The following is a 71,280-nucleotide window of genomic DNA, read 5'->3' on the forward strand; positions in this document are numbered from 1 at the left end:
GAGGCCTGCTGGAAATGAGGAGGGTGCAGAGGTGGGTGAGAACTGCCTTGCTTCAGTCCCAAGCATCCAGTCAAGTCTATTGTCACCTGGAGTGGTGGCTTCTTTTCCAGGGTCCACGCTAGCATTGGGGTTTGCATCTGCCTGACTTTCAGTTCTGTGAATGGAAGGTGGGAACTGGCTGCGTGAGACATGGTTGCTCTCTTGGGAGAGGGTATGGGAGAAATGACAGGATGCCCAGCCCTCCAGAGCCCGCACCCCTGCCCCTGTGATAAATGGCAGCATTAACAAGGTTTGGTTGAGAGGGTCCCCCAGATTTGTGACTTCCTATGTCCGCCAGGAGATGTCACTATGGCTGGCAGAACAGAAGGCCTTTCAAGAGTGAGCTGGGGGGAGCAGAGAGGGGAAAATATCATCAAATAGAAGGCAGAAGCCAAAAGTACCCTTGGCCTAGTGGGATATGGTCCATACTATCATTTTAGGAATGGGGGACATTCTCCAATAAACCCACTATCAGATCGTGTCACTGAGGTCCAGCTTCTGAGAGTTAGGCAGAAACTCTCCAATGAAACACAAAGTTCCTGGCTTCTCTCAACTGAGAAAGTCTCCAGGTTTTGACTCCTGGCCTATATGTATCAGGAAACATTTTCTTGAAGGAAACAAACACCTTGCACTGAATAAACATATATTTGTTGTAGCTTACCCTGAGACATCATATTGACGGGTTTTAAAAATTGATTCATTTTACAAATTCAGCAGCTTATTCTGAAGTTCCATTGCCCTCAAAATCCCTTATGATTGGCACATTAGCCAACAAGCAGAATTCTCTGAAGCCCCAGCAAGAAAAAAATAAAGTCAAATTCCTATTTGTTGACATTTGAGGAAAACAAGGGAGAAGCAAGGGGCCCCACTCATTGGTGACAAGGTCTGATTGAACATCTTTTATCTAATGCTTACCAAGAACGGTAGCAGAAACAGCACTGGTTCCTCAAACAGGGCAAGAGAGAGGTTGACACAGATGAAGAAGTATGTGGCCATCCGCATGGCCCAGTGATTATAAAAATAGTAAAGTCTGGAGAGGAAAAACAGTAAAGGTGGTTATAACCACTGAGCAGGAGTTATATAACACTCAAACTTCTGTGCTAAGACAAACAGGGGCCAGGGCTGGGGCGGCAGCTCAGTGGTAGAGCAGTACCCAGCACGCACCAGGTCCTGTGTTCCATCCCCAGCACTGCCAAATAAACGGGTAAATAAACAAATAAATAAATAAGACTCGTGATGGGTCACATGCCCTTTAGGTTCTCAGGAGCAGGGGTGATATTACTTGAGCTCAAACTATAAAACACTAACAGAAAACATCAAGATGATGATCATATCTCAAAGCACACTTGATGGACAGTCTCGAGCCAGGTTTAGCACCTTCTTCACGGAGTTGTTGTGACAGTAATAAGAGAACACTCTGAACCAGAGACTGACAAGGTGAACCCTCAGTTAAAGTGACCTAATGCCATGTGGGCGTAGCTGAGTCCAATGTGATAATGTGCACAGCCTGTCTCAACGCGGTATACTCAGGACAGATGTGGCTGCCACACGCCAGATCCCTGCAGGGTGGGACAGTTCCCCACTCCTGCTTGCAGTCTGGGCATATGAGGTGTTTGTTGCTTTTGGAGACACTGACACCGAGCGCTGATGTAAGAGTGGGTTTTTCCTTACTCTAGCCAAGGGCTTGGTCTTAGTTGAAACTTTAGGGGGAGATAGAAAAGGCTGGATTCCCAGGAAAGCAGTGAATGTGTGGGTAGCATTAGGAGGTGACAGAAGGGAAAAGAGAAGCCCTCTTTTGCACTCCAGGTAACGCTGGCTAGAAAGAAAGGTGGCCATGTGCGTCCAGCTTGGGCACTCCATCTCCTGGCCTTGGTGGTGTCCAATACCCCCGATCTGCTCTTAACTGACTGGATGCTCCCTGCACGTGGGACACTGTGCTCTTAGAACTTAACCCAAACCACCAGGCTCTGGGGCTGGGCTGCAGCTCCGTGGTGGAGCGCTTGCCTAGCACAGCCCCGTCTCTGGGTCGGCTCCCAGCACCGCAGAACACAACACTCTTGGGTTTTACCCAAATTATGTGCAGTACCTAGACCCCTCTGAAAAGTTTCTGTAGAAAGAATGCCTCCAGTTTTGTCTCAACCTCTAGAACTTAAGGTGGACAAGTGGGACAGCTAGATGATTAAATTACCTGATAGCCTGAGGGGAAGTTTGGAATGGAACATTCCTGTTGTACTGGGCATCAGAAACATAGGCAGCTCCAAGAGAAGGTTCTGGAAGGGAGAAAACGTCAGCAGAGGAACTAAACTGCTTTTTCCTAGTGGGAATGCATCAGGCACAGAGGGGAGCCCTGCCCCTCCACCTCCAGCCTGGCTCCCTAGAGGTTGCCACCATCAGCAGAGCCATAGGTGCCTTTCCTGGTGGGTCCTCTGGGACCAAGGATCCTGCAGCAGAGCTGGCCACGTGCACACTGCATTTTCTAGAACTCAAATACAGGTTCTCATTTGAGGAAGGAAAATAAGAAAGCACTGAACAGAATATGTACATGGCTTATGTGGCATATTTACACATAAATAAAGGTTCCATCTGTCCAAAAATACATATGAGTATATGCACACAAACCCAAGTATAGAAACCCAAAATTATATTTAAGCCACTTGGTGGGTGATTGAAGGGATTTTTGAGGTGAAATCTGACAAGTGAATTATCCATGTCTTCCAAATCTACTTAAGGTAGATCTCTATACATACATGGAACTGAAAACCAGTCACAAGGCTTTCATGTAACTCATGGTGGACACTTTTCAGCCAATATATTCTGGACTTTATCCCCCTGTCAGGACACAGAGTTGTATTCTTCTTAACAAGCAACTTATCATTCTGATAGTACTCATTTTTTTTTCTATTCAAACATAGTTGCATTACATATTCTTATGGGGGTGGGTACGACGGAACTCAGGGAGCTTAACCACTCAGCAACATCCCCAGTCCCCCTCCCCTCCCCCAGCCTTGAGACAGGGGCTTGCTAAGTTGCTGAGGCTGGCTTTGAACTTGCAATCCTCCTACCCCAGCCTCCAAGTGCTGGGATTACAGGTGTGTGCCAATGTGCTCAGCTCAACATTCTTTTGTATATTATACACACACACACACACACACACAAGAATATCACACGTGCACACATAAATATCTTGGGGCCCTATGAGTGTTTTTGTAGGATTAAAAAAGTGCATTACTTCTTGATGAAAGAAGACATAGATATCCCACAGGCTTCCAAATGGTATGGGAAAGAAGACATGCAGGTAAGCATGCGCATGCGCACGCCCAAACACATACACACGTGCGTGCACGTTCTCCTGCTTGTCACTAAGGGTGATGAGATTTTAAACAGTGTCTAATACCGACCAGCCAAAGGGGCTTCTAGAGAATTTGTTTGCCTTTCCTTAGGACCAGGACTGCTGCCTCCCTGTGTGATGATTCACATTCTGATTCTCCATCGATGAGATAAGAACATACACACACTGACCAGCTATTTAGCCCTTTCCATAGACTTCAGAAAGAAAAATAGTCTGAGAAGCTAATTGACTGCCTGAGCTATCCACTGTAAACAGAAGCCATCTTCCTGCCTGTTTGGAATGGGTGTCTCTTACTGGTCAGGCAAGTTAATCTTAAAAATGCATCACGTATTCATAGGGTCAAAAGATTCCCAACTGTATGCAGATGGTCAGTCATAGTTCTATAAAGCTGTTAAAAATTATCCAAACAGAAAAGAAATGCTTGAATTAAAAGTTGATGCAGAACCATATCCTTAGAGATGGATTCACTGCTGTAAGAATGGATCGCTTTTGGAGTCTCACGCATTCCAGGGCAGGCGGACACTTCACCAGGGCACGTTACCAAAACCTAAGATGCACTATATATGTTTTTGACACATTATACATTTTTCTTTAACATATCTAATAAAATATTAATAGAAAAACTATTAATATCAATTATTTTTCCATCAAGCATCTTTAATATTGAGCAATAAAGAGTTTCCCAGTATACTCTTAGAATTCTGTTTTAGGTAAAAACAACTTGTATCAATAAGAGTTGATTTGTTTCTAGCTTTTTTCAGTGCATGCACATCAACTTTAAGAAAATTCTTTACCTTATATAAATGTTAAAATAGATTCTACTGTCTTTTATGCCTAAAAAAGAAAAAGAAAAAAATAAATACATGTTTAAAAAAAATAAAGGCCTATTAAACCTCAGAAAGATCATACTGGGGCAGCAAAGAAGTCTGACTTTTTCAAAAAGTATTTACAGCAATATCTTTTTAAAGTTGCTGCTGTTCCTGGTTTGAGAAGATGACGCAGGGTTTGGTGTACAGTGTGTGCTCAGCGTGTACAAAGCCTGGATTTGATGGACACCCAGGAAAAGAAATTTAAAAAATGAAGCTATTAACATCCTTATGACTGGACCCTGAGACAGGAGCCCTTTGACACTCCTAAGCTTCATGTAGACCATTCACAGGCCCTCCAGAGGGAGGATGGGGAAAACCACTCCCACCATCCCTGGGAGCCAGGCCAGGGGGTTATCTCCCTGAGACATCATCCAGACCATAGACCTTAATGAGACCAGCACAGGTTTCCCTCCAGTGCCCCTGGCCATCCGGACACCCCTGGTTGTCAAGATCTGCTCAGGCTCTGTAACACCAAGCCTGCTCCAGGACAGCCCACAGAAGTGCTCTCGAGGCTTTCCCTGCCTTAAGAGGAGGCACATTTCTGACATCTGTCTCCACTTGCAATCTCCTCTACTCTGCCTTCTGGGCCTACTTCCCTCCTTCCCGTTACTGTGCAACTTCTTTCTCCTGCCCATTTCATTGGGAAATGTTGTTCTCAGCAGATGAACTGTAGTAAGCACGCTTACTTGTACTAAAGCCATTTGTGTCTTCCCAGAAAACAAATTCTTTTCATCCAACCCAAGAATGTGACCTATCTTAGACACCCCATTCCAACACTTTATATTCAAGTTCATATGGTGTATTAGTTGGCTTTCTGCCACTGTAAGACCTGAGGTTGCTCATTTATAAAGAGGAAAAAGTTTATTTGGCTCACAGATTCCATATCCAGTTCACATTTGATTGACCTGTTGCTTTAGACCTGTAGTGAGGCAGCACAATATGGCAGGCAGTGCATGGCAGAGCTACCCACTCACCTCACAGCAGCTGGGAAGTAGAAAGAGAAAGCCAGGAAGGGACCAGGGTCCCAATATGCCCTTCAAAGGCACACCCTTAATGACCTCAGATCCCCCACTGGAGCCCACCTCTGAAACATTCCACTACCTGCCAAGAGAGTCACAGGCTGAGGATGGAGCCTTTAATATATTGGACTTTGGGGAACATTCTTGATCCAAATGATAGCCTTTGGGAACCACTGTCAGTATCTACCGTGAAAATGGCAACCACCAAATACAGATGCTCCCCTGGAGGCACCTCATACAGGCTGCACCAGCCCACAGAGAGCCCTGGTGGACACAGGGGTTCTCAGTCCCCATGGCAGGGGTCCACTCCCTGGGGAGCTTTCAAAGACCCTGGTGCCAAGAACACCCCACACCAGCCATGTCAGAACCCACAGGAGGCGGGACCTGGGATCCGCTTTTTAAAGTTCAAATGTGACTTGACGGTCCAGTGACAGTGGGAAACACGGTCTACACTGGCCTTTCCCTGCAGCTTCCCTCCTGCAGTTGGTTCTCACTGCACCGTGAGGGATACACCTCCCCGACTCCCTTGTCTCCTCTTCTCATAGCTGTGAGGTTTCCTCTTCTCCTCGAGATTGAAAACTGGATTTTAAACAGTTGTGTTTCCTCCCTCCCCTCCTGACCCAACTTTGTAAGCCTTAGAAGGGAGGGGAGAGCACAGAAAGGAGGGACAGATAACTCCAGAGGTTCTCAGGGGAGAGCAAGGACGTTCCTTCCAAACGCCCAGCAGACACCCTCTTCAGTCTCCCCTGCCCTAGGAGTGACCACCGCGAGCCCCAGATTTCGTCAGGCAGGCAGGCGACAGGAGCCGGGAATCTGAAGCTGCTGATGGAAGTGCTTTGAAAACACACTAACATGTCTTGATGATATAGATAAGAAAATCAGCAAAACTAGCCCTATCTCAAGGTCAAGAGAAGTCCCCACACGTCTTAACTTACATTCTTCCACTCGGGTTTTTCCTCCCATTGCCAACACTCCGTCTGTCACTACAAACAGTCTTGCCCCGTCTTGCCTGACTCCACTCCTGCCATAAACTCATCCTGCACGTGGATAAACAGAGCAGGCCCCCGTTTCCCAGGGCCCCCTGTGCGAAAGCTGCCAGTGACTTCTCTTCCCTTAGAGCTACTCTCCTTTCCCAGATAACCAAGTGGGAAATCCTTGGCTTGGCCTTTAGGGGCCCCACAATCCCCTCTCTCCAGCTTTCTCTCCCTGGCTTTCCCTCCAGGAACAACATTCTTTGGAAAAAACAGATGGGATTCCTTGTCCACTGCCCACCTCGGGCCCCCCCTCCACACCTGATCTCATGCTCAGGCGCTGCCCTCCCACTGTCCTTCCTTGGACTCCATCTCACACTGCAGTCTCTCCTGGAGGACGAGCGATCCCACATTTCCACATGGAAAGACCACCTGGAGAAGCTGGGGCAGTGCCTGTACAGTGCGCATCCTGTACAGACAGCAGCCACAGGTGGAGGGCACCGGCCACTCTGGCAAGAAGGGTGAGTGAGTGAGTGACTGCAAACAGGCATTAGGACAAACACCTCGTGTCCCTCAGCATAGCCACTTGCAAACCAACAACCCACAGGCCAAGTGCAGTCTAAAGGTATGTTTTGTTTGGCCTGTAGAATGTGTTTAGGATGTTGGCTACTAATTCAATTTTTTTTCAAAACTGGAACTTACACAAAAGTTTGAAATTATGATTTCTATTTAAAAGATGGATAACATCTGGTGAGGTGGGGCTGTGTTATGGTTAGTTATTGCTGTTCGCCCCAATACTTCATCACCTGAACTTCATATTTTTCCATGTTTTGCGGGTCAGCTGGGCAGTCCTTTTGGAGTCAACTTAGCTGATTCTGAAGGTCATGAGCACTGGGTGTTCTAGGAGGATCTTGCTCACATCTCTTGGCCATGTGCATCCAGAGCATCGAGAGAGCAAGCACCAACACTCATGGGCTTCACACACCTCTGCTTGTGGACATCTGCTAATGTCCCATTGGCCAAAGCAAGTCCCATGGCCCACTTCATGTTCAAGGGCTGGAGAAATGGACCCTAACTGTATGGAAAGGAATTGCAAAGTCATCTTGCCAAGGGGCCTGCATTCAAGGATCAGAAGACTTGGTGAGCATTTTTGCAATCGATGATCAACCCCATGACACAGCTGGAGGTGGGTGACTGTGCTTTTCTTAGGGCAAGGGACATGTCCTCCATGTCATCACAAGCGCTGTCCCCTCTGTCACTGAATCATTCCCACCTAGCTGGCTGGTTTTATGTTGCTCTTGAGGGCACTGCAGATTAAACCAACACTGCTCTCTGGTGAGCCCAGGGAGCCCTGGCCAGCCCTCTGCAGGCTTCTGGTAACTGCCATCTTCCCCTGACACGAACTTTTCTGCAAATGGCTATAAGGTAACACCAGGGACCCAAGAGCTTGAAGACAGAGTAATCACAGACCTGCATGAAAAAGTTGAAGAGTGAGAACATTCAAATAGAAGCACACAAAATATCAAGAGGTGACCACAGAGGACAGTTGACAAGAAACAGCTTGGGGCACAGGCTCTCAGCCCTGGCTGCACCTCAGAATCCCCCAGCAGCCTTAAAGTTACTGGTGGCATGAGCCACATCCTCACCAGTAAAATCAGAATCTCAGGGGCAAAGCTGAACAAAGTACCTTCCTAAAAACTTCCCAATGAGTCTGACCAACAGTGAGGTTAGGAATCCCTAGCATTGGGATATTTGTATTTCAACTCTGAAAGGGAGGGATGCTGATGCATTTTTCAGGGACTATGCAGTTTCCTGTTCTGTGACCCAAAGCTAACTTACAAAAGATAAACCCAGTCAACTGGCCACCCACCTCCCCATATCTAGATGTTCTGCCGCCTCAGAAAATATGGGGCTCTGCTGAGGACTGTCTGTTGGTACCAGGTGCATTACCCTTAGTGCCTGCTGCCTGGAGGAGGTCTCTTAAAGACCTGGAGTCACCAAATCTCTGGCTTCTGTAGACATGCATTAAACAAAACGGCTCACACTGGAGTCAGCCAGGACTCTGACTTATTTTCTGTTCTTCTTCTATTTGCTAAGTTGCTGAGGCTGGCTTTGAACTTGAGATCCTCCTGCCTCAGCCTCCCCAGCCACTGTGATTTCAGGCCAGTGCCACCATGCCCAGCTGTATTTCTTGATCTCTCAAAGTATTAGTTATTTGCATGTGTCTCTTATTTAGACAAAGAAATATGAAACACACAGAGGGAGGGCATCGAGCATCTCTGGCTAAAATGATTTTCTCTCCACTGAAGGCTCTCATGATCACAACGAAGCCTGTCATTTTGTAGATGCTGGGACCAAGGGCAAGACTGGGAACCAAGAAACCATCTCTTCCTCCTGTCCTTTGCCTGATCACTCATTCATTCACTCACTCACTCACAGAGAGGACTTAGTAGAATGCACCTGTTGGAAGGGGCCTGACTTCTGTGGGAGAACAGCAGACCAGATGGGAAGCCCAATGTTCCACCCCACACATAAGGGCCCTGTGGACTCTCTCCAGCAGGCTACTAGCCCACTGGGAAGCAAGGGAGCAGGGGATGCCATTTAGCCCAGAGTTGAATGACAGGGCCAGCCCAGGAAAGATGGGAAGCAGGACTAAGACACTCTGACCTCCTACACACTTGCATGGCCTGAAGGAAATGACCAGCGTCACTGTGTGCCAGACACTGGGCTGGACCCAACCTGCGTGGTCATCCCACAAGGTGACTGTGATTTACCAATCCCACCTTACAGAGGCTCAAGGAGGAGACCAGCCCATGATCTGGAAACTGCTCCATCAGAACAGGGGTTCTTGCCTCTCTCTCCACCCTCTGTTTCTTATCCCTCCAAAGGACGCAGCCTAAGAGCAGATGCTTGGAAGCTCCAAGTCATCCAGAGGAGCCTGTCTGTCACAGCAAACACACAGAGCCCACCCTGGAGCTGGGTCCCGCAGGCCCAGGAAGAGCCAGGGCTGCAAACCCCATCCTGCACTGGGAACCTTGGTTGTTTTCCTGCGGGTACAGAGTGCAGTGCGCAGCTCTGGAGCCAGGCCAGCAAGACCTGGAATCAGGTCTCCACGCAATCCAGCTCAGTCCCTGCGGATGGGAGGCCTCTCCTGTGGCACAGGCTTGACAGCTCCAAGTGACCACCAACTCTCAGGGCTGCCCTCCAGCCCACTGTGCGCTTTCCGGCTTCGCAGCTCTCCAGAGCAGCCTGGGCTCTCTGGGCGCAGAGGACAGAGAAAGCGCCCGGAGCAGAGGGGCTCCCCGTCCCAATGTCTCCACAGGGGCCCTTGTTCGCAGCAGCTGGTGCTGGCTTTTAGCCGGGTTTGTTTTCTCCCGGGGCTTTTCTCTGGGGAGGCGTCTGGCACAGGGAGGGCGACCCGATGCGCTGGGATCAGGGCGCCCTCGGGCACGGGGGACTGCGCCCCTTACCTTTTGGGCGAGAGGCTCATCGCGGGGCTCCAGACGTAAGCGACTCACCCCCCGCGGCTGGGCCGGTCCGGGGCATCACGGCTATGGGGCACCAGAAAGGGATGCTCCAGCATCGGGACCGCGCCAGCGGACTCTGCCCCCAGCAGGCTGGCGGCAGGCCTCGGTTGCTGCTCCAGCCAGCAGCGAGAGCTCTGGAGGCCCCTTCCAGGACACGCTGGCCGGGGCGGGGCAGGGTGGACCGCATGCGGGGCTGCGGGGACCGCGCGGGTGGCCTGGTCAGCAGCCCTTGGCCCAGTGTGCAGACTGTGCACCCCAGCGCCACATTGTGTGTGCTCTGCTTTGGGATCAGCGGAATATGAAGGGAACCTTCCTCCAGAGCTTCTTTGGAGAATTAAATGAGCTAATATATGCGCAGGGGCGGCTGCTGCTGGGCGCTGGTAAATATTGGTTCAGTCCTGCCCTGGTGGAGTCCCCCAGAGATGGGGTGCGGCCTCCTATGGGGGATACCCCCAGGGAAAGAGATGTGGGTCCTCCTTTCTTTTCCTGGGGCTTCCCAGTACCATCCTGACCTGGAACTCTGGGTTGCCAGAAATGCTAAATTTTCAGGAGAAAATGGAAATGTGAATTTGTTTATTTATTTTTTGTGTACTAGGGATTGAACTCAGGGGCACTCAGCCACTGAGCCACATCCCCAGCCCTGTTTTGTATTTTATTTAGAGACAGGGTCTCACTAAGTTGCTTAGAGCTTCGCTTTTGCTGAGGCTGGCTTTGAACTTTTGATTCTCCTGCGTCAACCTCAGGAGCTGCTGGGATTATAGGCATGTGCCACCAAGACCAGGAGAAATCTGAATTTTCATGATCCTGTTCCTGAGTTTTTTTCTTTTAATGTTGGCTATGAATTTAAAATAATGATAAATCCTTCCATGCCACCAAGGGCCAGCAAGGGCAAGTGTTGCTGGACACCCGTACCAACCAAATCCCTGGTCACCTCCAACAGAAGGGCGAGGCCTGGAGAGGCTGTGACTGGCTCTGTCACCTTTAGGCACATACTGTCCTTCTGGATGGTTCAGCAGGAATCTGCTAGGTCCTGATGGCTGGCAAGTCAAGGTCAGAGAAAGATGGGCAGAATTACAGCCCCAAGGATTCTATCCCTTATCCCTGGAAGTGCATAATCTATTTCTTTTCAGACAAATGAGAAGTTTACAGATGTAATTCAGGTTCCTAATCAAGTGACTTTAAAAATAGGGAGGTCACCCTAGATGACCTGGGTTGGCCCCGTGGAATCCCAAGGGCTCTTAATGTCAGCAGAGGATGGAGGGGAGGTGAACCTTTCCAAGCCCACCAAGGACCCTGGGCAGGTTGGAAAGCTGTTACCTCCACCTGCAGGGGCAGCCCCAGACCTCCAGGAAGGAGCAAGGCTCAGCCCGTGCATTTATGGGCGCCTGTGAGACCCCACTCAGAGGATGCGGCCTCGCCTCACGGACCTCTGGCAATACAGGCTGTGTGAGAAAGTACTTCAGTCTCCTCAGTGTGTTAAGGTGGAAACCTGGCAGAATGCTGGCCTGCGCCTCAGAGCTCACATCATGCTCCAGTCACAAGGCTGGCCCGCAGAGCCAACTGTGTGGCCTCAGCTCCCCGGGGGCGACCAAATCCCACATCTGCAGCCCCACCTTTGATTGTTCCCGCCAAGGCCCCACCTCACATCCCCTCTGAGCCCTCCTCAACTTCTCAAGGCCAGCGGATCACGTCCTCTCTGTCCTGACTCTTCATGAAGACAGCCACGTGGCACTTTGCAGATGTAGTCCCCCCCCCCACCCCTCAGGCCACAGCATCTGTCAGAGGAAGAAGACAGGCAGGCTCTATCTTTGAATCCCCAGCACCTGACCTAGAATGGTAAAGAAAATTCACCCTGGCTGCTGGCCACGGAGCTGTCTACAGGATGTATCCAAGACTCACCTTCGTAACTGTTGAGTGAATGGATTATATAAAACTGCCTGCCTGCTCTTGAGAAAGGCCAAATATTCCATTTCTATCTTAAGTGACAACTTATAGAATGGTTGCTTTATGGTAGTGTCTTTTAAAATGGCTTTTTTTTTTTTTTTTGTAAATGTGTTCAGTGTGAAGAGTTAAAACAACTAATCAAAGATCGAGCCACTGTGAGCACATTTTGATGGACAGCCTTCCCTACAGCTCCTTATCTGCACGTACACAAGCAGGCACACATGCTTCTGTAAAACAAATATCCTACCTGCACCCACTGTGGATAGCCTTCTACCCTGCATCCCAGGCTCAGGTCAGACTTTCACCCCTCTGTGTGGGAGGCCAACCTTACAGGTAACTGAGTTACACTCCCCAGCTGGGTGCTGAGGCACTTAGTCACAGAAATGGGTGTGTCTTGCTACAGCCCCATGGGTGAAGCTATGCTCACCTGTTCCTTTGTAATATAAACCCTTGCCCTGTTTAGGATAGAATCTTCCATGGAAGTGCCTTGTGTGTGTCCCCTCCTCTTACTGTGCCCTTGGGTATGGCCTACCCAGGTGTCAGTCAACCTGCTGACAGTGGACATCATGAAGATACTCAGCCCCCTGAAACCTGACCCCTTGCCTCACTTGAATAGCTTCTCCTCAATAAAAGGGGTCAGCGCGTGCTCTCTCTGTCTTTCTGCGGACCCTTAAGGTCAGAGGAGCTGTCACAGCAACCCCAAAGAAATAGGTATTTGTGTCTCTTGTGTGGTTATTTCGTGCAGCCCAGTTAGCCCAGTTTAACTAGAGTGACCCCTGAGCCTTTTAGTCACGAGAACAGAAACCCGGCACCTCTGTCCACAGGAGGTTCCTCCTTGATCTTGGTTAGTCTTCACAGGGAACTTTCCATAAGGCAAGTACATGACTGAAGTTTGCTCAAACTGACTAAAAAGAAGCAGCGGGTTGAAGGGGAGAGATGTCCTTCTCTCTTCCTCTCTTGTGCCTATGAAAGTAGACTTTAAAAGCATGTGTTCCTGGCTGGGTGCAGTGGTGCACGCCTGTAATCCCCGTGGCTCGGGAGCCTGAGGCAGGAGGATCATGGGTCAAGGCCAGCCTTAGCAGTTTAGCAAAGTCCTAAGCAACTCAGCAAGACCCTGCATCAAGGAGGTTTACCCAAGGCTTCAGTGCCCAGAGGTTTTCTTGGGACTTGGTCACAGGCTGCATGGCTAACCCGTAGACTGCCGCCTATCTCTGGGCTAATACCTTTGGTTTGGTTCCTCTAGAGGTTGGAACTAATACTCCATAGCCCAGAGCCCCCAGGCAAACTCCATGTTTCTGCCCAGCAGGATGTTCCCAGTCCAGAGGATCTCCCAGAGACTGAGGGCAGAGGCTAGATCTCTCTTTGGCCAGGGTTAGTTCTTCACCACATACTTGTACTTATATTTGTTTTCTTTTTGCAAATTCTCTTCTTTTACTATTTATTCTCAAAAGGATAAAACAATCTAAATATTCACTAAGAGTGGACTAGTAGAATAAGCCAGCTAGAAAAAAAATGGGGCATATACCTATAGACCATGAGGCGATGGCCAGTATGTTACTCAGCTGTCCATCCCTATAACAAAATACATGAGATAATTAACTTATAAAGAGAAAATGGTTATTTGGGGCTCAGTTTTGAAGGATCTAGTTCATGTTTGGGAAGACCCAGTATATTTAGGCTTCTTAGTGGAATTGCTGGGTGGCAATGATGGGGACCACGTGGCCGAGAAAAACTGTTTACCTCGTGTCCAAGAAGCAAAAGAGAAGATGAGGGGGCACGGTTCCCAAATCCCCTCCAAGTGTGTGCCCCCAGAGACCCAAAGACCTCTATTAATTCTCCCTCTGAAATCCTCTACCACATCCCAATAGTGCTACCCTGAGGACCAAACCTTGAATACACAGGTTGCTGGGACACTTAGCCAAACTGCTGAAAGGAACTATTTAGTGAAAAGAGAAAGACGATGTTCATAGCAGCACAATTCACAATAGCTAGACTGTGGAACCAACCCAGATGCCCTTCAATAGATGAATGGATAAAAAAAATGTGGCATTTGTACACAATGGAATATTAATCTGCACTAAAAAATGACAAAATCATGGAATTTGCAGGGAAATGGATGGCACTAGAGCAGATTATGCTAGGTGAAGCTAGCCAATCCCTAAAAAACAAATGCCAAATGTCATCTTCGATACAAAGAGAGCAACTAAGAACAGAATAGGGAGGAAGAGCATGAGAAGATGATCACCATTAAACAGGGACGAGAGGGGGGAGGGAGAGAGAGAGAGAGAAGGGAAATTGCATGGTAAAGGAAGGAGACCCTCATTGTTATACAAAATTATATATAAGAGGAAGTGAGGGGAAAGGGAAAAAACGAGAGAAATGAATTACAGTAGATGGGGTGGAGAGCGAAGATGGGAGGGAAGGGGAGGGGAGGGGAGGGGGGATAGTAGAGGAGAGGAAGGGCAGCAGAATACAACAGACACTAGTATGGCAGTATGTAAAAACGTGGATGTGTAACCCATGTGAATCTGCAATATGTATACGGGGTAAAAATGGGAGTTCATAATCTGCTTAAATCAAATGAAATCAAATGAATGAAATATGATATGTTAAGAGCTTTGTAATGTTTTGAACAACTAATAATAAAAAAAGAAAAAAATTTAAAAAAAAGAAAAGAGAAAGTTGGAAAAGACCTGGTTGGAAAAGACCTGTACATGTCATAACATCATATTTCTGTTTACCTGGAGGGGCTTGAATATGTAAACAGTCACTCATAATAAAGACACGAAGGAAGGTGATACTAGAAACCTTTTTAAAGGTCATCTCGGGGGAAAAAAATAAGGTCATCTTGGGGAATAAGAGAATGAGGCATCTCCCATGTGCAGATGCAGTTTTTAAATAGTCCGCATTACTAAAAGGAGAAATGGCTTATTCCAGAGACGGAAATACTCTACTCCTTGACTTGCAATGGGCCACAGCCTAATAAATCCATCACAAGTGGAAAATGTGGGGCTGGGGTATGACTCAGGATACAGCACTTACCCTGCATACATGAGGCCCTGGGTTTGTTCCACAGTGTGCGCGCACGCACACACACACACACACACACACACACACACTCACACACACACACACACTCACACATTTTTAAGTCAAAAGTGCATTTAATAACCTCACCTATGGAATATCATAGCCTAGCCTTGCCTATCTTAAGCATGTTCAGAGGACTTACATTAGTCTACAGCTGGGAAAAGTAATCTAATGTGAAGTCTGTTTTATAATGAAGTGTCAGGTATGTCACATAATTTATTGAATACTGTACAGAAAATGAAAAGCAGAGTGGCTGTATGGATATACACTCACATCATCCCACAGTCAAAAGATTGTTAGCCTGGAGTGGTGACATGCCTGTAATTCCAGCAGCTACGGAGGCCGAGGTAGGAGGATTGCAAAGTCAAAGCCAGCCAGACTCAGCAACTTAATGAGGCCCTAAGCAACTTAATGAGACCCTGTCTCAAAACTAAGCATTTTTTTTAAAAAAGGGCTGGGTGTATTGCTCAGTGGTTAAGCTGAGAAAAAAAATGTTAATTCACAGCATCATTAAGTCAGGGACCCACTGTACACATATGAGCCTGGGACATCTTGTCATGCCAGAGAGCAAGGGGACTGACCTGAGAGGACTGGTCATGTATGGAAGGATTCAGGGACCAGCTTCACTGGCCAGAGATGACATCGTTGGAGCACCAACAAGGGCAATCATAGCCACAGGCTGAAACATGAAGTAAGCTGAACTCTGTGAGTTCCTAATGACATAAAGAGTTCAGCCAGAGGGGGCCTGGAAACCAATTCATTATTTGGAGAACTGGTAAATGAGGAGAAGACCCAACATCTACCCCAACTTTAATCTCATTTAATGAAACTATATTCAGGATACCACTGGGTGGACGGCAGGAGGTTTCTCCTTACTGCCGTATTCCAGGTGAGAAGTGAAGAAGAAATGAAGCAGTAGAGCATGACCTTGTGCAGTTCCTGCTGAGCTCATGGGTGAGGGCCAGGGCCACCGCAACTCCTGACATCATTGGGAAGAAAAACCACGTGCCTCTGTCTCCCCGTAGCACCTATGATGTACCCAGGCCGAAAGTGAACTTGACAAGGTCTCTACACCTAAACAATCACTGTGAAGAAGAGAGAAAGAAAAAAAGAAAGTGAGGGAGGGAGGGAAGGAGATGGAGTGAGAGAAGGAAGGAAACATGGGAAGGAGGGAAACAGAAGAAAAAGAAGAGGGAAGCCAGGTGCAGTGGCACAGACCTGTAACCTCAGCAGCTTGGGAGGCTGAGGCAGGAGGATCGCGAGTTCAAAGCCAGCCTCAGCTACAGTAGGGGGCTAAGCAATTCTGGGAGACCCTGTCTCTAAATAAAATACAAAATAGGGCTGGGGACGTGGCTCAAGGGTCGAGTGCCCCTGAGTTCAATCCCCAGTAATAAAACAAAAAAGGCGTGAAAAATTCCTCTAGACATGGATTTTATTATTACATGCAAGTGTGTGGAGTGGTGATCATACACACACCACGTACAACGTGATTAGCATCGCCCTCCTCTTAAACATTCACCATTTCTTAGTGTCAGGAAGCTCTAATCTCCTCTCTTCTAGTTCCTTATAAATTTGTGATACGCTGTTGTAAACCACGATCGCCCCACTGTGATCTAACTGCACTTGAAACCATTATTCTCCCTAGAATGTAGATTTTAAGAAGAGTTTTGATTCTAAAAAAGTCGGAGTACTGTTAATGCTTGGTATTCTTGTCCTAAAGTCCCTGACCACTGAATTAGCCATGTTGACTGTCGCCCCTCGGGGTAGGTTCCTATGGGCTATGATCACATTTTCATCCACTGGTCAGGCTGCAGCCCTGTTCAATGTGCACTTCTGTTTCCCTCACTTAACTCACAGCTGACAGCACTGTATCTCATGCCCCAGTGAAGCTTACCTAGCATATTTTCCCCACAGGTAAGTCCCAGATCTTGCTCTTAGGAACACTACACAGCACTTCAGTGCTTGCTTGGGGCCACTTGAAACAGCAAAATGTCTAAGAAAAAAAAATGCAAATATGCAAAAAAAAAAATCGTGGACTCAATAGAAAAGGACACTTGTTTGTAGCAAGTGAGAACTGAAGCAAAAAGTCAGAGTACCACTTTGAATGACCTCAGCTGGGGGTGTGCATGTGAAAGGACCCAAGGCTTGGCAGTTCTGCAGATGTCTGCAAATTCCTTGAAAAGCGCTATGAGAATTGAGTACTCTGGGTATTGGTTTTGGAGTTGCACATACGTTTTAGCAGGTTGTCAAATTCACAGAATCTGGAGGAATGAGGAGTAATTGTATTTTATAGATCCAGGATTGTAGCTAGGTGAATGGACTTGCTCCAGGTAGGCTGTTTTTGAAAGAGCCATGGTGGTTTTCCAGTGATAAAGACCTTTGATGCAGCCATAGAAGTTTGTGCAAGCTTCTCTGCCCAGCTGAGAATCTTCCTCCACAGTGTGAACAACCCCCGCCCCAGTGCTGTCTCTGGACAGCGGATGGTCCTGTAGCCATCGGGTTAGTGCTGCCCACCTGGTCCACAGGTCCCACACAGTACCCAGATCCATCTATACCTGGTGCCTTACTCTCTCCCAGCCACTTACTTGTCTGTCAGTCTCCTGGATGTGCCTTGGGTGCCCAGAAAAGGTGTGCAAACTGACAGACACCAGGCTCTAAGCTGGACCTCTGAACTCGAAGTGAAATACAGGAGAAAGACCAGGTGTTTGGGGATGGAGGTGGAAGGATGTGTCACTCTGGGCCAGTAGGGGAAAAGTAAACAATTAAACTAGGAGGATCTGAGGCGGGTTTAATTAAAGGATGACTTATAAAAGGATAGGGGCTCTAGAATAATCTTTAGGGCTAGCCAGGCTGATCTGGCACCATCCTCAGCCCCCTCCCCAGGCCAAAGGGAGAGGGAGACGCAGCTGCTTCCGGGGGAGCAGGGAGGATGGAGACATGTCTGCCTTCAGAGGGGCCAGAGCAGAGTAAGAAGGCAAAGCCCTCTGTCCAAAAGGCACGGTCACTGAGAGGTATTACAGTGTCTACAGGGGGTCCTCCTGCTTCCCCTCTTCCTCTCTCGTGTTTTCAGTTCTCCTTCTCTCTCTCTGTCATGTTGCTTTTCATTGACTATTTAGAGTCGCACTCCCTCCAGAGAGGTTACAGACCCTCGCAGGCATCTGCTCTGGATCTTGGCAGACCCTTCCTCCCCACTGCAGGGTTCTGCTGCCTCCAGCCACAGGACTGGGTGGATGTGTCATGCCCCAGCAGGAGGCGAGCAAGTGGAGCCAGGCATCCTCCATTCCCAAGAGCTGCCACCCCAGCCAACATGGCAGGAAAAGCAACCCCCCAGGAATTAAAACCTTCACCCCAGGATCCACCAGGCACCCGCATGAGCTGGGGAAAAGGCGCAACCCTTCAAGAGGTGCCTATGGAAATGGCCAGGGTGCTGCCGACTTGTGGGATGGTGGAGGACGGCCACAGCCATGCCCCAGGTGTGGGCACCCTACCCTAACCCCCCATGCACCCACACCGTACCTGGGGGGTAGCATGGCAGCAGTTGCTGCACCAGGGGAGAAGGGAAGGCTAGGTGAGGCCAGGGCACTCAGTGGGAAAGCAGGTGGCTGAGAGCCCACATTGGGAGATGGGCCTCTCCTGAGGCAAGGCTCCAGGTCCTGGCACATGCTCCACTATCCCGATTGAACTTCCCTTTAAAATGCAAATTCAAAACAAATTATTAAGAATTTCAAGATGGCCACTGCAGAGCCAGGGCCGTTCTGAATGTGGGACCCTGTGTAGCTGTGCCAGTCCTACACCTATGAAGCCATCCCTGAGAGGAGAGGGACAAGACCAGCTGGAGATGACACCCTAGAAGGGCAGGCAGGGAATAAGACCCCACCCTCGCTTTCCTCCCCATTTCTGGGTGGGTCTCTTCAATGGGAGAACCCAGATGCCAGCCAGAAGGCAAGATTGCCAGTGGAACAGAATCCACAGAGGTCAGCCTCCTGGGGCCGATGGAAGGACGAAAGATGTGGAGAGTCTAATCCCACCCAGTCTGCACCTTCGCCCCTCAATATTCACTCTTTAATATGGGTGGGAAAGAGCTACCATATCACTGGAAGCTAATGTCAGCTTGGTCATTGGTATGGTCTGAATGCTTGTGTCCCCCAGATTCATGTGTGGATCCCTAACCCCCCATATGATGGTCTTAAGAGGTGAAGCCTCAGCGACATGAGGGTGGGGCTTTCAGGAATGCAACTGGTGTCCTTATAAATTTCCATTGTTTATAAGCTACCCTACCTATGGTAGTTTGTTACAGTCACACTCCCACCTGAAACAGAAAGGGAGCCACCAGCGACATCCTCTATATAAAGTAGTGGGACTGCAGGCAACAATGAAGTAACAGCAGCATGACTGCAGAAACCCTGCTTCTGTAGCTGGTCCCAGGACCTACGGGGTAATGACATCCCTTCACCTGCTCCATGATCCCCTCAGCCTTTGCTAAACAGGAATCTTTAGCTGGCAGAGTGATCCCACCTTCCTCTCCTACGGGAACTCCACTGGCAGTCCCGTCTTACTTGGGTTGCTATAGTTTTTTTCCATAAACTTGTACAGTGGGACATGGAAATATAATAAGAGATGTCCAATGCACCTCCAAGACTCCAGACCTGGCTCTCCCTGCCCCACTGTAGAGCAGATCTTCCCTTGGCCATTGGGACTACTAGCACAGGCAACATAGCACCCCTCCCTGTGCATGTTGTTTGGCAGCAAGAGGAGCCCAGAATAGGCAGGGATATTCTACTTGCAGTGCTTTGGTACCTGGTAGAGAGAGTCTCTCTTAAGTTCCAACACTGCTTTGGTTTGGAAGAGTGTATCCTACAGGTCCATGAGTTGGAAGCTGGGTCTGCAGGGTGATGCTATGGGGAGGTCCTACGGGCCTTTAGGAAGTAGGGCCTAGGTCACTGAGGGAGCACCCCAAGGTACATTCTGGGACCTCATGCCCATCCTCTCTTTTTCTTTGCTTCCTAGCTCATGATGTCAGCAGTTTGTTCCATTGTGCACTCCAAAGCCCCGAAGTAGTGGGGGAGTCACAAGGTCTAGGGATGGATCCCCCAGAACCATGAGCCCAAATAAACCTTTGGGCTATTATTACCTTCTATCCCTGGCTAAACAACCACCTTGCACATGAACCTATTTTGAGCAAGGGCCAGGGAGGCAAGGGAATGGACGTCTGGCACCCACAGGAAGGGCCATCTTGCTAGCTGGCTTGTTGAGCACCTTCTCTGTGTCAGGTGTCCCCTGGTGGTCATCCAAAACAGGTCCACTCATGAACCAGGAATGGGATGTTTCCAGAAAATTCTCCCGGTCCTCCTGAGCATGCAAGTGCAGGCTGAGAGAGAGGCAGGGAGCTGGAGAAGAGGCCAAGGGAATTTTGAGCTGGTTGCTCACACAGTCTCCCTGGGCCCTTGAACAGGCCCAGGCCCAGTCTCCCACTTATTATTCTCTCTTAAAAATGAGGCACTGCTGTATATACCCAGTTATCAGCCATCAGTAATATTCCTTTCACAACAGTCCACTCAGGCTCCAGAGTCCTTGAGATCCCACAGGCAGGAGTGTAGCTTCTACTTGGGTTGACCAGCAACACAGGAAGTGCTGTACTAAGAGCATTTGCCACAGAGGAAGACGGGAGGTCTCCCTTGCAGTGCTCTACGTGGGGCTCAGCAGAAGCTCCTCATCTCATCCTCGTCACTGCCACAGATACTCCCAGTGCCAGAGCTGGCTCCATGATAACAACCAGGGGCAGAGCAGCTCGCCAGTCAGTCTCATGAGCTGCCAGGCTGGAGCAGCACTCCAACCCCCAGACCCAAAGAGACCGGCCACTAGATGTATTGCCAAGCGCAGCTACTTCCCGTTCACTTTAGAAGGGATATCCTGACCTGCCCAGACCACTGGACACCTGGACACTCACCATGCAGCTTGACCCTGAACTTAGCTGTCTCTATGACCTTCCGACTTGTACCTGTCCTACAAAGGCACCCACAGTTCCTACTATTTCCTGTTACTAGCCCATTGCCATGAATGGACCAGCATGCTATTTTGCAGGATTTCAAGATTGTCAAGGTTCCTCTGAACAAATGGACAGAACCCTGAAGCAAGGCAGAGAAAATATAAGGCTGTCCCTGCAATAGAAATGCAAATTGCTTTTGACTTCTCCTCTGTTGGGAATGGGAAAGAGAGCCTTTACCAGGTCAATCAAACACTATGGTGAATGCCAAAAATCCATGTGCAGAGCTGCAAACTTCAGACTTCAAACTACAGTCCGACCACTCCAACATTACTGTAGCATTGTCTAACTTGAAGACATATATATTTTACTATATAATTATATTTTGCCATTTGTCTATGCTTAGTAACAAATTTGCAATTTTTTATTTGATATAACAAAGGCTTTGATGTAATTTCTCTTAGATTTTGCATTTTTCATTATTATTATGCTTAACCTCAAACATATTGATTCTTATATAATTGTATTAGTATTATGAACAATCACATGAAATGTTGTGAATATAATTATAGGGCTGTTTTTCATTTAGTATGAACCTTTCCATCAGTGTGGAAAACTAAGAAAATTTCTTCCCGCTGTATAATCTGGGATTTGTAGCTTAAAGTTTGTTTTTCTGTGAATAAAATGTACTCAATAAATGCTTATATAATTATAGCAAAATGGATTCTGCTGTCATGTATGACTAAAAAGAACCAATAAATTAAAAATATATTTAAAAATGCAAATAAAAAGATGAAAAAAAACCTATGGTGTTTAGAAATGAAATATTTGGGAGGTGATTAGGATTGAATAAATTCACCCCAGTGAAGTCCCCATGACTGGATACAGGTGACTTTATAAAGGGAGGGGAGTGGAGATTTCGGAGGATACCCATCCTTACACTCGTGGTTCTCGCCATGTGAAGCTCTGCCCTGGCTCGGGACGCTGCCAGCCAGAAGACCATCCTCAGCTGCTGCCCTTGCCCCTGATGTAGACCTAGGAAACAAACCTCTCCTCTTTATACTCCTCCACTCTGGTACTGTGTTATTAGCGACAGTGACTGGATTAATAGAAGGCAAATGCTCTGTTTTAATCAGATCACAGATTCATCTTTTATGGGCACATTCAAGTATAAAGTGACCACTTTACTGCTCAGGGCCTGGGAGTTGCAGAGGAAGGTAACGTCATTTATATACTTTAAATGAATTTACATAAGCAGCAAAGGTTCAGAATGGTATATGATAATGTCTTTTCCCTTGGTAAGTGCTTCAAACAGCAAACTCAACAGCAGCAATTAATGTATCCTTCAAAAGACACTCTGTAATCTATTAACTCATGACATTTGACTATTCAGCCTATTATTAATCCAAATTTAATATTCACCTCAAAACCAGTTTACTATTATCAAATCCACTAAAATGTCCTACTGAAACAATTTTCCAAGGTGAAAAAAATACAAAGATTCAAGCTGGGGACATGTTGGCTTCTTAAGAGGGATTTTAAGATTGTAGATCTTTGTCTCTTCCCAGCAGCTCTCTGAATATGACCCCAGTTTCCTCATGTTAAAATAAGGGCATTGCATAGTCTGGCTGGCTCTGCAGGTCTAAAGCTCCCATGTCCAGGATCTGCCTATTTTCAGCCCAAGGCATCTTAGGGATGAGGCCAGAATTCCAAATGAGGTTCAAATTTGCAACAACACTAGTGGCCCAGGTACACAGTCTCAGAAAAAGACTCCAAAATGACTTAAAATTAACACATCATACCAAACTTTTTGTTTTATAAGTGAGAAAACTTAATTAAGGAGAAATTTCATGTTTTCTTCTGATTAACCTACTTATCTTTCAAAATTCAGTTCTGAGCTGGAGGTACATAGCTCAGTGGCAGAATGCATGCCTAGTCAGTGGGAGGTCCTGAGTTCCATGCCCAGCACTGCAGGGAGGAAGAAGAGGAAGAGGAAGAGGGAAGGAAGAGGAGGACAGGGGGGGAAAGAGAGAGGACCTGAGAGGAGAGACTGATTTAATTTAGCCATTCACCCAGAAGATACAGCTGGCCACTCCCTACTGTCATCAACATCAAATATTCACTGTGTGTCAGTTATCTGCCAGTCCCTGTTCTAAGCACTTAGGATTCATGGTGCACAATGGAGACGAAAATCCTTGCTCTCAAGTGGCTTATATTCTAGGTGGGGGGGGGGAGGGCCGGAGGCACTGCACTGTAAAGGTAATAAGTAAATCATGCTGTATGTGGAAGGGAGCCAGTACTAGAGGGAGACAGAAAAGGATCATGGGGATCAGGAACACCAAGAGTGGGAATGGCTGAGTTTGTGAGTGACTTATTTAGTTAGTTAGTTAGTTTTGAGTTTGAGATTTTTACCTAGTCTGATAGCTTCATAAAGAGGTGAAAGTTGATTAAAAAAAAAAAAAAAACTTATAGGAGATGGGGAAAGGAGCCAGGGAGTATCTAGAAGAAGAAGGGCAGGGTCCCACCCTGTGAACATTCTCCACCAGTTCAGGTCACAGTGAGCAGGCTCTTGAGAGATAAGGCTAGGGAAGCTGGTCACACAGAGCCCTCGGGGCCACCACAGAGGCTTTTACACTCCAGGGTTTGAGTAGAGCAGTGACATGATCCAACTTCTTCCCTGCAGGCCCACCTGCTCTGGTTGCTGTGTGGGGAATAGAACATGGTGGACAGGAAGAGAAGCTCTGAAAGTCGGTGGGGGCTGTTGCAGCCCCTCAGGTAAGAGGCCAGGACTGCTTGGACCCAGGGCGGTGGCGGAGGTCGGCTCTGTCCTGAAAACACAACAGGGTGAGCTAAGAGATGAGATGACACTAATGGGAAACATGAGTAAAGTGTTTCCTTGAGTTTTGTGAGCAAACAAATCAAACCCGAGGACAGGGTTGTGGGAACTCCTGATTTATACCTGTCGGAAGTATAAGTGACAACCTACCACTTGAAACTGGCAATTTGAAGGGGGTGGGGTGTGGTCAGAGTCTTGTGATTCTGACTTCTCAACTTGTAGTATCTGACACTATTTCCAGATAGAATTGGAGGGCATTCAACTGCTGGTGTTCACTGCAGAACTGGTTGGTGTGTGGGGCTTCTCCCACATCTGATGTCTGAAGTACTGAGCGTCTGCATAAGAGGTAGTTGGTACTGAAAACCAGAGTGGGAAAGTGTTTTTCCCACACTATGTAACACATTGCTGCAAACTTTGCAACTTAAAACAATACACCCTTATTCTCTCACACTTTCCATGGGCCAGGAGTCTTTAGCTAGGTCCTCTGTTAAAAGTTTCACAAGGCTGCAACTAAGGTGCCAGGCTGTGTTTTCATCTGGAGGCCCCAGTGAGGAAAATGTGCTTCCAAGCTTATTCAGGTTGCAGACAGTTGGTTTATTTGTGGTTGTAGGATAAGGGATCTAGCTGTTAGCTTGGCACACCCCGCCATTCCCAGGGGTCACTCACAGTTCTTTGATGTCAACTCCTTCAACACTTCCACCCTCTTCATCAAGCTGTAAGGAAAGTCTTCAATGTAACATAAAGCAATCAGAGGTGACACCGTATCACCTTTGCTTTATTCTATTAGTTAGAAGCAAGTCTCTGGATCTGCACACTTAAGTGCCTGAACACCAGGAAGTGGGACACACGCGGGATCACAGTGACCTGTATCATTAGAAGTGTGTGTGCCCCTCATCTCAACAATTCTGTCTCCTGTTAGCTCTGGCATAGCATGGCTAGTGTGACAAAAGAACTTCATTTTCTTTTTAAGTTTTTTTTTTAGTTGTTGACAGACCTTTATTTTATTTATTTTTTATGCAGTGCTTAGAATCAAACCCTGTGCCTCCCACATGCTGGGCAAGAGCACTTCCACTGGGCCCCAGCCCCAGCCCCAGCCCTAAGAACTTCATTTTCAATTTAAAGAAATCTAATGATCAATTTAATTTAAAAACCCATAGTAAACTCAGTTTCAGGGAAAAAAACAATTTGTGTAAGTAAATGAGACTTCTTTTTCAACTGTAAATTTTATAAAACTAGATACAGATCAAATATCTCCACTGAAAACTCAGTGTTTAAACAGTATGATTGATGTTAATTGTAAAGATATACACCAAGTTTCAAAGACAATACAAAAACCAGAAATCTCTTAAATAATTTCCAAACTAATGTTGAAATGATAAGATATATTATTAAAAACAATTTTATCTGCTTGTACTTATTTTTGAAAGAAACGAGTTACCAGAGGATTTTAAGTTGCACACGTGGTTCAAATTCTATTGCTGAGCAAAAATAAAGAGGTGCTGAGCTTACACTTGGCAAGACACCAATGTCAGCTAATAGTGCAAGGAAACATTTGATTAATGATAGATGGGACACTGTGGAGGGCTCAGAGGGGTGCAGAGGGGCTCTCCAAGAGCTGCAAGACTGTTAAGGGTGTGTGGGTGCATCTCGGTGGAGCCCAGGGAGCGCTAGAGGAAAATGGGGTGGTGGTCATTCCGCTCTCCTGGGCTCCACCGCGGGTGCCAGGCCCGGCAGACCTAGGAGCGCTGGCTGGGCAGCCCTGCCGCCCAGACCCCGGCTGCCCAGCCCCTCCCCCAGCTCGTGCGCCCCTGGGTCAGCCTTTACAGACACAGGGTCCACTCACTTCTCAGTGTCTACACCCCTGTCCTTGCTTACCTGGACCAGCCCAGTCACCCGACCTGTCCAGGGCTGCACCTTGGGCCTCCAAGTCTGCCCCTAGAGCCCCGTGGGCATGTTGAAACGTACCTAGGTCCCAGGCCTCCTGGCACCCACAAGGCCCAGGAGCAGCCCGCTGCTCTCCTGCTCTCATCCCTCAGGTGTGATCCAGCCCCAGGGCCCTTGCCCTGGCTACTCCTGCCAGCTGAACCCTCCTCCCTCTGGTGTGCCTCACTCAGGTACTGCTTCCCCAGGAGCCTACCTTGCTGTTGAAACCTGAGTCCGAAGCCAGGTGCTGCTGCACACCTGTCACTACTGGGGGAGAAGCTGAGGCAGAAGGATCACTAGAGCCCAGGGGTTTGAGACTAGCCTGGGCAGCATAGAGATCCCGTGTCAGTTGCTGACACACGCAGCAGGACGCCCCGCGCCAGCGGCTGCTCCACCGGCTCTTCGCCCGGTGCCCGCGTGAACGTGCGGCGTTGCTTGACCCTCTTGCAGCGCCGTAGGCCCCGCTGCACGCTGGGAGGCCGCCATGGCGGAAGTGTCTGAGAGGACGCTGCAGGTGTCGGTGCTGGTGGCTTTCGCCTCCGGAGTGCTCGTCGGCTGGCAGGCGAACCGGCTAAGGAGGCGCTACCTGGACTGGAGGAAGCGGAGGCTGCAGGACAAGCTGGCGACGACGCAGAAGAAGCTGGACCTGGCCTGAGTGGCCGCCTCGCGATGCGCGCGCGCGCCCGGCTTCCTCGCCCTCCCGCCCGCGGAGGCGTGGCAGAGGAGATGCTGCCGCGCGGGCCGAGGGATCCGCTGCAGGCGGTGCGGCGCCGCAGTCAGGAGCTGAAGCAGCAGGTACGGTGGGCCCGGGCGCACCCCGGGGTGGGCGAGGGGGCGCGGGGCGCAAGCAACTGCTCTGCGGGCTCTTCGTCAGGTGTCCGCTGTGAACGCGCGGCGATGCTTGACCCTCGCGCAGCGCCGTAGGCCCCGCTGCACGCCGGGAGGCCGCGATGGCGGACGTGTGGAGAGCACGCTGCAGGTGTCGGTGCTGGTGGCTTTCGCCTCCGGAGTGCTCGTCGGCTGGCAGGCGAACCGGCTAAGGAGGCGCTACCTGGACTGGAGGAAGCTGAGGCTGCAGGACAAGCTGGCGAAGACGCAGAAGAAGCTGGACCTGGCCTGAAGCAGCAGGTACGGTGGGGCCGCGCGCACCCCGGGGTGGGCGAGGGGGCGCGGGGCGCCGCGGCGCTTTCCTCCCAGCGACCCCACTCCCTGGGAGCCGGCGTCCGACCCAAACGCTCCGCACCCGCGACCTCCCCGCGCCAAACCCCGCTCCAGCCCGCGCTGCGCCGGGCCGGGCCAGCCACGGAACTCCCGACCGTGCACGACCGACTGCGTCCCCCGCCCTGACGGCCCCCAGCCGCCGGGTCTGCAGCCCAGGGCTGCGCTGGAGCTGCCCTACCCGCGCCCGCCCCGCGCTCTCCGGGGTCCCTGTCCCTGGAGCCACCGCTCTTGGGGCCCAAGCCTCAGGAAGAGTCCTACTGTGTCAGGACTGCAGGACCTGGAGGGCGAGCAGGGACGTTAACTAGAGGACACACAAGTGATGTCAGCATGAAAATTAGCTTCAAAGATAAACCAGTGGCAAAGGAGATGAACTCTCCCAAAGACTGTGAAAATGGCCACTCTCAATCTTGGGGAGGTGTGGCCGGCCTGGCACCTAGACTGGCTGCTCCAGGGTGTCAGGTTCAGCTTTCTGGAAAGCACTGTGACAAGGTATAGCCCATGTGCATGCACCCAGGCTGGGTAGTGGAGTTCCAGAAACCTGCCCTATGTAATAATGAAACGTTGGGACAGAGATTGAAAGATAGTAAAAATACTGGTCTCATTGTTGCTTAATAGAAAAAATGATACACTTTAATGAGAAGTAATAGGGCAGTGAATAACTTTTGATGGGATATAATAATACTATCACTAAACTTTTGTTAAATCTTAATGTGTTAGGGAAAATATTTGTGATCAAATGACAAGTTAACAAAAACAAAACGGAATAAAAGGTATCTTAATGACGTTTTTCTATATATAGTACATGAAAAAGATATAAAAGAAAACATGCTGAAATGGTATCTCTGTAGTGGAATGCTGGGAGTAGTGTTTTTTCTCATTTTTAAGTACACAGAACGCCTATGCCTTTTTTTTTTCCCCCCAGTACTGAGATTGAACCCAGATGTGCCCTATCACTGAGCCACATCCCAGCTCTTTTATTATTCATTTGTTTTTGTGGTACTGGGTTTAAGTCTGGGGCCTTGTGTATGCTAGGAATGTAAGTGCTCCACCACTGAGCCACATCACTAGCCCTTTTTATTTTTTATTGTGACACAGAGTCTGGCTAAATTGTTGAGGCTGGCCTTGAACTTGTGATCCTCCTGCCTTAGCCTCCATAGTAGCTTGGATTATAGGTGTGTGCCATTTCATCCCAGGTCTATTACCTTGCGAGAAAAAAAAAAGTAAATAGCAATTAATAGGTTCATTTTTTTTAGATTCTTTATCAGTTTGCTAATTTTATTTTGTAAAAAGGATCTATTGCCAAGATTTTTACTCTAAATAAAATTATTTTATATCAGTTAAAAATAAGCCAGGCACCGTGATGCAGGCCTGTAATCCCAGCAGCTCTGGAGGCTGAGGCAGGAGGATGGTGAATTCAAAGCCAGCCTCAGCAAAAATGAGGTGCTGTACAACTCAGTGAGACTGTCTCTAAATGAAATACAAAATAGGGCTGTGGTCATGTGCCCCTGAGTTCAATCCATGGTACCTAAAAAGAATTTTAAAAAATAAATTTTAAAATGTACCAAAGAATTTGGCACATAAATATTTAAGTGACTTTGTATTGGAATCACAGTGGTACAGCAAAAGCAAAATTGTCTCCTGGTAGAAATGAAAAATATAACTTGATGGAGTATTGACTTACTTACCGGTAACTTACTGTGGTTCTGCACTTAATTTTAAATTTAGTGGGACATTAAGAGAACCAGGAAATTTTTCAAAAGTAAAGTATAAAAGCAGTTAGTAAAGCAAAAATAAAAGATGATTACAAAATTATTCAACTTGGGGACAAATTGATTCAGGAACCACTTGATACCTTGAATATCTGGAAAGGACGTTTTAATAGTATTAGCTCATTCTTTCTTGTATCCACAAAAGAAACCTGAAAAGAAAGTGGACGGGGCTGGGGATGTGGCTCAAGCGCTAATGTGCTCACCTGGCATGCGCTGGGGGCACTGGGTTCAATCCTCAGCACCACATAAAAATAAAGATGTTGTGTCCACCGAAAACTAAAAAATAAATATTAAAAAATTTTTTTTCTCTCTCTCTCTTAAAAAAAAAAAGAAAGTGGAATAAATTTCCAGCATGGTATCCATGGGACAAGGAATCAGCTTCCTATTTGGGTCACTGAGTGTATGAATTTTGTAAATGACTCAGGTGGATGCCAAATAATAAGGACAGAGAAGAAGCTAGTGGAATTTACTTTTTTATCTACTTTATCTTTTCCACATAATCTGCAGAAAAGAAACCAAGGAAAGGTGTGCCTTTTTTGGAGGGGTACATTGACAAAGATGCAAGTAGTCTTTAGTAACACAGGAAGTCAGGACAAAGTCATGTAACATTCGATGCAATGAATACTATTTGGTAATACGGAATAAACTTATGATACAACAGTGTGGAAGCATAACATTACATGGTTCATGTAGACAAGAGTTCATACTGTACAAGTTCATTTATATAAAAGTTCAAGAGCAGGCAAAATTTAGGGTGGAAGAAAATCAAGACAAGTTTGTCTCAGGAGGAATGGGATGGAATTTACTAGAAAGGACAGTGGAGTTCTTCTATGAGGTTTCAGTTATAAACACACATGTTTGTCAAAATGCAGCAGATATACCTTTTAGGTTTGTGCATGTCTTTGTATGTCTTACATCAAATATTCAGCTCTCTTAGTGGTACCTATAGCACATTATTTAGGGGGCAGTGTATTGGTGACTGCGGTTGACTTCAAAATGCTTAAAAATAAAGTGGGTTGATGGATAGAAAGACCAAATAAGTAGGGTAAAATGTGAACAGTAGAATCGAGGTAGTGGCATATAGGTATTTGCTCTAAAATTCTTTCGACTTTATTGTATGCCTAAAAGTGTTTATTTCATAAGGGGAGAAAAGTAAATTTTTATTTCCTAAGACAATAGACATAACTGAAATGTAAGAATCATAACTTAATATGATGTTTTAAACTGTCTCCGTTTTCCATAGGTTGATAGTCTGCTTTCTGAGAGCCGATTGAAAGAAGCTCTAGAATCTTATAAAAGTCGAGATATTTACCAAAGGTAAAGTATGCTCAATTATTGGGTTTTCTTGGGACTAAGCTTGTATCTCAATGAGTTGGATTTAAGGCACAGAAGTTGTTTGAGACTTTCTTGCCCTCTTTCCCTTCCTTTCTTGCTTTTTCTTATTATTTATCTATGTTTCACCCGAAAGACAAAATAATAATGGTAGATAATATTGAGGTAACAGTGAATAAGATTTTCTAAAATGTACTTTTAAATATTTCCTATCATTATCTATATCTACCTGGTCTTAATTTGAAATGATAAGATCAAATAAAGAATAGTAAATATTAAAAAGAAGCACCCTTCATTTATTTTATACCCTGTATGTGCCGGGCATTATAGTCTGTACTCCACAAACTTTTTCTTAAATTTTTTCAATAATACCATAAGGTACTTATTAACATAAATAAGAAAATCAAGGCTCACAGCAGTTAGTTAATGCATCTAGCATTACTTGGCTTTAAGACACTAAAGTTGGGAGCCTATGAAAATGTTTTAAGGTGGCTAAGAAATGCAGAATTCCTTGAAGCAAGGGGGGGCACTTGACGAGAATCTCAGAGGTGCAGGGTTTAGTCCATTACAACCAAATGGAAGGATTGCAGGGTGATGTCATGAAGGTCTAGAAGGAACCAGCTACACCTAGTGGTTGTGGGCTTGTTGCTATTGTGCAACAACTAAAATCTGCTCAGAATGCACTGTGGTGGCTCACGCAGAATTACCCTAGCCCAGAAATGATCAGAAATCTTGCTAGAAGCAATTTGTCTTTGCTTGGGATAATGACCTTTAATTTTCTTGAAAAGATACTGTGTTCTCTATATGAGTAAGTAGTTTCTGGTTTTAATCCCTGGGAAATTTTAACATTAAATAGACATAATGAACTAAACTGAACTAGACTGCTAACACTTTTGCATTAAGTTCAGAACATCATTAAGTAAATCTGCATATTTGGGGGTATTTGAAGAGTTTATAGCATTCAGAAGAACATGAGAAGGGGCACCAGGAGATAAATAGTAAATACTTAAGTAATAAGACCATGGGGAAGAAAAGAAAAGAGCATGAGATTCATTCTATTCATTTAAATTATTTATTAGAAGTATTTGGAAAAGTTTTAATTTAGCCAGGAATTCAAAGTGCCTAAAGGCAAAGTAAAATATAAATAATTTTTTAAATGTCAAATGGAATTTAATTTACCATTATTGGCAGGATTGATTGTTTAAGGAATTATTTCAAATTAAGTTAATTAATAATAGTGAAGAAAATAATAAAGGTAATTGTGCTTGCTTTGCTAGATTTAAAAACAAAATAATATATACAGACTATATTTGAAGCCTTGGGGAAAGCTAAGTTTTGAATTTTCTTTTAAAAAATATTAAGCATTGGGGCTGGGGATGTGGCTCAAGCGGTAGCGTGCTCGCCTGGCATGCGCTGTGCGCTGGGTTCGATCCTCAGCACCACATAAAAATAAAATAAAGATGTTGTGTCCACCGAAAACTAAAAAATAAATATTAAAAATTCATATTCTCTCTCTCTCTCTCTCTCTCTCTCTCTCTCTCTCTCTCTCTCTCTCTCTCTCTCAAAATAAAAAATATTAAGTGTTTATGGGGAGAAGAGATTGAACCCAGGCCCCTTTGCCACATGGTTACATCCCTCGTCCTTTTTATTTTTTTCTTCTGAGACAAGGTCTTGTTAAGTTGCCCTGGCTGGCCTCAGACTTTCAATCCTCCTCCTCAGCCTCTAGAGTTGCTGGGATTGTAGATGTGTGACACCCCGCCTGGCAATAATAAGTATTTTTAAGCCATAGTTAGCTTGGGAATAAAATGATCCCTTCACCGTCCCTTAAAAATTCACACTGATGTTTGCAAGTCTGAAAATGTCATTTTGCCCTTATGTTTGATTAATAGTTAGCTGGTTATAGAATTTAAAATAATTGCTACTAAAACTTTTGAAGGCATTATTCAGTTTTCTTTGCATGCAGTGATGCTGGTAAGTCCAATTATCGTTCCTTAATAATTAGCCTGTTGACTTTTCAGCCTTGGTGTTTTGAAATTTTAGCACAATATATTTTGGCATTGTTTTTATCTGTTTAGCACCAAGTGGATAGTTTCATTTTGAAAACTCATATATTTCTCATGAGCTCTGGGAAATTTTATTTTACTAAAGATCACTTCTTTACTTCCATTTATCTATTTTTTCTGAAACATCTTTGAGTCGGGTATTGAGTATCTTGGATAGATTATCTAGGTTTCTAAACCTCTCATGAATACTTTTGTTGCTTGTCTTTTTCTTACGCCTGGGAGATTCTCTTGACTTTTTTTTTTCCTCCTAAATGGAATTGTAATTGAGGATTGGGTAACAAATACTGACAGTATTTTGTATAGCAGCCACAATTAAGTCCATCAGACATTCCAAATAAAACATTAACAAAAATTTTTATAACTTCTATGAATGTTTTATTTTACTGATCATGTTGTTCATTTACTAGTGTTTTTTCTTGTTTTGAATCTTTTTTTTTTAGAGTATCATATTTCTGCTTTCAGATTTTCTCCTTCCATGCTTAGGTTTGTTTTAAGTTTTCTTCTGTTCTTTGAATTGTCTTGCTTCCTTGGTGCTCGGATTCCTATTTATTTATTTATTAATTTTACATTTTATCCTTATGTTGCTGGTTTTCTTTATTTAGTCTGGTGGCCCTTTGCTATTCATTTTTATTTGAGAATGTGAGCCTGGGTTGGTTATTCTAGAGCCCTTTCTCGGGTTCTTCCACTGTGGCATATCTTGGTGTCTTTCCTGTTAGCACCATATGCTGAATGCAAATCAAGTTCTTTGCAGGTGGACAGGGCTCATCATGGGGTCAGGAACCAGCCTTTAGTCTGAGGAGCCTTCAGTGCAGGAATAGGTGTGCTGGAAAGTTCTTCAGTAATTATGATTCTCCCCAAATCATTTATTATTATTATTATTATTATTATTATTATATTTTAAGAAGAATTTTCTGGTTCAGTGGGAAAACAGAAGGTGAGATAAGAGAAGAGAGCTAACAGGCTCAGGATTTCTGTTAATAAACTTTAAAAAGTTACTACATTTATTACAAAAGAGCCTTAACTAAATGTAAACTTAATGAGAATCTTTGCTCTTTCCCCTAGTAATACAAAGACCCCTGATGGCTTTAAGATTGATTTCCCTAAACGTGCACCCATGTGCATCCTAGACAGACCTTCAATGCCCAAAGCATTGAACCTGTCCCGAGAGCCTGTTCAAAAGGGGTGTGTAGTGGCAGTGGCAGTGGCAGGAAGAGGCAGCCACTGCCACTGCCACTAGTCCGAGTGCCCACCTGCCCTGCCTGCTGCCCTCCCAGGGACCCACTGTGGTTCTTTTTAGAACCTTATTTTCTCTGCCTGGAGTCGGGCTTGTTGGGAGACTTACACAGCTGTGGTGGGGGTCAGTTGTGTCTCATGTCCAGTTCCTTGGCCTTGGGAACTGTAGAGCTGGGGAGGCGTCTTAGAACCCAGAGCCCCTCCTCATTTTAGACTCAGGAGACTGAGGCCCCAGGTCCCTGACATTTCTGAGCCTGGTTTTCCTGCCCAGGGCCTTGGAGCGCCCCTTGGATCATCTAAAGCAATGGGTACAAAGGTTTTTACATGTGGATTTTTAAACATTATTCTTAACAGTAGCCAATGGCCTTGCCTGCTTAGTGATTGAATGATTTTTTTTAAATAGCTTTCTAATTGTGACAACAGAAAAATCATTATATTTTCTTTCTTTTTTAAAATTTAGATGTATCCAGTTAAAACAGGCAATAGATGAGAATAAAAATGTTCTTCAAAAGCTAAGAAAAGTAAGTATTATGTGAATCATATTAGAAAAAAACCTTTTTCTATAAATATTTTCACTAAGAGGAATGAATTGGAGTCGGTAAGTTCCTGGGTTTGCATTAGAAATAAAGCCCAACCCAGAGGTGCTGAGTGGGGGCATGGTCTCCCAGGTGTGCTTCAGAGCAGAAGAGAACCTCCAGCCCTGCTGAGCTCTTCAGCATTAAGGACCCAGAAACCCAGACACTGCCTTTCAAATGTGTGCATTGTATAACTTAGATGAGGGGCAGTTTAGAGCCATTTTGATTTTAATCCCACTGTGGGTAGAGTCTAGCCCCGGGTGAGTGGAAGGAAGTCTGGTCTCGGTGTTGGCTCTCACAGCAATGACTGCCAGATTGGAGGAGCAAGCTGTACCCTTGGCCATCCCTTCAGGACTTTTTTTTTTTTTTTCTGTATGGGCCTGAGTTTCATCTACGGGTCTAGGGCTAGAGGCTCATGGAGCAAGTGGAAGTCACCTGAAAGTGTCCCCTGCCTGTGTCTGAATCCTTGTTACTGCATCTGAGAGTCTCTTCTGCATTTCTGCAGTGACACAGAACTTTTCAACGCAGGAGGCAGGCTCGCCCCGAGTTTGAAAACCTAGTTAACCCATTTCACAGATGGGAAAACAGCCTTCAAAGGTGAAGAAACAATGTCTCTGTCAGTAAGCGGCAGAACCTGGGACCAGCCCTCTCCTTTCTGACTCTGGAGCCAGTATCCTGTCAGACCCTGTCCCTTACTTGACTCTAGAGTGTCTGCAGTGCTCAGCAAGAAACAAAACGAAAACAAAACCATGTGGTTTTGTGTTTTCATTTGGCTTGCATTCCAACTCAATTACTTAACTACATTTCTTTTAACTCTGATGTATTTCCCTAAGGTAAGTATAATCTCACACTAGTCTTTATTTTGTCCTACAGCACTTACTGTGGTTTTTATTGTTATTTTTTTTTAAATGAATGTAATTAGGAAACTAAAATTCATTTTTCAATGAAATATTCTCTCCTAGGCGGATGAGTCTGCACCTGTCGGGAACTATAATCAGAGAAAGGAGGAGGAGCAGAATTTTCTGGACAAGCTCACTCAACAGCTGTAGGCGCTTGCTGTGACCACAAGCAGAGAACATAGAACTGAGTATGCCATCTTCTTGCCTTCATTCCTTTCTTTCAGATATTATGTTGCTATCATTTTTACATTTGATTCTGAAGTAAATATATGCTATAACAGCATAGATATGAAGAAATGACCACAATGGTCTGAATAATGAGCAGTTTTATTGTACATGATAGGACATGTAAAATCCCAAGAGAGATGTAAGGATGTGCACGTCCTAGTCTTTGCCCTCAGATTACTCAAGATGTAGCTGGGAAAGCAAAACAGAGGTGCGAGAAGCTACGTAAACAAGTGTTAAATAACTAGGATGATGCCCTGAGTGTCAGTGTTGATGGGTAAGGAAAATGACTTGCAGTGTCTACTGACAGGGTCTCCTTTCTTATAAATGTTTTTTAAAAATTTGAAGTAGACACATAATTGTTTTTCTGCTGGAGAGAACGTTAATAATCTCTCTTACAAATTACAAAAGACTTTAAACAAACCCAATTTGTAAGGAGCAACAAAATATCAATTATTTAGACCCTTCAAATGCTGTTCCCCAGCTTTTTACACTGTGGGAAAAATGCTAAGAATATTGACTCGAAGATTCTAGAATTTTCACTGAATTCTAGCATTAAGAATGTCAGAATAGCTGATATTTTACTTAACTTTTCCACCACAAACAATTATAAAATCTGTGCAAATAAATAATATACATTCTTTTGAAGTGAACATATAACATTAGCCAAAATGAGCCATATAGGACCAGAGAGCAATTTTCAATAAATTTCAAAGAATTGAAATTGTATATATTTTTTGATCTCTTAGAATTATATTAAAGCTCAGTGACAGAAAAATAACTAGATATCATTAAAAGTCTGCAAATTAAGTTACATACTTTATCTGTGTGACCCATTAATTCAAGAAAGTGTTGCACTGGAAATTGGAAAATATTTCAAATGATAAAAATGTATGACTCTGGGGCTGGGTTGTGGCTCAGCTATAGAGTGCTTGCCTAGCACGTGTGAGACGCTGGGTTTGAGCCTCAGCACCACATAATACCTTTATTTATTATGTGCAACTACAACTAAAAAAATATTTAAAAAAGTATGTATGACTCATGGGTTGCAGCCAAAGTAGTGCTTAGAAAGGAATTCATAGCTTCAATGAATAATTTTAAAAGATACCAAAAATCAATTATTGAAGCTGTTAACGTAAGAAGCCAGAAAAAGAACAAGGTAAGCCCAAGGGAAAGGAAAAAATACAATGGGAACAGAAAAGAGTGACATCAACAGATAAACAGTAGGTGCAATCAGCAAAGCCAAACATTGACTTTTCTGTAAATATTAATCAAATTGATAAATTCTTAGCAACACTGATTAAGAGGAAAGAAATACAATAGTGATGAAGATAAATGGCTCTAGGTATATCCAGATACTCCAGGTATACATTCAAGAGCTCTACCACTGAGCCACCGCCTCAGCCCGCATCCTAACTGGCTCTGATGGGAAGCTCACTGCAGGCAGACATTGTTCTAAACACTTTACGGATTGTCACTCACCTGATCCTCATGACAGCCTTAGGAGTCAGGTTCTGTTGTTATCTCAGCTTTATTTATGAGAAAGGGAGAGCTTACAAGAAGGTCACCCACGGAAGAGAGAGAGCCAGAATCAAAACCCCCACTTGTGTTTCAAGCACTGTGTGAGAGCACTCAAGCAGCGTGTCCTGAATGGGGGACCCAGGCCGTGGGTGGGGTGCTCTTGTAGCACAGGCCTCGCTCATATCAACCGGCTCCTTGTCCACCCTCAGTCCTTCAGGTCACGTGTGCTCAGCACGGTTTTGGGAACCATTAGTTGTACTTTCCTTTCATTGCTTTTTTTTTTTGGCCAGTTCCAAAAATGGAACAGTTCTTCAAGGTACAGAGGTTCTGCTCCAACTGGGTTTGTACTCGAATGTTTTTTCAAGAGATCTCCTCATACAAATGCTTTTTGTAGAACTGATGTGCTTACTGACAAAGAGGAAGATGAGGATTCTTCTGAGGAAGATGAAGAAGATGAAGATGATGACAAAATGGAAGAAAGTGGTGGAGAGGAAGAAGAATCAGAAGAGGAAGAGGAACAAGAAAATGAATCTCTTAAACAAACAAGTAGAAAATACATTGCTCTTGGAGATTTTAGTGCTCAGCAAGTTGGGGACCTTACATTTAAGGTAAGTAGAGAAGACGGGGACCTAGTGTAAGGAGAATGTTTCTAAAGGCTCAGTCTGTTTAAATAAGGAATTATGATTTACAAGCAGTATTTATGTGAGAGTCTATTATTAAAGTTACCTGTTCTAAAGATGTGGCTTTAGTGTTGATAAATCTTAACAAGGGGTAAAATTTTATAATTAGTTTCTGAATGTCATATGTACCAAGTTATTCAGGTGGGTTAGGCAGTGTTCTAGCTGAGGTAGGGGGAGCACTATCACACTTCTTCCTGTTGGCTTAGACTTGAAGGGGCGCATGTGCATTCTAGGCCTGTGCATAGATAAGTGGCAGGTGGGATAGAAAAATGAAGTTGTGGGGTCTTGTTTGTTTATGCAGAGCAGGGATCAGACCTGGCCTAGCCGGGCAGGTGATCTACCCCTGAGCTACAGCCTCAGCCATGCAGGTGTGGTTTGTAAAGGATTTGAAACAATTTTCTGCTAGTGAAATGATTCAAAGAAATTTTTATTGAATATATAAATCTTGATCTTTTGTTTAACTTCAAAGTGTGACACTCATTAATAGTAAAATATGCAAGAATATTGTACAACTAATATATTTATTGTTTTTTGTTTGGTTTGGTACCAGGGATTGAACTTGGGAGTGCTTTACCACAGCTACGTCCCCACCCCTTTTTTATTTTTACTTTGAGACAGGGCCCCTTGCTAGGTTGCTTAGAACCTCGCCAAGTTGCTGAGGCTGGCCCCAAACTTGCAGTCCTCCTGCCTCAGACTCCCAAGTCACTGAAATTACAGGCATGTGCTACTGCACTCAGCGAATACATTTTAATTCATAGGTTTTTTTTTTTCAACTTTTCCTAGAAAAATGCCACCAATACTAAATAATAATGTATATTCTAAGAAAGTCTTTGCTTTTACATGTCTTCAGTAGTGGAAATTACTGTTTTTCAAGGATGGATTATTCGTACATGAACTAGTATTGTTTTCAATGGACAAGTATTGTTGAAAACATGGATTAGGTAGGTAGGAACATTGGGTAAACTATTTTTGTTTCAAAATAGGGCTTAACTTAATAGAATCATTTTTCTTTAGGGATTTATATGATACTCCTGGAAGAAATTTTGCAAAGAGAGACTTACAAATTCAAAAATATTTTCTGCAATAATCAAATTGCTAGAATAAGTATGGGTCCTCATAAATGCTTGTGGAAATGGTCCCCATTTGCATGTAGAATTTGAATGTGTGTTGAGCAACCCAAAGGAATGATTCGTTTATAGTCACAAAGGTATTGGGGTATGGCAGTAAGGAAGCATTTGATAAAAGTTAGGATAAATATTGAATTAAGGAAATGTTTCCTTTTTTCAGTGTATATTTTAAAGCATTAGTAATGAAATGCTACTCATGACTATTGAGCTTTATTTTTAAATTTGTACTTTGTTTTGCGTTAAGAAAGGAGAAATTCTTCTTGTAATTGAGAAGAAGCCTGATGGTTGGTGGATAGCTCAGGACAGCAAAGGAAACGAAGGTCTGATTCCCAGAACCTACCTGGAGGTGAGTCTTTGTTGTTTATGCTTTCTCCTTCAGATAGATCTAATTTCCAGTTAAACATTAAGCTATATTCTTGGATCAGTTGACTAGAGAATGACTTGAAATTTAAATTTAGTTTTACAGAGACAGGGCGTGGGGAGGACATTGTGTATTGAGGTCCTGGGGCCTGTGAAGAGCTCCGGTGAAAGTGAGCCCTGGAGCGTTCTCAGCAGGAGGTGGCTCTGTGAGCTGGTGGTGTTTATAACAACTAAGAGGCATTTATTATCATAAAACATGGTCACTGTCCACTTGGAGTTTACTTCCACAAATACATGACCCGCTTACCAAGATATCAGCATACTGTCCATGCCTGCTTGGTCCTGAGTCACAGCACATGCTGCGTGGTGCAGACACCTGTCTGGATGAGCTCTGTGGGATGGAAATAAGAAAACCCACACACGGGATTCCGAGTCTTCCAGTGACCACACTGAGTTCCTGACAGGGGGCGGGGTTATTCTCTGATACCACGGGTGTCATTTTCCTTATCAGCTCCTTAGCACCAGCCAGTGTCCAGCAACTCAGTTGGATTCTGGCCTTAACTCCTGGATTTAGCACAGGTGTCACACAGTAAGGGCACAGTCCCACTAGACTGCCCTCTGTTCAGATGCCAGTCACATGTCCCAGCAGCCACTTGTACTTCTGACTGATTGGCTAAAAATTCAGAAGTCTCCTCTCCTTCTGCAGGGGTCTGATGATTCCCTAGGTTGACTCAGAGAACTTGGGAGAACCCTTTCCAGTCTGTCCTCTGTATCTGAGGATACAGAGCAAAAATATCTTAAAACAGTTGCATCTATATTGAACATGTACAATTCTTTTTCTTGTCATTATTTTCTAAACTATACAATATAATAATCATTTATTTGGCGTTTACATTGTGTTAGAGATCATAGGTATTTTGTATATGATTTAAGGTATGTGGGAAGATGTGTACAGGTCATATGCAAATACTGTATCATTTTATATAAGTGACTAGAGCATCCTTAGGTTTAGTATCCATGGGGATTCCTGGGACCAATCCCTTGAGGTTACTGCGGGACAACTATACTTGGATGTATCAGTTTATTATAAAGGATGCAACTGAGGAACACCAGTGAAGAAGACGCACAGGGCAAGATGTTGAGGTGGGGCATGCAGGACCTAAGCATGCTGTTCCCCAAAGCCTTTGTGTATTCACCCACCTGGAAGATACCCAAGCCCCAGCCTCCCGGGGGTTTCTATGGAAGTTTGTTTATTCTCATTAACTAAATCACTGACCATTGGTGATGAATTTAATCTCTAGGTCCTCCATCCTCCCTAAAGTTTGGAAGGAAGAGCTGAAGGTTCCAACCTCTAATCCCTTCCTGAAGCTGTCTGGGGGTCCTCTAGAGGCACCTCACTAGCCTGCACACTAGAATGGTTGAACTTCTTAGGAATAAGAAAACTTCTTATGAATAAGAATTCAGGAAATTCCAAGAGTTTTAGGAATTCTTTGCCAGCAAAAGACACAAATATATATTTTCATTACACAGATTAAGAAGTAAACAAATAGGGGGAATTATTTTTAGTATTTTATATTGTCTAATATATCAAAAATATCATTTCAACACATGATCTATATTTGGACATTGAGTTACTTGTTTTATATTAGGTTCAAAATCCAGTGTGTGTTTACGTGGACAGCACATCTCAACCTGTGCTAATGTGAAGAGTTCAGTAGCCACGGGTGGCGAAGGGCTATGCACCACGCAGGACAGGTCTAGGTCGTCCTATGGAAGGCAGCAAGCATTCCAGCTCATGGTGACATTTATTCAGGGTGTTTGCAACCTATAATCACCATCAATTATGCCACAAAGAACCTAAAATTAGCTTCTATGAGTTACCAAAAAATCTCCCCAAAGCAGCTCACCTGAGGTAGCTGCGTCTTCTCCCACGCATGGAAGGAGTGTGGAGATGGCTTTCTGGTGCTGGTTCAGGCCCCACCTGGAACTCCATAGCTCCAAGTAAGGCAGCTCTTCCTGGGTTACCTCTTTAGTTAAGTCAGTGGCCAAATCCTTTAATGATTCTGAGCAGCAAAAGGGAATTGAGGAAAGAATCAAGAAATATGAGCTGCTATCTAAGGAGGTAAAAAGTTTTCTGGAAGTTAGAAAACTTCAGCCATGTCTTGACGACCAGCATATTTAGTCCCCAGGCCACACCTAGCTGCAAGGGAGGCTGGCTGGCCAGATGGAATCTCAGCAGGCCCAATGAGTCAGCGGTTCTGCTAGAGAGGAAGAGGTGGAGGGTGGCCACCTGCAGCCTGTTTGGATCAGTCCGCATGTACCTCTTTGTAGACTCTTGGTTGTTCCTCTTGGGTGAAATCCTACATGCTTGTCAGTGCTTCAGAGGGTTTACACCTTTATATCTTGATTTATTTTGCCAATTTTGTCTTGGCAAAATTATGGCCTCCAATGTCAAGAGGGCTTATTTCCCCATGCATCTGCCGAGGCTGGCCAGTACCAGTCTTTCTTAGCCTTTGCCAATGTGATCAACAAAACAGCCTCATAGATTTTATTTGTACTTGTGATACTCCGAATGAGGCTGAGCATCCTTTCATATGATTTACGACCATTTGCATTTCTTCTTTGTGGATAACCAGTTCAGTTTCTTTGACCATTTTTCAAATGAATTTTTTAAAAAACTTTTTCTTGATTTATAAGAGCTTTTTATAAAGTTAACCCTTAGAACTTGGTGTTAATGGTTTCTTTATTGACCTTCAGCTGCGTGCATTTTTTATTAGTGAAATCTGCTAGTATTTCCATTTATGATTTTTTAAACTTTGGTATCATAACTGCAAAGGGCTTTACCCCACATTTATTTTCTCCTATCAAAGGTAATTCTTTTAATTTTTTTCATTTGAATAAATTCTAGCTGGGATTTATTTTGATGAATTTGCTGTTTACTTTAGTCTTTGTCATTGTTTCACATAGTGTAGTTATCAGTCATGGGTTGAAATTTTTTCCCTGTCACATATAAATTCCCCTCTGTGCCTGAAAGTTTCTGAAAGTCGTAGCATTTTTATTGGTTGATTTTTGTGTTAGTTGGAAAGCACTTCCTGTTTCAACAGTTTTCCAGCCCTGTGCTAAAGAAGAGGAGCAGGCGACAAGTGAAGAGGGCAGTGAGGAGGACACCGGGGGGACGGAGGGTGAATCCGAAGCTAATCAGAGGTACAGAGTGAGGGAGAGCGAACAGCTTCTGCCGACTTTTTATTTATTTTTACTATTAAAATAATGCAAGATTTTCTTGAAATGGAGTCAGCTTATACCTGGAGAGCTTTTCATATTATTGTTGACCTAAAGGTCATGGCTACTTTAGTTTTGCAATTATTTTTAGTGCATTTAGTTCTAGCTTGGCCTCGCCTAGAGATTGTTTGGTCTTCAGAATCTACTGAGTGTTTGTACTTGTTCTCTGATTCGTGTGGTGAGGGGCAGAGGCTGCGCCTGCACTTACCTGCTCTTTCATTTCCCCAGAACTGATACTCGCCGCAGTGCTGTTCAAAAAGCTATCTCAGAGGCTGGTATCTGCTGTCTTATTAATAATACTTTATATTTGATGTCTTATAATATTTTTGGCAATTAAGACATTTGGGATGTCTTAAGTGTTTTATTACCTATAGTTCTGGTTGAGTTCAGATTCAAACCAGGATGGAGACTCTTTGAGACTGCCTAGATCTACCCAGGCTCAGGTGTGGAAGGTGCAGGGCAGAAGGCTTCTCTTTCTGCCTTAGCAAGCCTGAGCTGCAACCAGCATTTCTCATTAGGGCTTCTGTACAAGAAGAGTAGATCATCTCATTCATGGTGTGATTTCAGAGCTCGAAATCTTTCTCATTGATCCTATCCAGATTATTTATCATTTTGGCAAAGGCTGGCATTAGATTTTAGTTATTATTTGAAAAGTCTGAAAAACCCAGAAAGGTAAGACACTATCTGTTATCCTGTCATTTAAAAAAAATGACACGACAAAATGAAAATTCTCCACCCCGTGAGTAATCACCATGAACGGTTCAGTTAGCATCTTCCTGACCTTTTACTGCTCTTCTAACTCCCAAGGAGATGCTCTCGGTGCAGGTGGTTGGGGGTGCACTTACGCAAAGCACCTGACAGCTCCTTGGGCGTCAAAAGCGGTATCATCTGCTGAATGGCAGTGCAGTTGGGGTGGGCCTGGAGCAGGAGCATTACAGTCAGAATGTACTTGAAGCAGTGATCTAGAAACACAAAGATCTGCGCCCAGCACTATGTGGGCCCCAAGTCCTTGTGAGAGTGCAGATCCAGTGATGGCCACGTCCTCTCAGGAATTGGGTCACGTTGCAGCACTTTCCCGACATGTGCACGTGGTGTTTTCCCGTTGGGTTGGGCTTGCTGTGGTGCTGAAGGGATACAGTGGGGAGGTGAGGAATCATAGATGGAAGCGAGCAGACCACTTTTGTTTGTCCTCTCCTCTGCAGATGAACGCCGTGGATGTATTAACCAGCATGGGGCTATCCCCGCAGGCTTCAGGCCTTCCACACTCTCCCAGCTGCTGGAGGAAGGTACGGTGGCGCTCGGCCTCTGCAGCCATGCTTGGAGGCTAATTTTTCTCTGGTAGCTAAAACAAGTTGAGGAAGATGCCGAGTCTCACTTCTCTTTGGAGCACGTCCTTTCCTTGTCCCTCTTGTGATCATAAGCAAGGACTCCAGTTCTGTGAGAGGACCATCTGTTTACCTGTGTTGTGGGCTCCAGCCCTTCCCTATTCTCTTTAATTGACAGCCCTTTCCTGCTCTCTAGCCTGCCTGTCCTGCCTTCCCCTGCCACCACTGTGAGCAGCGCACCACAGTGCCACCAGCCCATCCCGTCCCAGCGAGGAAGCCTCCCTTCCTCTGCTCCTCTTCACAGCAAGGGCTCTCCTAGAGCGTCCTCAGTGGGCTTTCTGATTCCTGTTCATCCTGGATTCCCCGGTACTTGGCAACTTTTGTCTAGAAGCTCATTTTGAAGGGGAGTCATGAGGGGCAGGCTGGCTCTTGTGTGCCTGAGCCATTAACTGTGGGTGGAAGGGCTGCTTCAAGGTTACTTGCCCCTAATCCTCTCACCCTGAGCATCAACTGGCACCTTAGTAGGAGGTGCTGTATTGCAAGTGGGCAGAGGGGCTGCTTGGTGCACCAGTGCTTGAGCAGATCACAGTTAATGCCGTGAACTTGTGCCCGGGAACTAAAAACCCAACTCTCATTACTTAAATAAAAAGGTGACAGATTATTGATATTATCTTATCTTTTGCAACAATATAAATTATTTAAATGAAAAGCCTTGTGATCATAAAGCAGAATGTAAAGTTTAGCTCATTGAAGCTGTTCTTTAAAAATAAAAATACAGAATGCCAGTTTATTTATTCACAATCTGACTTTTATCTGTGAAATAGATTTGAACAGTCAGACCAAACATTACATTCTATGTCAAAGCATCTAAGAGCCAAAGAGGAGGTAGCTGGGTGACATTAATGCCAGGTATCTTGGTTGTCATGCTAGGGTAACTGTCTACAATTCCACACATCGTATGGGAATGGGCCTGGAGACTAGAATACAGTGATTCGAGGGTCAGGTCATATATTTTACCTGCTAGTACTAGTAGTCTTTCATTGAAGTTTTTAAGTAGTTAAGAAAAAAATGCAAATATTTCAAATATAACTTTATGCAAAATTTACCTGAAATAACTGGGGTTGATTTTGAACAGACTATTGAAACTCTGTGTATGTATATCCATGTAAAAGTTTTCCTTTTTGTATTCTATGTATATCTTCTTAAGCTATATTTTACAAATGATGCTTTGGAAATGGATTTGTACTCCTATTAATAGGTTTTTGTGTTTTTCTTTCAGATTAAGTCAAGGCCAAGTCGTGTTTCCTTGATCCTCACCCTGTGGAGCTGTAAGATGATTCCTCTCCCAGCAACGAGCATCCAGGTGCTCAGCAGACATGTTCGCCTCTGTCTGTTTGATGGCAGTAAGGTAAGCTCACTGAGTTGAACCATCTCACACAGGATGATGGAGAAGCCCTTGTGTGGTACCACACATTAAAGGTGGAGTGCACTGTGTGTGTGAGTGTGTGGTACCGCAGTGGGTTAACCCTGGCTCTTCAGTGTGTGATGTTGGTACACACACAGTTAACCCATCTGGGCCTTAGATTTCTTCACTTATGAGAGGGACTGGTACCTGTCTTCTAGTGTTGTGTACAGTTCAGGTCTAGGTATAGAGCATTGCGTTTTTGAAAATGCAACGTATATCCAGCTCCCCAGGCAAGATATGGAGCATGGCCATCTCCCGGGAGGTCTCCTGGAATCCTTTTCTGCTCAGCTCTTCCCTGATTCCTAAAAGACCACTTTTTACCTAATACCAAATGATAGTCTGAATGACTTCTAAAAAAATAATGTATCTTTCCTGAGATGTAGCTTAAGTGGTGCTTAGGTAGAAATTCGTAGCTTTAATTGCATATACTAGAAAGAGGGAAGGTTTAAAATCAGTGGTCTAAGCTGGGAACTTAAGAGACTAGAAATTGAAGAGTGAGTTAAACCTAAGAATGTAGAAAAGAGGAAATAACAAAGAGTGGAAATTAATGAAATAGAAAACAGATGGACAGAAGAGAAAATCAATGGAGGTGAAGGTTGATTCTTTGAAGAGATTAATAAAATTGAAAGATGCCCAGAAAGACTGACCAAGATACTTTAAAAAGAGTGAAAGAAAGCTGGGCGAGGTGGCACATGCACACCTGTAATCCCAGCAGCTCTGGAGGCTGAGATAGGAGAATCGCAAGTTCAAAGCCAGCCTCAGCAACAGTGAGGTGCTAAACAACACAGTGAGACCCTGTCTCTAAATTAAAAAAAAAAAAAAAAAAAAAAAATAGGGCTGGGGATGTAGCTCAGTGGTTGAGTTCAATCCCTGGTACAAAAAAAAAAAAAGAAAACAAATTATCAATATCTCCCATTGAAATAGAAACATCATTACTGATCCTGCAGACACTGAGGACAATAAGGGATATTATGAGGAATTGTATGCCAGTAAATCAGACAACATTGATGAAATAGATAATTTTATAAAAAACCATAATTTACTGAAACTGACATAAGAAGAAATAGAAAATTTGAATTTCTCTTTTAACGAAATTACAACTTCAATTAAAAAACTTCCTACAATGAAAACTCCAAGTCCTTATGGCTTCACTCTAGTGTCTTCCCGCAAACATTTAAGGAAGAAATAATACCCATCTTATTCAAACTCTTCCAAAGAATAGAAAAGGAGAAAACATTCCCTAACGTATTTCCTAAATCTAGGAAAAACATGACACCAAACGATGACATTACAAGACCAGTGTCCTTCATGAATATTGAAACTAAAATCCTAAACAACATTCTCAAGTTGGATCTAGCAATTTATAGAAAGGACAGTAGGTCACGACCAGCTGGAATTTCTCCCCATGTTCAGATGTACACACCTGTGCATCCAGCATTGGACATGCGAAATTGTAATGTTATTTCATCATATTAGTAGACAAGAAAAAATCATGTGAACATCTCAATAAACAAAGAAAAAACATTGACAAATTCCAGTGCCCATTCACGAGTTTTAAGAAATTCCCTACAAACTAGGAACAGGTGGGAACTTCCTCAAATTTATAAAGAACAAGAAAAACCTAAATTTCTATCATTGACAGTGAAATGTAGAATTTTTTTTTTTTTTTTAGTCTAAGATTAGGAACAAGTCAAGGATGCTAAGAAATAAAAAGATAACTCAGTTTTTTAAATGAGCAAAAACTTGAACAGGCCCTTCAAAAAAGAAAACATGAGAAACCAATAGGCATATAAAAATATACCTAACATGTAATACATTATTAGGGGAATGTAAGAGTTTATAGTGAGAGACCCACTTAGATGCTCCATACAAGAAGCCCACCTTAAATAGAAAAGGTAAGTTAAAGGGAGGAGGGTTCACTATTCAAGATATTAATGTCAGGCTGGGAAAGTGGGTCTGTTGCTGAGCGCTTGCCTGGCATCTGCAAGGCCCTGGGTTCAACCCCCAGTGCATTAAAAAGAAAAAATGTCAAACAAAGTAGATACATACCCAGTCACCCCATGTTAGAGCTTCAAAACACATGACCTAAAACTTGATGGAACTGAAAAAAGAAATGGGAAAAGCCACCATTATAATTGGAACCTTCACTACTGTTCTCTCAGGAATATAGAACAAGCAGACAGAAGATGAGAAAGGATATTTGGAATTGATTAACCTATTGACAAACTAGGTAGAATCAGTATTGAGCAGCACTTCACCTCTAAACAGTAAGATGCATGTTGTAAGTGCATGTGGAATATCCTCCAGTCTACACAGGTGGACCTGGGTCAGAAAATAAACCCCAACAAGTCTAAAAGAGTTGAGAGCCATGTACCGTATGGCCTTTGAGCACATGAGATTAAGCTAGATATCAGTAACAGAAAGATCCATGGGCAAAGTCTTCAAATGCTTGGAAATTAACAGATTTCTAAATAATCAATGAGTCAAAGGGAAATTAGAAAATATTTTGTACTAATCACAAAGTGGAAGTGAAACAGTCTGGTAGATGTCAGCTAAAGCCTAGTTAGAGGGGTTCCCAGAGTGGGTGGGAGCCGCAGAAGAGCTCCTCACAGCCTCACCCCCTGAGCTGAGGAGCCCCAGGCCTCCATGGGACTTGCAGGCAGAGGCCCTCTGGGGAGGGGACTCCAGGGGGAGCAGGGTGGCCGCCAGTGTGGAATCCTGACAGGGAGTGTCTGGAAGGCAGGCAGTGTGAGAAGCAGTGCGCATCTGTCCTAAAAACAGCAGAGGGCACTGAAGGAGGTGACATGATGAGATTCATGTTCTGGAAAGATCTCTGGCTCCTCTCCGAAGAATAAATAGAAAAGGTAAGTTAAAGGGAGGAGAGGGCAGCCAGAGGGGACTCAAGTGGACCACTGGGGGCAGGGCTGTGGCACAGCATGGCAGGCAGAGGACAATAGGCATCATCTTGAAGAAGCAAAATCTGGATCCAGCTTGCTTAGGATTGCCCCTGGCGCTGGCATTTGCACAACATGGGACCTTGACCTTGCTCTCAGGCTCCTCCTCTTGTACCTCCTGGGATCAATGTGAGCAAACTGGGTTAATATAAGTAAAGCCCGGAGAACAACACATGGAGCATAATAAGTGCAACCAAAAGAGTGATGAGGATTACAGCTTGGGTGGAGATGAGGTGGGGGGAGATGCAGGAGGCGGGAATCAACGGGATTGGTGGTGGGCTGAGTGTGGAGGGTGGAGGGAGAGCAGGTGTGGAGTGGGCAGTAGGTCTCAGACATCCACCCCTGGATAGACCATGGTCACATGCACACAGATAGGGAGGCCTGAGGGAGGACTGGGTGTGGCGGTGCCCTGGTGGTTTTCTTCCACCTGAACTTGGAGTAAGGGTGACCACAGGGCTACTGTGCACAAAAGCACCACCGCAAACGCGCCAGGAGGTGTCAGCAGTGACCAAGAAGAGAGGACCTGCTGTACTCTCCTGTTCTCACCTGAGAACCGAAAACAAAAACTAGAATTTCACTTTTTTAACAGAAAATATGGGATTCATTTTTTATCCAGATCCTAGAAGTTCATTTATGAAATTAATTTTTATCAGAGTTCGAAATCGAGAAGTTTTACATCACATTTAATAGTTAGAAAAATGCATTATTTGCTTTTTGAAGGCTTCTTTAACAAATCTAGCCTATTACGAATGGAAAGCGCTGTTGTGGAGCCTGGGCAGCGCCAAGCCAGGACGCCCTCCCAGCACCCACCGTCCTTGCAGGGCAGGTGCACCTACACCTGCAGCGTCGGGGGGAGCCTCAAGCCTCTGGGTCTGCTGCCTGCTTTTCTTTTTTGTTTTATTTTCTAGGGCTCGGAGGGAGCCCGGCTTTGTTCTCTCTCCTTGTTGTCCTCTGTTCTCTTTCCTCCTTCTTGCGTGTGGCTTAGACGTTTCTTAGAACTCCATTCTGAATTATCCTTGGTGTTGAGTGGTCTCTCTGGGTGGCTTCCTGGGTGCTTGCTGTAGGTGTCATTTTAGACACCCAGCTAATCACAGTGACCACAGGCAGCGTTCTGGTTGGAGGGAGAGGCAAAGACTGCCCCTCTCTCTAATTCTCTTTGTCCTCATTCACTCACAACTGGCTTGCTCATTTCCTCTACATACACTGAAACCACATCACCCAGTCTTACAGTTTTTGCTTCAACCATCAACTGAGAAAATTAGTAGTATTTAGTCAGATCTTTACTGTTCTCATTGATCTCCTTCCTGATGTTCCAAGATTCCTTCTTTAGCTTGTCCTTTCTGTACAGAGAGTGTCCTTTAACCATCCTTTCAGGGTGACAGATTCTCTTAAACTAGCTTTATCTGAGTATCTGTCTCCCTTCCTTCCTAAAGGACCTTTCCATTAGATGTCGGACTCTGGATTGACAGTTCGTTTCGTCTACCACTTAAACAACCTGGTGCCACCTCTTCCTGGCCTCTGGTTTCTGCCGAGACACCCACTGCCATCTGAGTCATTCCCCTGGCTTAACCTGGCTGTTTTTCTCTCTTGCTACCTTCGGTGTATTTTTTTTCCTGTTTACTTTAGAAGTGTGTTGTACCTGGCACAAACCCTTTTGGATCTCCCCTGTTTGGAATTTGCTCAGCTTCTTAAATCTGTAGGTTTCTGACTTTGGCTGAAATTGGGGATTTTTCAGGCATTATTTCCTACAGTACCTTTGAAACTCCTCTCCTCTGGGACTCTGATGACACAAGTGTTAGATCTTCTGTTTTAATCCTATAGGCTTCTGAGGTTTCTACCTGAAGTGTCACTTCCTCTTCTAGTAAGCATATCTCAGATATGAGTATTCACTTGATGTGGTTTATTACTGTCACAAGGGCACAAATCTGAATCTGTTTTATCAGCTCCTTCATTGTTTTATTAATAAGTATTGGGACCATTGTTTTCACTGTTTGAAAAGTTAGATGCATACTATATTGGATGTAGAAAGAAACCCAGATCTTACAGAACTGCATGAAATAAAAAATGGAAGCCCCTCCTCTCCCTCTGCCCTGACCAGTATAGCCACTGGTAATTATCTGGGACTCAGAAGGGTGATGTTTCCAAGAACTTCCTACAGCCTGATCTGAAATCGGAAAATCTTTCAGGTCCTGAGCAACATTCACACTGTGAGGGCCACGTGGCAACCCCAAAAGCCCAAAACCTGGGCCTTTTCTCCCCAGGTAAGAAATCTGCTGAGTAGCAGAACAGGAAACACCCTGCTTTCCTCCTAGGCGATCAGCAGTTAAGACCTAAGACGAGGCTGTGGAAGCGTCACATTTAGCACAGAACACATGGAGCCACATGTGAACCCTTAGATTCTTTACTGTTCCAGGAGGACTTTGATTAAAATTATTTGTGTTTCTGACTCACCAAGGTTACAATTCCAATGAATCATCCTATTCATTGGATTTCAATTTTAGGAAATGCCCATTTGATGAAAAATGCAGACAAGAAGATAAAATTTAGGAAGTGAGGTGTTTTTCAGAAATGGAGTCTTACAACTGCACTAATGACAGTTATGTTTTCCTCTGATGAAATGAAAGGTGACGCCTAGGGAACCAGTCCACTCCGGACTGTCAGAACTGGGAGGAGGTTAAGGTTTATACCACTGAGTCAGGCTCGCAGGGATGGATGCTAGTGAATCCAAGGTGTCTCTCTGTTCTTTTTATAATACAAATTGTCTGTGGTTCACCTACTTCTACCCCCAGGTTTCATTACTTGAGTGTTCACTTCCCTCCCTCAACTAACTCCCTTTGTTACTGCACCCTAATTACCCTTCTCCTAATAAAGATCTTAACACAAATGGGGGTTCATGGAGAGGGCACTGGCTGTGAGTGAGGCCCGCAGCTCGCTGGGTGCTGCACGCATCCTTGCTTGACTACAGCACAATGCCTGAAAGTGAGCGTGGCCTCCTGACCTCGCTGCCTCCAGGGAGACACACCACATATTTTGGGGTCTGTCATTTCACAGTTCTGTGACGCACAGTTGTGTGTCATGCTTTCTCAGGATATAAAGGTGAGCTTTGGGAGGAATAACTAAGTGCTTGTCACCTTCCTGAATGAACTGAGGTATCTGTTACGTGCCCACATTCTTCCTAGGTGCATGAGGGTTTACTTGTATGTCAGTGGGGAAGAAACACAGCTGCAAATAATAAGAATGCTCTCTACTTAGGATGCTCTAGCCACGCACAGGCCCTTGGGTCCCTGCTGTATTCAATCCTTAGAGTCGCCCTTTGAGGGGGGGGGTGCGCTATGGATTACTCCGATCAGGCAGGCTGTGAGGATATGGGTCTCCAAGCGCTTTGGGAAACACAGAGGAGGGGGAAGTTAATTCTAGCCCTTGAGCCTCAGGAGGTTTTGTAAAAGAAAACTAGACCTCAAAGACCGGGTAGGGTTTTATAGGCAAGAAAGGGAGGATGTGCTGTGTAGGGAGAGGGGTGAGAGGAGCCCAAGGGGAGGGGGCCTGTTCCAGGCAGGCATCAGGAAAGCCCAGCAGACATGTGTGCCCAGCCACTCAATTCTGTTTAAAATGAACAGCGATTGGCATAAAAACCTTATAACATATGCCAAGTGGGCCTCGAGCACCTCCGGGTGGTTTGCCGCACAGGTTGTATGTTAGCCCTGCTCGGAGAAAAGTAAGTGAAGAGAAAGGTGTTTCCCTCAACAAGGGAGCTGAGTGTGTTCACCAAGTCCGTGGTGTGGATGGGTCAGTCCATCTGCTGTTAACTTTCCTTAAAAGTCCTTTGTGGTAATGCAGAGGCACAAGCCTTGTGCCTTGGACAGGACAGACCGCCCCTTCCCACTGTGCACTGTGGTCAGTAACCCACGTTTCTTTATCGTTCCGGGTCACTGGCATCTTGCCATGCTTGCTCCATGGCGACTGTTTTATCAGGTCCAATTCTTCATCTCCAGACCTGGGAATATTATTTGAACTTGGAATTTCTTATATTCGCAATGTATGTCAGGCGCAAGATAAATGTCACTTTATAATATACCAGTTAAAAGGGAATTGGCAGGCCGGGTGCCGTTGTGCAGGCCTGTGATTTCAGTGACTCAGGAGGCTGAGCAGGAAGATGGCAAGTTCAAAGCCAGCCTCAGCAACTTTGAGAGGACCTAAGCAACTTAGTGAGACCCTGTCTCTAAATAAAAAATTCAAAGGGATGTGGATGTGGCTCAGTGGTGAAGCACCCCTGAGGATCAGTTCCCAATACAAGAAAAAAAAAAAGGAGTGCTGGAGTGTGTGTGTCTGTGAGTGAAGTCCTGGAGGGTTTCCCTAGGTGGGATTTTCATCTCTGGTGGAGCGAGCTGGCAGTGCTCATGATTCTTATGCAGTGCTGCTTTCTCAGTGGCAATTAGATGAACAGGACCTGCTTACATGTGTAGCACCAGTGAACGCCAGAGCTCCTAGAGAACAGAAATTCAGAACAGAAGGGGTTTTCAGAAATTGATCAGAAGCACTGTGGCACTCCAACCCCGGGACCCAGTGCACCTAGCCCTGCAGTCAGCAATTCTTATTGAGAGACCTGGCCAAGTGGCGGTTCTGTGCAGGGAACACCAGAAGCATGGTGTCATGTGAACTGCTGGAGCCGAGGCGTGGCCATGTTAGCAGCCCTCCATCTCCCACCCCCTAGCAGCATCTAAATGCAGTATAGGAACCCGGCCCCTCGTAGCCCAGAGCCACCACAGGTACCCTGTGTACTGCATCATCCCATATTTCTTTAGGACAAGTAAACCCAGGGGAGTCGCAGATGAGTCAGCTCGAGGAGAGGAGCAGCCCGGAGCCAGGCCCAGTGGCCTCTGGCAGTGGACAGTGGGGCAGACTTCCAGGTGTCAAGGCCTTTGCATGCTGAATCCCCACAGTCCACTGCAGGGAGACAGAGCTTGCTGATCCAGGAGCACCCATGTGCCTCTGGGTGATGCCACAGGAAGTGCTCAGCTCCTGAGGCACCTGTTGGCACGTCATTAGTTTCAGGGATTTTCAAGGGCAATTTTGACAAAATGTGAGCATCACTTAAAGTGCCACCTGTGCTGTACTGTGGGACCCACCACGTTTCATTTGATTTTCTGGGGCAGAACTACTTAGCCCTAAGCGGGGATACTGGTCTTGTTCCTTTCAGGGGCTTGCATGTGCTTATAATTTGACTCGTTCAGATGTTGTTTCTCAGACTTGTTTTATTTCCTAGTCAACGGGTGAGAGAGGAGAGTTAAGTTGCGGCTGGGTGTTTCTCAGGCTCTTCGATGCCAGTGGCGTTCCGATACCCGCAAAGTAAGTGCGCTGTGTATTCCTAGCAGTTGTGTGATTTTGTAGAAGTTCTTTTTTTAGAATCAAGGAACTCAGGTTTGTTCTGTTGGCATGTCAACAGCTTTTGGGGTGAGGGCTTTTAATGTTGATTTTAGTGTTGTATAAAGTAGTGTACGAAAGCAACACACGCACTCTCACCCAGAGAGGGAGAAGGACACATAGGACATGTTCTAGAATATGCTCGCACTGTCTGCCTGCTGGGACTGTTCCCTGAAGTACTGGCACATTCCACCATGCTGAAAACAGTGCAAAAGCTAAGTCCAGGGTCCCCAGGTCCTCTGTGAATCTGTGTAGGACATTGAAATTCTAGCAGTTTTTTTAATATTTATTTTTTAGTTGTAGTTGGACACAATACCTTTATTTATTTTTATGTGGTACTGAGGACTGAACCCAGGGCCCCGCACTTGCTAGGCAAGTGCTCTACCTCAGGCCCAGCCCTCCTGTAAGCAAATTTAAACTTTAAAAGCACAGTGCAAGCTAGAAGCAAATATCATCATGCATACCACAAAGTTGGAATGTTGTTAGCCCTAACGTAAAAAGAGCCCTTGAAAATTAGTAAGTAAAAGATCATCTGAATTTTTATTTATTTATTTATTGGTTCCAGTGATTGAACCCAGGGGTGCTTAACCACTGAGCCACATCTCCAGCCCTCTTTATTTTTTATTTTGAGACAGAGTCTCGCTGAGTTACTTAGGACCTTACTAAGTTACTGAGGCTGGCTTTGACTTGTGATCCGTCTGCCTCAGCCTCCCAAGTCACTGGGGTCATAGGCATGTGCCTCCTCACCCAGCTCATATGAATTTTTAAATGGGGAAAATAAAGATCTAAGTCTAGGATATAAACAGGACATTCACCGAGGGCTACAGATGGACAAGCAGTAGGTAGGATAGTGATCAGATTCTAAATTTGTCATTACGGAAACTCAGGGTGCTGGGTCCCACACTGCCTGTATAACAGGAGGTATGCGCCACAGTATCCAAATTCCCCCCACCTTTAATCTGGGGGAATAATTCCTACCCCACAAGCTCCTGGTGAGGATTAACTTGGATAACATGCCCTGCACAGCCTCCTTACCACTGAACCCTAGTTTCTAGCCTCATCCTAGCCGGAGCAGGAGGGGCGCCCCATTATCAGGAGTGAATACAGAAACTCAAGTTTCTTATGATTCTTTAAAAAATAAGGAAACATCCAAAATTCCACCTTGGCAAAGTGAGGTCCCAGTTATTTCCTAGGAGATGGAGCTCGATCGATAGGGAAGCATTCTGATGTGTATTGTGAGGCACAGGGAGTCACAGGGTGGGTGACAGACAGGGCAGGAGACTTACTGAACTAGGGGGAAGGACAGAGGAATTTTTCACTTTTCACGTGTCCTGTCTATGCCATTCCAACATTTTTCTTAAATATTTATTTTTTAGTTATAGGTAGACACAATATTTTAATTTTTTATTTTATGTGGTGCTGAGGATCGAACCCAGTGCCTCACGCATGCTAGGCAAGTGCTCTACCTCCAAGCCACAACCCCAGCCCCCATTCCAACATTTTACAACGATCTGTGTTACTGTTTTATTTTAAAAATCATGTAAATTCATAATGGCTTAATTTCAAATATTGATTCAACACATTTAAAAACAGTAATTACTTGCTATTAACAAGTCATTCAAGTCAAAACATCTTTATTTTTATTTGTTTATTTTTATGTGGTGCTGAGGACCGAACCCAGTGCCTCACGTGTGCAAGGCAAGTGCTCTACCACTGAGCTACAGCCCCAGGCCCATGTTAATAACAAAAGTCTTTCTCATTTTCATATAAGTACATTTCCTGTGTTGATGCTTGGGACAGAGTCTCTTTGCTGAGATGACACCCCATGGAAGGGTCAACACTGCCATTCTCACTCATCAATGAGACATAATTAGAATGAATACATTTGTGCTAAAAATGTTTCACTTCTGGTTCGGGTGTCTACGGAAGGCCCGCCATGCGCAGCCATCATAGTGTGTTATTCCTTCACAGAACTTACGAGCTCTTCTTGAATGGTGGCACTCCTTATGAAAAAGGTGTTGAAGTGGACCCTTCAGTGTCCAGAAGAGGTACTGCAGTGGTGCGCTGCCTTCTGTCAGCTTTCCGTCGCTGTGACAACGTACCTAAGATAATCAAATTCAGAAGAAAGAGGTTTATTTTGCTTCGCGGGTTTCCGTCCATGATTGCTTGGCCGTTGCTTTGAGCCTGTGACATTATGGTGGGAGCACATGGCAGAGGAGGCCTGTTCATCTCATGGTTGCCAGGACTCAGAGGAAGGGTTGGGGTCCAGTATCTTCAACTGACCAGTGTCCTAGCCTCCTCCCATAAGGCCCCATCTCTTAAAGGTCCCACACCTTCTCCCTCAGTGCCACAGGCTGGTGACCAGGCCTTTCATTTGTGGGCCTTTGGGGAACACCTCAGATCCAAACCGTGGCACCTCCTTTTCCTTAAAGATGAAACAAATGGCAGAGGCTTCAGAGAAGGCAGCCATATTCCAGTAAGCATGACAGTTTCTACTTGGATTCACATGTTTTAAGATGTGCCATTTGGTGATGTGATCTTAGTCATTTTTACCTAAGTGATTGTTATTTTGGTAGCACGTGTAAGACTATAATGTTGAAAATCGTGAGAAATGGGGCCCTGCGTTAGTTCTGTCGCTGAACGCTGAGCTGATGCTGTGGCAGGTACAGAGTGAGTGAAGCCGGCTGCCTCAGAGATGGCCCATTTCAGGGTCAGGGCGTGTAGGCATTGAAATCGTGACATGCATGCCACCTCACCCTCCAGCCACCCTCCAGGAAGATGGAGCACCCGTCAGTATGTCTGTTGGCCAGGGGACACCAGGGAAGGGAGTGGAGGGCAGCACAGATGGGCCCTCCCTCGGGGAGCTGTGGGCTGACGGCTGGAGCCCCCTCGCACGCCTCAGCCCTCCCATCCTTGTGTGGTCCAGGACACCAACCCTGGCTGCTGCCCCAGTGCCAGGCTCTCTCCTCCTTGGAACAGGAAGGAGTTGGGGTTTGGGTGCAGGTGCTTCTTCCTGGGGCCGCATGTGCCCTTCCCCCTTTCCCTGCGTGCTGCTGCGGCCATCTGCCCTAGTGGCCGGGGGTGCTGTAGGGAGGCCCCAGGTTGCTGTCACCCCCAGGTCTCTTCTGACAGCCGGAGGGATGTGGGCGCCTCCTGCCTGCTGTAACCACCAGTTGTGCTGACCTCTCACTTAATAGTCTTACCAAACGCCCGTTCCGAGCGCTGACAGATATGGGTCTGTTTCTGTTTTGACAGCGCAAGGCAGTGTTTTCCAGCAGATGATGACCATGCGGAGGCAGCCTCAACTCCTGGTGAAACTGAGGTCTCTCACCCAAAGGTCACGGAGCATGCTCAGGTGCGTCCCGCTCCAGGTGGCATCTGCCTTGGGTCCCCCCTGCTTGGCTGTCTCTTGTCAGTTACTTTTTCCCCCATTAATTATTTTTGCCAAAGAGCAGAAGAGAAATAGAAAAATAATAAAGCTTAGCATCATTTACTCTTCTTTACCACTTAGCTCAAGTGACAGACTTGGTAATAAATCCTTCAGCTACTTTTGAACAAATGAGACTTCCCAATGCCTGGGCCTATCTTCAGGGAAATCTTTTTTTACTTATTCTTTTTGGTTTTATAGAACAGGAGAATGTATTTTGACATATCCTACATACATGGTGTGCGACTTCACATTCTTGTGGTTGTACATAGTGTGGAGTTCCACTGGTTGGGGGTTCATATATGAACACAGGAAAGTGACGTCCCACTCATTCTGGCTGTCTTTCCTATTTCCAGCCCCTCTCCCTTCCCCTCATATTCTTTGTCTAATCCAATGAACTTTTCTTCTTCCCTCCCCTCCCCTTATTGTGCGTTAGCATCTGCATATCAGAGAGAACATTGGCCTTTGGTTTTGGGGGACTGACTAGCATATTTCAATTAGCATGATAATCTCCAGTTCCATCCATTTATTGGCAAATGCTATAGTTTCATTCTTCTTTAGGCTAAGTAATGCTCTCTTGTGTGTATAGATACCACATTTTCTTCATCCACTCATCTGTTGAAGGGTACCTAGGTTGGTTCCATAGCTTGGCTAGTGTGAATTGAGCTGCTATAAACACTGATGTGGCCAAGTCACTACAGTATGAACTTTTTTTTTTTTTTTAATGTTAGGTTTATTTAGGTTTGACTTGCATGCAGTAAAATTTATGATTTTGGGGGTTGCAGTTCCTGGAGTTTTGACAAATGTACCGATCACATGACAATCACCACAATCCAAAGAATATTCCCTTTGCTCTCAAAGGTTCTTTTGTGTCCCTCTGTGGTCAGCTCCTAGCCCCGGCCTCGGGGAAGCACTCCTCAGTTTTCTTCCCCAGCACTTTGGCCTTTCCTAGATGACATAGGTGGATTCATGCGGCCTTCGGCCTGCGGCCTCTGAGTCTGGCGTCTTGGACCATCATACATCCGAGGCTCGTCCGCGCTGTTGCCTGTGTTAGTGATTTGTTCCTGTTCATTCTAAATGGTAACTGCTGCATTTGATGGACATGCCACCATGTGTTTATCATCCTCTAGTTGGTGGTCATTTGGGTTTTTCTAGGTTAGGGTAACTATAAATAACCCTGCTCTAAATATTTGCATACACGTTTCTGCGTGTGTGGACGTGAGGCTACCTACATCTCAAGTAGGACTGCCTAGCAAAGGGTTTGCTGTTACATCTGGTGTTGGTCTGGCTGCTTCCCTGAACGCCTGTGCCATTGACCCTCTCACCCTCACTGTGCACGTGTTTCAGTGATTCCGTGTTCTTGGCAGCATATGGTATGATTTTTCTGTTTAGACCAGTTTAAAAAGTGAACAGCAGTTTCTCACCATGGTTTCATTTGCCTTTTCCTGGGGAGATCCCAGAGCTTCCAGTTCTCACTGGATGCCCTGTAGTCATGTAACCTTCTCTCGGGGTTTCAGTGGCTGCCTCTTTAAAATGGGGATAATAGCAATATCAATTCCCTCCAGCTGTAATGAGGTTTAATTGAAAGCAAGTATATAAAACACTTAGTCCATATTTATAGTCCCTGGCTATAGGGAAACACAATGGTGTTGGCTATAATTATCTATATCATAATTATTTTATATCCAAATAAATGTCAGTGCACACCAGATAGATATGTGGTGCCATTTCCTGAAATTTGTTCAAATGAAGAGATGCAACGCAGCTGGTAGGATTGAGGAATTTAAAACAGTTGTTAACCGATTGGAGGGATAAGAGGGCCTTCCTCCAGGTCATACAGGGGACACGAGACGGTGAGCCTGATGCAGGTTGGGGAGCAGCAGGGGAAGCAGCCTGAGTGGTGGCTTCCGCCCCTGGGTCAGGGCCTTGCTTTAAATATCCCCTGTTCCTTCTCCAGAGCTGACAGGTGCTTGTCATCACACACGGTGTTGAGTCTTTCAGTAACTGTTAATAACGTGCTCCTGGGGATTCATCTCTCTCCTTACCTGCCCCGCCTCTCTTTTCTTTCCTGGATGTTCGTGGCCCTTTTTTGGCAAATCTTTCCTCAGAAAATTGTGTTTTTTTTCCCAGTGTGAGGAGAGCAGCACAGTAGCGGTCTTTGTCAGGGGCAGCCGGATCCCATGGGGCCTAGTTCTCCCTCTTCTGCTGCTGCCAGCCGCTCCTCCGGGAGCCCAGGGCACCCACGCAGCCCTGTCAGCACAGCGCTTCCGGCAGTTTCTGTGGCTCCAGATACTAGCTTTTAGGTCCTTTCACCATCTCAAGGTCAGGTTTGACTGTGGTGCAGGGGGTGGATGAAACTAGGAGCACTCTTCTGTGTGTTGGCTTACTAAGAAGGGCCCTGGGTCCTTGTCCCCAACCTCAGGGACTGAGGCTCTTGCTTGAGTATAGTGCACCGGGCACCCAGACCTTTGGTATCAGAGCATGACTCTCAGGAGCCCTGCTGCTGCCGCCCCTGCCACTTACCCAGACTTGAGGGCTGTCCTGGCATTGCCTCTGCACATGGCGGGATCCTGCCGTGTGCGCCCCTGGTGATGCTAAGGGTGGGTTTGGGCACCCTGCTGGTGTGACCCAGGGACAGGCTGGCTCACCGACAGCAGGCCATGGCAGTGAAGCCAGAGGCCCTAGGCCTTTCCAAAGCCGTGGACCATGGGCTGCTGTGTACGTAGGTCAAGGTCAGAGGCTGGATGCGAACTTTAGGATGTGGCTGCCCTGCCTGAGAACCTGGAGGGGCAAAGGCAGGACTGACCCAACTGGGCATCCTCGCCACCCATCCTGCTACCTACAGAGAGAAGGGAGCGAGTGTGGCACCTGCAGCCCTCTCCTCTCTTTCCAAGGAGCATCCACCTCCAGCCCCACCTGCCCTGCCTACCAGCTCCAACTTGGCTCAGCCACGTCTCTGCTCACAGGAGACAGGAGGGGTCTTTCCAGGACGCCAGCGAGCACAGAACAGTGGAGCAGCAGCGCCAAGAGCAGGAAGCCCAGTATCTGTCTCAGAGCCCATTGTCCCCTAGGGCCCTAGCTGCCCCAGCCCACAGTCTTACATGAGTGTAGCCTGTGGGTGTCAGGAGACCTTGAAAATGAGGATGAAGCTGGGCAGACCCGTGCTCTCTGGAGAGAGCTCCAGGGTCCTGCACAGGGGCCCAGCAGACTGTTCAGCGAGCTGGCTGGGCTGGGACAGGCTAGGGGGCGCTGTCAATGTGGCAGGGAGCACACAGGTGTCTCAGGCTCCCTAAGGCTTGGCTTTCTGACTCTGGAGCTATTCCAGATCTAACTTAGTGCTCTATATTGTTTAGCCTTCTCTCAGGGTTAAATAGGAATTACCTTTCTCGTTCTGGAGCTCTTGTACAAAGGGTTCAATTTGCAGTGATCAGGTTCTCAGCCCCTTAGGGGAGGGGAAGCTCCGAATTTGAACTCTGAGTTCTGAGCACCAAGAAGTGCTGGCCTGCAGAAGCAAGCTATGTGCACGTGTGTGTGGCGGTGCTAGAAATGGACTTCCCTTTGCCTTTTTGATGCATTCTTTTTTATTTCTTTAATTTTTATTGTTGGTTGTTCAAAACATTACATAGTTCTTGATATATCATATTTCACACTTTGATTCAAGTGGGTTATGAACTCCCATTTTTACCCCGTATACAGATTGCAGAATCACATCAGTTACACTTCCATTGATTTACATATTGCCATACTAGTGTCTGTTGTATTCTGCTGCCTTTCCTATCCTCTACTATCCCCCCTCCCCTCCCCTCCCCTCCCCTCCCCTCCCCTCCCCTCCCCTCCCCTCCCTTCTTCTCTCTCTACCCCCTCTACTGTAATTCATTTCTCCCCCTTGTATTATTTTTCCCTTACCCGTCACTTCCTCTTGTATGTAATTTTGTATAACCCTGAGGGTCTGCTTCCATTTCCATGCAATTTCCCTTCTCTCTCCCTTTCCCTCCCACCTCTCATCCCTGTTTAATGTTAATCTTCTTCTCATGCTCTTTGTCCCTACTCTGTTCTTAGTTACTCTCCTTGATGCATTCTTTTCTTCTCTTTTAATGCTGTTATATTATTGCTAAAAATAAATAGGATATGGCCTACCTGAGGCCCATTCACCCCAATCACAGCACCTCTGCCACCAGAGACTGCTGGTCCCCGTGTGAGGTCAAGAGGATATGTTCTTACTTCTTCAACTCAGCTAACCTTTGGTGACACAGAACTTTCTGGCCATCTTAGGTTTGGAAAAATCAGGAGGTTTCTCTAAAGGAATTAAAAAAAAAAAAAAAAGGTAAGCAGCATTGCCTCATGGAGTGGGAAGGTGCCAGAAGGAAAGGCGTGCCCACTGTGGGAGTGCCGTGCCTGCCAGACAGATGAACAGGGAGGTGGGCAGCAAACAGCAAAGGAGGGGGTGAGAAGGAAGGAAGGAAGGAGGGCTCCACCCTTCCCCTGCACAACACAGCCACCACTGTTACTCAGCAGCAGCTGGAACACAGGCCATGGGGGCCTGGGGCAGAACAGCCTCTGGAGTCGCAGCATGACTGCTGGGTGCACGAGGCACTGAGGCTGACAGTCTTCAAGTCCTAGGTCAGGAGTAGACGTGGGAACCTGAGTGGCTTCAAAGAGGGCTGAGGCTGCTCCCGCCTAGAGGTGGGGGAGGGAGAGCTGGCCGGGAGCAGCCAGGGTCTACTCGCCCACAGGAGAGTGGGACCCCTGGAGGACTCTGCCACCGCCCTGGAGCCTTGGTCCCTGGTTGCCTGTCCCCTGGAGCCACCAGGGCGGTCCCCACGGCACCCACCCCGCTGTCCAGGTTCTCACCTGAGGGCTTTTCCTTGGCGGAGCTGCTGTTCACAGCTGGGTGGATTTTGATTTGCAGGGTCCTGTTCAGGATGCGGTGGCCTCAGCAGTGTGGCCTGCGCCATGGACCTCAGAGGAGAAGAGGTGGCCTGACCTGCAGGCTCCCTGGAGAGGGGAGGGCGACTGAGGAGCCCAGTGTGACCTGGGGAGCAGGAGGCGGTTTAAAAGACAGACCCGCCCAGGTATTTCAGGTGTCACTGACTCTGTGTCTCCTTTTCCTGTTGCACCTATGGATTTTGTTTTAAGTCCTCGCTTTAAAAGCCCTCTCTTGTTTCCTTCTGACCCATCATTTTAAACCATGTTCCAAGGTCACTTTTTGGTGTATGTGTGGTTCTGGGGATTGAACCCAGGTCCTTGAGCCTGTTAGGCAAGTGACCTACCTGAGCTCCATCCTCAGAGACCCTTATAATTTTTTCCCCCTTGGCCACAAGGTCTAATTGCCAAGGCTGACCTCAAATGTTCCTCTTCCTCAGCCTCCCTGGTGGCTGGCATGACAGGCATGCACCTGGGATGGTCACACTCTAGCCTGTGATGGGAACTCATGTGCATCTGTCCAGGGCTGAGCATGTTTCTGCAGAGCTGTGCTCCAGGCTCCCTGCAGGGCTGTGGAGGCTTCTGCTGCCCAGCAGCCCTGGTGCCATCGCCAGTGCTCCTCCCAGCCAAGGGCAGGCAGCTGCCCATTGCTGTAGGCTGACCTTATTTTCTTCTTATGGCACTCGTACATTCTCTGGAGTATGTTGGATGGTTTGTCCCTTAGGAGTCTAACAGGTCCTCTAGAACCTTCAAATAATTAGTAAAATTCCTAAAGAGTAAGTGAGCATGCACAGAAATTGGGCTAATGGGAAGAATGATGTTGGATGATATTTTCATGGCTTGAATATATTATCCAACATGAAGTTAGATTTTATTACTTACAAAATAATAAAATAATGAAGCAATACCATGGGCTGAGCCAAAATATATCCTCAGGATCTTAGGCATTCTGTAATAAATTTGCATCATTTGAAGGATAGAGTTGATCATCTCTGGGTAATGAAATGGAAGTAAAGGTATCAAAGCCAATGATCATCTGTTTCCAATTTTCTGTGATTTGGTTCAAGTGGTAAAGTGGTGATATTTATTAACAATGGACCAAATAGGTTCATAATTGTTTTAGAGTACAATTAGATGCCTTTACACTTTAGGCTATATGGGCACATTTGAGAACGGTTCCAGCCATTCTCTCATCCTTTGGGTCATTCCCCTCAGATGTCCTGTGAGACATTTTCTATGTGAGGCTTTAAGAAGAAGTAGAGAATATTCTGTAAAGAAAACCTTGTGATCTGTGCATTATAAAATTGAATGGGTTCCTTCAGAAATCAGAATTTTTATTGAAAGATATTTGCATGAGCCAAATAAAACCTATTTCTAGGCGTCCTGGTGAAGACAAGGTTTTATCTTTATATGTCTCATTGTTTCTGCCTTGCGACCAGCTCGAGCTTCATGAAAGAAGGTTCAGTTCATAAGAAATTGCTAGTGAGTTTTCAATTAAAGAGACAAGACTCTCATTACCTTTCACACAGCTCTGCGTCGGCTTCTCCTAGCTCCCACTTCTAGCCACCTAATGTGGTGGCGAGGTTTACACAAGAGACTAGGGAGAGAGGGAGAGCACGCAGGGAGTGAGCTTTTATTGGGGAATAAAAAATTCAAGGGAAAATCCCATCCAGTGAAGGTTAAGGGGGGCAGCATCCCAAGGTCAAGGACAACGATTGGGTCTTCAGGTCAGTGGCCAGGCACGCCTCTGCATGGACAAGCCCTCGGACCTGGGAAAGGGTGGGGAATGGCTCTGACACAACTGTGTTTGAGCGCCTCTCACCCAGCCAGGGAGGTAAGTCAAATCACGTGCGAGGATGGCCTCCCACAATTGTCTGTTTTTTTTTTTTTCTTGTTGTTGTTGTTGTTAAAATGAAATTCATAAGATGGCAGACCATTTTTTCAGATGTGTAACTAGTTGCCCACCTTTAAATGGTAGACATTTTGTACCTGAACACTGCCTGTCGGCACCTTTTTGAACAGCCAGTCTGGGCTCAGGAGCCCAAATACCAATATTAGCTGGAATATGTTCTTCAGTTTGGCCTATTTGCCAGTATCCCCTGAGGTTATCTGTTCAATGAGCTTCGTTACTTCTGCTCCCTCACTGGCTTTCATAGAAACCACATACTGTCTATGAGTCAGGGACACCAATCCCACAACATTGTGTTCTTTGAGTATCCAAAGTCCCACTTTTCACTTCACCATGTCTGACATAGACAGTAATATTTATCAGCAAATGTGAGATTTTCAAAGATCCAATTCTATGTGCTCCTTTCTAAAAGAGCATTAGGCAGGGCTAGAGCATACATAAATATTAAGTAAAGGCCATAGTTTTAAAATGGCATCCATTGAATAATTGACACATGTCTGAGATACTTTTTATTTTGGAGGAGGTATTTTTTAATAGGGAATTCCAACAGCTACATAATAGTGAAAGGAGAAGTCTTGCATCCATTTTATTCTTTGTTTCTTATGATTTTTATCAGTAAGGATAAGATACTTCCTTGTTCCAATGCAGATGTTGCCCACTTCTGTAAATGGATGTGGGGTGTCACCTGCTACTGGCATGTCTGCATGTTGTGCTTGACACTAATATCATACTTGGTAGGTGGCAGAAAGTCAATACTGAAGTTAAGCTCTTGTGTTGTAGCAGCAGAGCTGAAGATCCTTGGTGTGCCACCTTCTGCAATCCATGCTGCTCTGTTGGAGTCCTTTAATGACTTCCTGGTGGTGAGCATCATGGTCTCCTGGTCTTTGAGAATGGCCAAGCATTGCTCTGTGAATGTGGAAGAGAGTCATGTGGAAGGCTACAGGGAGGATCATTGATCACATACTCTAATCCATATGCCTGTTTAATGACCTGTTTTTTCTTCTTGGGTTTTAAGGGAGAAAGTGCCCTCAGACACTTCTGTGCAGCTGGGAATGCAGGCTTCTGCTTCACCTTGAAGGAAGCATTAATGAATCCTTTCCAGAAGACATGAGAAGAGAGAAGTGAGCCTCTGGTATCATGCAGGTTCCTTGCATTGCCCATGGGCTAGAAGAGAGAAGAGTTGCTTCATGAGATTTGATCCCCTTTTTCCTGAAGAGTTCCACACAGAGGTGAGTCCCCAGCATGTTTAGACACCATTTCAGACTGTTTGTTGACGGAAATGAATCACACCCCCTGATGATGTGGAAGAGCTAAAGATGTGTTTGCTATGGATTTTCTATTTCATTTCTCAGGGCCTGGGTCAAGCCAGCCATTGTGCTGTTAGCGCATGAGCTGCTGGTCAAATGTGAGGAAGTGGTCTTGCTTTATGAAAACACCACCCTGATTCAGTGAGCCAGAGGCAGCCTGCAGTCCCTCAGTTTTCCTGTAAAGGCAGATTGCTGTGGATGGCCTCTGGCCTCGTCATGCAGCCCTGCTCAGAGTAGGGGATTGAGGGTCCAGGCAGATCCCTAGTTCCTTTTGACCTTTATTGCCATTGGGCCACCCCAGGGTCCTTGGACTTTACCTGGTCTTCTGGCCTGGGTCAGGGGATGTGAGGTTTGGAATCCCCCTCTGTGGCAGGATCCCAGCCCCCCAGCCACTTGAGGTCAGCACATCCTTCCCTAATTGTGTTAGAGTTGGAGACTTCTCCCACCCATCCTCATCCATGCTCATCCCACATTTTGTAGCTTGGCACCTGAGGACCTTTATTCATTGACTTAGTTGTTAGTGATGATGGTTACTAAGACTAAGTGACTCTTTCAAGTCACATCACTTGCATGGTAGGGCTAGAGCATGGATCTTCCTAATTGATTTCATGGGACTCTCTCATGGAAACTGTGACTGCTTCCTAAACACACACTCTACATTTGGAGTGTCAAAATTCTTGCCACTGCCTCCTTGGCAAGTGTATCTTGTCTTCTACGTGGGAATTTCACAAATATTTTCCTTTGGTTTGTGGAGGTCATGCAGAAGGGATTTCATTTGAAACAGCCCAAACAAGAAATACCAGTTGTCTTTTTCGCACATGGATGTGTGTAGTGAACACCCCTTTCTGTGTGCTTGCATGAGTTACTCCTTTGAATTTGTTGAAGAATGGTTGGCTGGGGAGCAAGTTAACGAGAGATGGATATCAATGGTTGTCAAGTATTCTGACGTGAAGAATGTATTGAGGATGTGAAGGCTTTTCTAGCCAGTTCCTATGGCTCAGTCAGGGATCAGTCAGAGGATTCTGTCTGGTAGGCTCTTTGGCACAGATGTCAAAGTGGCCTGGTCTTACCCTGTCCAGGACTGAATGCTGAGCTTGAGTGGGAGCTTCTTGTCATTTCAAGCATTTCCATGAGTCTGTCCTCTGTTCTCTTGTATCCAAGTGGTTTCTAATAGGAAAGCAGAACAAAAATTGAAAGTATGGTGATTGATTATTTTTACCAATGTTATTTCAATCCACTTTGTTTAATACGAAATTACCTTTATGCTAGTAAGATTTCATATGTGAGGAAATAATGAAAATATTGGGGTTAGGGGATGAGAATATGCAAATCAAACATTTTTGAGCACCAAGACCCGTTTTTTGTTTTTGTTTTTGTTTTTTTTTAACTTAAATAATATTAAGTGCCAGAGGACCACCGCTGCCATTCAGCCTCAACAACCTCCAGGTCCAGCCTCCAGGTGGCCCATTTCACCAGGGTGTGTGGGACCACACTGTCCTGGGATGAGAGAACAGTACCCACGGATGTTGACATCTCACAGAGTAGATATTGCCAGTGACAGTAGGGAGCTATTGGCACATGAGGAAGGGAAGAGCTCTCAGGATGGGAAGAGGGGGCCGCTTCGAGACTCATTGGGTATGGCACGAGGCTGCTGGGTGTGGTGTTGGCCTGGGCCCACTGAGTGGGGCAGATCCGTGGTCTGTGTTTCTGTACCCTCCTCTGTAGCCTGTGTTGGCAGCAGATCAGGGAATTGGGATCAGAAGTGCTCCCAGTAACACAGGCACCAGCCCCCAGGGTGTGTGCCTATCCGTTTCCCCACCTGGCCTGACTTAGTGCCTGTCTTGCCTCAGGGCTGAGACCCTACAATCTCTGATGAGGGTGTCTGTGGTCCAGATCCAACCTGCATGGCCAACATGCTCAGACCTTCAGCTGGGTCCTAGGCTGCTGCAACCAAACCCTGTTAACTGGGTGGCCGACAACAGAGGAAGTGTCTTCCGTTGAGCTCCAGAGGCTCAACACAGTAGGTGTTGGGCTGTCCCAGTGCCATAACCCCTCCCAGGTTTCAAGGGGACTGTCTCCCCAACTCTCCCAGCCCTTGCCCACTCTCCTATTGCTGCCCATGATCTGTGGTTCCCATATGGGCATCCCGCCCTGGCTCCAACCTCACATAGCTGGTATCCCCAAGTCTCCCTGGTATCTGGGTCCAGACTCTCCTCTTCCTACAAGAATATCAGATATTGGATTTGGTCCCAGTTGATGCTGTGTTCCATCATGTGAGCTCTTAGCTTCATCACTGTGCAAAGACTCTTTTCCCACACAAGTTCGCACGACTTTTGGCTGGCTAAGAATTTTCAGGCGACACTTTTCTAATGAGTACACTTTCCTTCCTTCCGATCTCCCACCAGTGAGCATTCCTCGCACCCTTGTCCTAGTTCCTTTATGGCAGTTTCCCTCCTTATGGCTGAGAGGACCTAGTGACCCCTGAATTCACACATTCTCCTTAATCACCAACACACTGCAGAATTCTCCAGGGGGCCATATATGCTCCTGGAAGTTGGTGTTGGAAATAGTTCTCCATCCATTAATCACTCCCTCACTCACTAATGTCCTTGTGTCCTTGAGAAAGGCTCTCCCTTTCCTGGTTTTCCTGAATAGAAATCCTCTTGCCTCTTGGGTGAATAGGGTTATGGGTTGTGCAGAGGGTGTTGGTCCACTGAGCATCTTAGAGACTGTCCTTTATGGAGCCTAATGATCCTCACTGGGGAATGAGGCCAGGGTCCTAACTGTGGTTAGTGTGAGGACACCCTGGGTTCAGAGAGGGAAAGAAGGACGAGGGAAACTCAGATGTCCCTTCATGGCCCCTGGAGTTAGAGGACTTACCCCTTTGCATCTGGGATCAGGAGACCTCATTTCCTCGAGGACACGCACACTCAGACGTAAAACTTAAGTGTGAGTTCCTTTCTGGGGTCCAGGGCTGTTGTTAGCCACCAGGAATGACAGTGCTCTCCATGCTGAGTGGAGCCATTTTTGCCAGGAAAGAGAGCCCATGGTCACGCCTTGTGCAAAGCATCCCGCGCCAGGGGCTCCCATCCCTACATTCCTGTCCTGAAAGGAAGCCACTCAGAGGCAAGGTGGGTCCAACCACCTCCCATGTGTTCACTCATCACTGTGTTCCAGCAGTCACCCCAGTGAACAGTCCTGATGGGATTGGATGTGGCTCAGAATGTCACCCTCATGAGCTCTACCCTGCCACAGCTGCAGTTCTGCAGTGGGAGAAACTCAAAACCTCAAAACACATGCACATGAAAGAAAAGAGCAAGAGCCAGAGCCCAAACAGGCCAGGTGTGGCAAAGACAGCTGGAGTGCCTAGGTTGGGACTCAGAATTCTGTCAGTGGGGTGGCATTGCTGCTGGCACCAGCATGATAACCGAGAGCCAGCCCTGCTCATTTTGGGGAGCAGTGTGTTGGGGAAGGCAGCAGAAATTGAGAGGCAGGATTGAGTTTGGCCCTAGGAGGAGGTTGGGTAAGAGGCCAGTGTGGGTTGGAGAGCCTGGGCAGATAGACAGAGGCCAGGGCACACCCCAAAGCCTGGAGACTGCACTGGATGTCCAGGGTTGTGAAACACCACTTCCCCTCTTACTCACAACTGAGAGCAAGGGGCATTGATGAGTTCAGTTTGTGTGCGGCTGCATCCAAGGTGGCTCGGCTAGGCACCTCTGTTTCCTTGACTCAGGAGGCTGGGAGTCCAGGCTCCACTGAGGCTCGGCTGGGAGGATCGGAGTCTGAGTTTATGCCTGTGTTCCCTGTAGGATCCATGTTGGCTGAGCCTCAGTGTTTTTGTAATGAGAGGATGGGTGACCGTCATGTCTTTATCACAGGACACACTTGCTAAATGGATTTGTTTGCTCTGAGGAGGAAAGAGAGAGGGGGGAGTGGTGCTGGAGACAGGGATGCAGACAGGGGTCATGGACTTGGCATAACTCAGTCTTGGAGGTGATATCCCATCACCTGTACCCACTTCAATTCCCATGAATCCAGAGGCTGAGCCCCCTTGAGGTGAGGGGTGAACCGGTTCTGGGCAGCAGGATGCTGTGGTACCTCGGAGTCTCTGTGAGACCCCAACACTAGACACACTTGGCCCTTTTGAAATCTTAGGAGAAGCCTTGGGAAGTTGTAAGGCAGAGGGGAGCAGCCTCTGCATCTCAGTCCCCTCCAACTTGCCATGGTGTAGAGAGGGAACTGCAGCCACGATGGGACGGACATTGGCCACGTCCCTGTGTGGGACACAGGCCTGATTGAGTTAGGGTGCATTCTTTGTCTCTCCCTTTCTTGTGATTATCCCATCTCTACATTTGTGCTTTAGCCACCTGTGAGTCCCATCTCTGGTTTCAGAGAGAATAGAGGGTGTTATGGGCCAATAGACACAATAAACCCTAGAGATTAGATGCTACCCTACTTTCCAGAAAAGACTGGGCACACCATGAGTTGCACAATGATGGGACCAGGGTCCAAAAGCTGCTGAGAGGGAAGGACTGGTTGTGAATGCCTTTTTGAAGGCTCCAAGCTGGAACTCTAGTGGCACCAAGCAGGGCAGATGCTGGTGGGGATGTTTGGGTAGTTGTTGGTGAACACCTGCGCACCTGAGATGGGTAGGCATGGAGGAGAAATCAGCAGCCCATAGGGCTTTTGAAAGTGGTCTTATGTGAAAAGAGGCTCAGGTATGGGCACAGGAAATGACATCATTGCCTTGACAATGGATCAAACAGAACATGGAACCCTGGTATCCAGGCACCCACTTCACTGACCAAGCCATCCGAGCTCACTTGGTTGGAGCCACTGGAGGGAGAAGGATGTTCTCCTGTGGTTGCAGACAATGCCGAGCCTCAGGCTCCCAGGAATCTCAGGGGGGCCAACTAGCCCTTTTGTGGATACACTGGGTGAGGCTTCATCTTAGACGCCAGAGGCTCTGGCGATTGTCGCAGAGGAGCTCAAGAGTAACAGTGAGTAGCACAGGGCAGGTGAGCCCAGCAGGCCCTCTAGTCTGATCCCTGATGAATGGCCCAGGACTCCTATTCTGACTGTGTGTGTGTATGTGTGTGTGTGTGTGTGTGTGTGTGTGTGTGTGTGTGTGTGTGTGTTTGTACTGATGGGAACTGTCCCATCGTGCTTTGACTCTAGTGTATTGGCACAAGTCATTTTTCTGTTTGTCACCATTTCCATTTTGAACCCACCATTCTTGGTCCCAACCCAGGGTGAAAATGATCAGAACACGGAGGAGCCCTTCAGGGTTCAGAGCCTTGAACCTTACAGGCAGGACCAGCTTAGGAATGAGCTCCTGCCTGTCATTTGTGGGAGGAACCTACAGTTCAGCAGCAACATGGGGTTAATCTCCTGGGATTTCATCCCCACCCAGCAGGTGCTGGATCTCTTGTTCCCAAGGTAAGCACCAGACCACCAAGCCCAAGTGTGTAGCCCCCTCATGCCTCTGTCTTGGGGCTGCCATGTGCCTCTCAGGGACCCAAAGGTTTGTGATACCTAATGAGATAGAGGACCACACTCATAGTGGAATGTCAGCCCCGAATGGGAGGAGTCCTGGAGGTGCCTGCCACAGCCTTGCAAGGGCAGTGAACTTCCCCTCTCAGGCAGAGAAACCATCCTGACTCCAGCTGATCCACAGAGGTCCATGGAGCAGTCCCCACACACTGGGCACCACAGCTCAATGGTGTGCACTGAGCTCATTCCCAGGTGGACTCAGTGAGGCCAGGTGGTCTTTCTGGTGTGATGTTGGCTTTGTGAAGAACGTAGAACTGTGCCAGAGGCGTCTCAAAACTCGGGCCTTGGGAAAAGCACTTTTGGGTTAATAAAGACATGTTAGTTTCCATAGTGGGACAGAGCGTCCTAGCTGGGACATAGCTGGACAGGGGCTTTGGACATGGCAGCTCCCACACCCAGAGATATGTGGGAATCAGCAGTTTGGGCTCATTCACTGGTGAACATGGAGAAAGCACCCACTGTGTGAAGACACGTTTCCAGTCACGTTTCATAATTCAGTGAAAAATGGGGTGCAAATGATTGCCATTGTGTCCCTTTTCATGGGGTCAGCCTAAACCGCAGGTGCCATGAGTACATATCCTACATGTGACTGCATCCCTGACTCCATGAGGCATAACTGCACGCTGTCCTGTTCAGTGACCATGGTGGACCCTTGGACCAACTTCAACATGAAATGGGCTTCGGGTCAAGAGGGTGGGCTCCTGTTTCCAGAATAGGGACCTGCAAGGTGATTTGACTTGGGAAGGCTGAGGAAAGACTGCTCTCCCCAATTCAGTGTTCTGCCTGCAGTGTAAGGTGTGGGGCTTCAACAGTAGGAGGGGTAAGGCGGGGAGTTGTAGGTGGAGTCAGGGTCCTCTGGGGAAGGCCCTGGGATAATGGATCCCCCCACACCACACCTCCCTGTCCTCCCCCAGGGCCACAGAGATGTGGTCTGCACTCATGGGAGAAGAGAGGTCCACCGCTACTCAGGGGGACTCAGTGAGCTCACAGAGAATGAGGTAGCATTGCAGCCCACGCCAGGGGCGGAGGTGTCTCTTGAGCCCCGAGAAGAGTGGGCAGGAGGACAGACACTCCCAGAAGGTGCATTCCAGGTTGGAGAGCATGTAGCCAAGAGGAAGAAGAGTGTCAGGCCTGCCCAGAGGAGGGGAGAGCTGGTCAAACC

General features: G+C 46.1%; 1 protein-coding gene, 2 long non-coding RNA genes and 1 pseudogene across 4 annotated transcripts; 3 read left to right on the top strand and 1 right to left on the bottom strand.

Annotated features, from left to right (window-relative positions):
• Positions 1-15,006: 15,006 nt before the first annotated feature.
• Positions 15,007-25,985, bottom strand: LOC144249771 (uncharacterized). The gene is made up of 3 exons (XR_013342298.1): positions 25,765-25,985; positions 24,294-24,340; positions 15,007-15,893 (listed from the first exon to the last, which is right to left on the bottom strand). It is a non-coding gene; the product is annotated as an uncharacterized LOC144249771 (long non-coding RNA).
• Positions 25,986-26,019: 34 nt separating this feature from the next.
• Positions 26,020-26,298, top strand: LOC144249770 (mitoregulin-like). Its single transcript, XM_077791939.1, has one exon. The coding sequence runs from the start codon at positions 26,035-26,037 to the stop codon at positions 26,203-26,205; it is 171 nt and encodes a 56-aa protein (XP_077648065.1). The 5' UTR covers positions 26,020-26,034; the 3' UTR covers positions 26,206-26,298.
• On the top strand, positions 26,220-44,443 carry LOC144249865 (nephrocystin-1-like; annotated as a pseudogene). The gene is made up of 11 exons (XR_013342333.1): positions 26,220-26,345; positions 26,475-26,678; positions 29,784-29,857; positions 33,629-33,689; positions 34,706-34,830; positions 36,783-36,996; positions 38,440-38,541; positions 41,668-41,759; positions 42,063-42,105; positions 43,037-43,120; positions 44,439-44,443. The product of XR_013342333.1 is annotated as a nephrocystin-1-like (transcript).
• Positions 44,444-54,970: 10,527 nt separating this feature from the next.
• LOC144249772 (uncharacterized) lies at positions 54,971-64,450 on the top strand. Its single transcript, XR_013342299.1, has 4 exons — positions 54,971-55,047; positions 56,255-56,354; positions 61,336-61,498; positions 64,274-64,450. It is a non-coding gene; the product is annotated as an uncharacterized LOC144249772 (long non-coding RNA).
• The last annotated feature ends 6,830 nt before the right edge of the window (positions 64,451-71,280 follow it).

Source organism: Urocitellus parryii, chromosome 12 (assembly GCF_045843805.1).
Source record: "Urocitellus parryii isolate mUroPar1 chromosome 12, mUroPar1.hap1, whole genome shotgun sequence".
NCBI lineage: Eukaryota > Metazoa > Chordata > Mammalia > Rodentia > Sciuridae > Urocitellus > Urocitellus parryii.

Coding starts and splice junctions, on each gene's coding strand:
- LOC144249770 (XM_077791939.1), top strand. CDS start 26,035: ATGGCGGAAGTGTCTGAGAGGACGCTGCAGGTGTCGGTGCTGGTGGCT.